Consider the following 72,089-nt stretch of genomic DNA (forward strand, 5'->3'; position numbering starts at 1 on the left):
TGTTTGCAGTGAGCTGGATCTGCTGTGATCTCTGCCATGAAAGACTATCTCTGGATCATTTGGGTAATTTAAACTCATAAAAGTAATGCCTTTAACCTGATGTGTTTCTGCTTAAAGGTGTTAAGCCTCTTGGATGTTGAAAGGAATAACTGAAGGATTATTTAGTGTTGTATTATTTTCAGGGATATCTTTGAAGTAAGGGGTGTTAAGTGATCCAATGTTTATTTTAAAAGGTTAAGTTGAGTTCATGGAATAAACATTGTTTTGTGTTTAAAAACCCACGTGTCCATAATTGTAATCCCACCCCTGGAGAACAAGCCGTGTGCTCGGAAAAGCAACAATACATTAAAGGGGGAGGTTGGTTGAACTCCATAATACATTTTGGGGTTCTGAAAACGCCTCACCCATAACACTTGAAAAGCTGTCAGAGATTAGCATAAGATCTGACACAATAAACAATCAGTTTCAGTTTCTAATATCACCTAAAGATGGGAATTTCAAAACACAACTCTCCAACTTTAATTTAGCCAATGTTTTGTTTGCTGAAACAATTTCTTCAACTTTGGGATCATTAATTTTAGTGCTTCGTTCTAAAACATCATAACTGACATCTGGTCTTGTTTGACTAGCTAACCAATTCAGCTGCTCCGAAATTTCTCTTTTTCCATTTCAGAAGCCTCCATATCCTTTTGTGAAGTCCCACAGGAGTAATTGCTTTCGGTTAATATTCTCCAAAATCGGCTGCTGATGTAGAATGACATGCGAATAACTGGACGATTTCTAACAGAATGTATTTGAATGCTCCCTGACTTCCAACCTTGAACTCCGTTCAAATCTTGTTAATAAAAGTATTTTCAAATTCACTAGTCCCACCCCACAACAAATAATCTTCATACACCATGAAGATGCCCGAAGGTTTTGCTCCATGGTGCCAATAAAACATTGCAGGGTCTGCTTTCAAATGAAGACAGCCCAACTTTACCAAAACCAAACTCACTGTCAAATACCAACATTTGAAGGTGTCACTTAACCTGTATACACATTTAAGTTCCAGGGTACGCTTTCTGTTTATGGCACCTCTTGGAGGATGAAGAAAAATTTATCTTTGAAGCTGATGCCCATATAAGAAAGCAGCTTTAATATCTATCAACTTGCATTCCCAAAACTTTGTGGCTAACAGAGCCAAAAGGATCTTCATAATAACTTATTCTGTTGTAGTTGAATCTATCCTGACATCTTGGTTATTCAAGTTTTCTTCAAAACCTTGTGTCACTAGCTTGGATTTGGCCTTATAAGTTCCATAATTTTTCTGTGCATATCCATCTATGAAATAAAACTCGTTGCACCCTATCTGGGACCTCCATGTACACCCCAAATTCTTTTCAACTTTGCAGTTCTAGCTGTTTTACATATTTTCATTTATCATCTAATTTGTTGGAAGCCACTAAGTCCATTCGAACATATGGGCTTCTGCACCATGTAGCATTCCTAATCTACCATATTTCTTGACCTTGTTAAGCTGCCCCCTCAATCCTGCCTTATGTCTCATTCTGGACTGCTCCTGCTTGATCTCCTCCCCTATTATGAGATGTCCTTTAAACATGTCTAGGTGTCTATGAGTCTATGTATTTACATTGTGTATTTATCATATGCCCTATGTTTTTCATGTATGGAATGATTTGTCTGGACTGTACGCAAAACAATACTTTTGACAGTACCTCCATACACGTGACAATAAATCTAAATCCAGATCTAACAGTTCTTGATTTAATGCATTCAAATACTCAGAAAAGGTAGAGCTAATCATTGTCCCCTCCCAAGCTGAAGAATGATCATTCATCGCTGAAGGAATTTGGGTATTTTACCAAAAAGCAACTGATATGGGTATGTACTATAGTCCCCTAACATCTGTTGTGAATTCTTTGCATGGACTGCCTGTGCTAAAGCCAAAGTTAATTTACAATCTGGTCTTTCTGTCAAAATTTTGATTTGTCTCGCACACCCTGTTACTAAATCGGCTTTCGCCATCTGTATTCAGAAGTATTATGCCCATATTCTCACATACATCCTGAACTCCATCATTAGCAAATTATGCCTCTCCCATTCTGCCTCCTCCCCCCCCCCCCCCCCACAGTCTGGTCCTTATCCATTTTTCCGCTTCCTATTCCACCATTATTTTCTTTCCCACGTATAATCGTCGACTGACTAAACCCAGTTGCCAAGTCTGTAAAGTGTAAAATTAAAATGTTCTTTCTTTATCCCACACCTTAAAATCCACAACTTCATTAAAATTTGTCGCTAAGGGAAAATTCACTACGGGCTGCGAAGGTGTTCTTCTATTTTTCTTACATATATCAGAATTAGCCAGGTTTGGTGAATTCATCATCTCTTATACCCGCAAGCCTGAGAAAAATGTTTAATCTTTGGGAAGACGGATGGGCAAATTGCCGATGTAACTTTAACACAATCAACCTTTTGTTTTCGAGACTTCTGTTCTCTGATGCTAATAGTACCTCCTTAATTTCTGTACAAGAAAAAATAGGATTAATTAGCGGAATACAATCGTGTCCACACTGTAAACTGTAAGTCCACAGTTTTTCCAAGTATAATGGCGTTGTCGTTTCCATGTCAGGTTTCACCTGTGCTTTCTTTACAAATGGTCGGAATAATAATAAAGATATTTTGCTGGAGAAGATATCCATGCTAATAAAATGATTCGTTCCAGTGATTTTATGAGGAAGCACCACTCTTCTCAGCGATTTAAGTGTATTATCATCCCCAATCTGAAACCCGTGGAACTCCCAAATTCCTCAACCTTGTGCTTATCTTTGTCACTTAAAAGAGTCTTGGTAAGATCTCAACCAGCCTATTCCACATACTATAGATGTACATCCGCTGTCAAGTACGACACAATTGAAGGACCTGCAACCAGATCCTTCATCACCGGACTTAAACTTCTCGTTACTAAAACAATGCCTTCTCTTTGGTCAGTATGTCATGTGAGAGTACCTTTAAGAAATGGATGTTTAAGCAATGTACCTTTAAGAAAACAGTGATGTCAGAGAGTGGGTGGAGCTGAGCTCAGTTCAGCATTTTTGAAGTTTCAGTTTTGAGGAAAAGAGCTTGGGGAGTGTCTGTGATTTGCAGTGAGCTGGATCTGCTGTGATCTCTGCCATGAAAGACTATCTCTGGATCATTTGGGTGATTTAAACTCATAATAGTAAAGCCTTTAACCTGATGTGTTTCTGTTTAAAGGTGTTAAGTCTCATGGATGTTGAAAGGGATAACTGAAGGATTATTTAGTGTTCTAATATTTTCAGGGTTATCTTTGAAGTAAGGGATGTTAAGGGATCCAATGTTTATTTAAAAGGTTAAGTTGAGTTCATTGAATAAACATTGTTTTGTGTTAAAAACCACGTGTCTATAATTGTAATATCACACCTGGGGAACAAGCCACGTGCTTCAAAAGCAACAATCCATTAAAGGGAGAGGTTGGTTGAACTTCATGATATATTTTGGGTTCTGAAAACGCCTTGCCCATAACAATTATCTTCCTCTTCTGAGTCGTCTGACCCGTATTTGGTTTCAAAAACCCTGGTCGGCATTCTCCGAAATCCCGGCTAAGTGTTGACGTCGACGCCAAAACCGGCGCGAGTGACGCCGGCGTCAATGGGCCTCCAGGCCCAGTCATACTCCCCTTCCTCAGGGGCTAGCGCGGCGCCAGAGTGCTGTCCGCTGCTCTGGCGCCGAAAGCCGGCGGGGGTCCACGCCACAGCCGGCGTGGGTCTGCGCATGCGCGCAACAGCCGTCTCCGCGCCTGCCCCAGGGAAACATGGCGGAGCCCTACAGGGGCCTGGCACGGAGGAACATAGGCCCTCCCCCTGGAATGACCGTGCTTGCCGTTCGGTTGCCCCCGATCGCGGGCCTGGCCACCATGGAGGTCTCCCTGCCCCCACCAGGACAGCCCCTGCAGCCAGAATGCCGAGATCACGCCGGGTAGGATCACAAGTGAACGACGCCGGCGGGACTCGAGTGCGGGGAATTGCCGCGGCCTCTGACCGGCGCCGCGGCTTTCAACGGCCTCTGACCGGCGCCGCGGCGACCGCGCCAGCGCGATTGGTGCTGACTCCCTGGTGACCGGAGAATTGGCGGCCCAGCGCCGTGGCCACACACACTTCCCCCCGGCGATTCTCTGCCCCGCCGCGGTCTCGGAGAATCCTATTATATCACTTCGGAAAGTTTGTTGCATAATCGAATTTTGAATTTTGAATCAGACGTGAAACACCGATTGGCCACACGCTGGGCATTTCTGGGGTTCATTTTTCAGTTGAAATTTCCCAGTTCATTCCTCCTGATATAATTGTGAAATGTGTTTCCATCCTCATTATTTTTAGTAATAAATGTTCTTTCGTATTGATGCTTGTGACCTGTTTCTAGAGCACCTCGCGCTGTTAACATTTTGGGCTGATGCCGGCATGAAAACAGTGGCTGTGCTGATTTAGCTACTTTAAAAGGGCTCACACCATCGCCACTGGAACACAACCAATTCCAAGGAAAATGGTGCCGGATTCGACGGGTACGTGATTGGTGCACATGAGGCTCACACGCCGCAGCCACACTTAAACGATCCATCCCCCCCACACACAGCGTCTCAGCCAAAATTATGGCTGGAAGGAGAGCAGTGCCACGGTTCAGGCAACCTGAGCTGGACACCCTCATGGACGTTGTGGAGGAGAGGCGGAAGACCCTTTAACCCAACCCTGGGAGGAAAGTCGCCAGGCATGGCAGATGCAGGCAGCGCCGTGGACAACGTCGCCCAGACTAGCATGCAATACACGACCATGACCACATCAGGCCGGCCAGGGAGATTAGGCAGCGCTGTGCCCCTGGCACTAGCACCCTCCCCCCCATACCCGCAAGCTGGTCCCACCCCCGGGGGATGACCGATCCCCACCCTTCCCCACATGCCAGCACCCATGCCAGTTTAATGGTTGTGATGTTTGTGTGTGTGTGTGTGTTTCCCAGGGAAGCCGCCCACAACAGCCGGCAGCGGGAGAAGACCAGAGGGGGACCACCAGAACTGCGGCCCCTCACCGTGCTTGAGCAGAGGGCACTGGACGTGGTTGGGGTCTGGAGGAAAGGGAGGTTGCCGAGGCGGAGTTCGGCGGCGGTCGAGCAAGTGAGACCCTGCTTAGTCGCAAATCCCCATGACAGATATGTGAACACCACCCCCCCCCACAGCCCCTCACCCCCTGCAACCCTCAGCACACCCCTCAACCAGCACCTCCCTCAGTGCGTCCCCCCCCCCCCAACCAGGTTCGCTGACTAATCATACATGTCGTCTTGTGTCTTACAGGATCTGCCGGAAATGGAGCCGGTCCATCCGGAGTCCACTGTCCCGAGCCAGTGCCACAGTCCATGCCCCATCAGACAACTGAGCACTGATGGGGAGAGCAGCCCGAACACCAGCCCTCCGCCTGAGACTCAGGACACCCCGGAGCTCAGGTTGGTGGATGACACTGACTTTCCGTCACAGCTGTCTCCAGCATCCCAGAGACCATTACCTTGGTTGGACACGTTAGTGAAGAGGCTCCTGGGACACTATCTGTTGCGCACCACGCATCGCATCCGGTGCACAAGGCGGAGGTAGGAGCATCTGAAGGGCTGGATGGTCGGAGGACAGGCCAGCCGCAGGAACCAGTTGCCGTCCAGATCCCGGGCTTCTGGAACATCCAGTCCCACTGTTGTGGGCCAGGGTTTAGAAAACTCCAAACTATATTGGAGTTCACCTGATCGACAACAGTTTATTGATTTGGGTTACGATGAGCACAAGGGCCTGCCCTTCAGGTGTTATTCCACAGAGGCCTTAAGCGCTTTAATCAAAAATAAGCTTTATTCTACAACTTTAGTTAACACAGGGGCTGTGAAGCTCAGTGGGCTGTTGTGAGAGCATTGCATGAATATGAGTCCTTTTGCCTAATGCGGATCCTAACAGGGTAGACTGCAGCCCTGATTTAACTATCTCATCCTCAGGAGCAGAGGAACAGGAGAAGACCCCTTGGAATAAAAGCAGGAAGTGCTGGAAAAGCTCAGCAGGTCTGGCAGCATCTGTGGCAACAAAGTTAAGATTTCAAGTCCAACTCTTTGGAATTGAAGGGAGGTAGGAATGTGGTAAGTCTTTTACCATTCAGAAATGTCGGCGAGGGTACAGGTGAAATAGTGAAAATGTCTGGGAGAGGTCTGGGATAATTAAGTGACAAAGATGTCATGGAACACAAGACATAGGGAGAGGTAATGATAGTAGAAAATACATAAATCATTGGTCCAGAGCAGATGTTAGTAGCAGAATAATGGTCAGGACTGTCTGAAAGCGAAATAGTAGAATATGTTGATATCAGAGTACAGGTCAGTTCTGTTTGAAAGTAGGCCAAAAGACTGGGCCTTTGATAATGCAATGCTCCCTCAATTTTACCCCTCAAAAAGTGCAGCGCTAACCTCTGCACTGAGCCTCCAAAAGTGCAGCATTCGCTCAGTACTGACTCTCTGACAGTTCACCTCTCCCTCTGTACTGACCGTCCAACGGTGCAGCACTCCTGTACTGATCCTCCAACAGTGCAGCACTCCCACTGTACTGACCCTCTGACAGTGCAGCACTCCCTCTGTGCTGAACCTCTGACAGTGTTGAACCTCCCTCAGGACTGACCCTCCAGCAATGTGGCACTCCTGTGTACTGAGCCTCTGACAGCACGGCACTCCCTTGGTATGGACCCTCTGAAAGTGCTCAGTCCATACCTCCCCAAAATGCACATTCCCTCAGTACTGACCTTCTGACTTTGCAAAACTCTTCTCAATATTGAACCTTCACCTATGAGTGCTCCTTCTATCCTGACCGAGTGTTTTGAGTTCATTATCAGAGTGGATAAAGGGAAAGCAATTGATGTGACATTCTTGGATTTCTAAAAGGTATTTCACAAGGTGCCACAGAAAAAGGATACACAAGAAAATGGTCAAGGATTTTTGGTAAAGTGTGTGTATAAAGAATTGGTTAATGCACAGGCACGAGAGAGTTTGGGTAAGTGAGGTATTTTCACCTCGGTAGGTTGTGACTCCTACATTGCAGCGAGGATCAATGCTGGGTCCTCAGCTATTTTCCATCTCAATGAATGACTTAGATGAAGAGATCAAGAGGAATGTATTGACGACAATACAAAATGATTTGGAGGAAAATGTAACTGGTCTGGTTAGTAAGTTTGCAGATGACTCAAAGGTTGGTGGAATTGCGGATAACGATGAGGACTGTTAGAGGATACAGCAGGATTTAGATCGTTTGGAGACTTGGGCGGAGAGATGGCAGATGGAGTTTAATCCGGACAAATGTGAGGTAATGCATTTTGGAAGGTCTAATGCAGGTAGGGAATATACAGTGAATGGTAGAACCCTCAAGAGTATTGAAAGTCAGAGAGATCTAGGTGCACAGGTCCACAAGTCACTGAAAGGGGCAACACAGGTGGAGAAGGTAGTCAAGAATGCATACGGCATGCTTGCCTTCATTGACCGGGTCATTGAATATAAGAATTGGCAAGTCATGTTGCAGCTGCATAGAACCTTAGTTAGGCCACACTTGGAGTATGGTGTTCAATTCTGATTGCCGCACTACCAGAAGGATGTGGAGGCTTTAGAGAGGGTGCAGAAGAGATTTACCAGGATGTTGCCTGGTATGGAGGGCATTAGCTATGAGAAGCGGTTGAATAAACTCGATTTGTTCTCACTGGAACGACGGAGGTTGAGGGGCGACCTGATAGAGGTCTACAAAATTATGAGGGGCATAGACAGAATGGATAGTCAGAGGCTTTTCCCCAGGGTAGAGAGGTCAATTACTAGGAGGCATAGGTTTAAAGTGCGAGGGGCAAGGTTTAGAGTAGATGTACGAGGCAAGCTTTTTACACAGAGGGTAGTGGGTGCCTGGAACTCGCTGCCGGAGGAGGTGGTGGAAGCAGGGACGATAGTGACATTTATGGACATCTTGACAAATACATGAATAGGATGGGAATAGAGGGATACGGTCCCAGGAAGTGTAGAAGATTGTAGTTTAGTCGGGCAGCATGGTCGGCACGGGCTTGGAGGGCCGAAGGGCATGTTCCTGTGCTCTACTTTTCTTTGTTCTTTGTTCTTTGATCAAAACTCAGTGTAAGTGGTGAGGAGGACACAAAGATGCTGCAAAGAGATATGGTAGGTTTGGGAATGGGCAAGAAGATTGCAGAGTGACGAATGTGAGGAAGTGTGAGGGGACTCGCTTTGGTATTAAAATCAAGGAGCAGAACAATATTTTTTTTAAACTTCTGAATATTGATGTTCAGAAGCACTTAGCTATGCTCGATGGAGGAGATAGAGAGAGACAGAGAGAAAGGGTGGGCGAGATAGAGAGTGGGCAAGATAGAGTGGGTGAGGTAGAGAGGGGGTGCGAGAGAGGGAGGGAGAAAAAAGGCAAGATATAGAGCGAGTGCGACAGGGTGAGTGAGAGAGAGGGCGAGAGAGAGGTCAGGATAGAGCACTGGTGAGATAGAGAGAGAGCAAGAGACAGAAATAGTTCTGTAGAGGGAGGGCGAGAGAGAGACATAATGGAGAAGATAGATAGTGGGAAAGATAAAGAGCGAGAAAGGGTGAGATAGACAGAAGGCGAGATAGAGGACAAGAAAAGAGAGGGCAAGAGAGAGAGTGTGAGATAGATAGTGGGCAAGGTAGAGAAGTGGAAAGATAGAGAGAGTAAGATATAGAAAGATGAGGGAGAGGGAGGGAGGGATAGAGAGGGTGAGATAGCGAGAGGGCAACAGAGAGGGTGAGATAGAGAGGATGAGATGGACAGAAGGCAAGATAGAAAGCAGGCAAGATAGACAGCGGGCAAGATAGACAGCAGGCAAGATAGAGAGTGGATGAGATAGAGAGCAGGCAAGATAGATGGGGGCAAGATATACAGTGGGCAAGATAGACTGCAGGCAAGATAGAGAGTGGGCAAGCTAGACCGTGGGCAAGATAGAGAGTGGATGAGATAGACAATGGGCAAGATAGAGAGTGGGCAAGATAGACAGCGGGTAAGATAGAGAGATTGTGAGATAGATAGTTGGGAAGAGAGAGAGAGGGTGAGATAGTGAGTGGGCGAGAGAGAGGAAGGGTGATAGAGAGCAAGGGCAAAAGTGAGAGAGGGTGAGATCGTGAGCGGGTGAGATACAGAGAACGCAAGATAGATGGCGAGATAGAAAGTGGGTGAGATAGAGAGATTTTGAGAGATAGAGGGCGAGAGACAGGGCAGTATGGAGAGTGTGCACGAGAGAGGGGGAGATGGAAAGGGCGCGAAATTGAGAGTGAGTGAAAGAAACAGAGGGCGATATCGAGAGAGTGCGAGATAGAGAGAGGATGAGATAGAGTGAGGAAAATAAAGTGAGATTAAGAGAGAGAGAGAGAAAGAGTGAGGGAGAGGGGGCAAAAGAGAGAGAAGGTGAGAGAGAGCAAATGCAAAATAGAGAGACGGTGAGAGAGAGAGCAGACGAGATAGACAGTGGGTGAGATAGAGAGTGAGAGAGATAGAGAGCTGGTGAGATAGAGAACAGATGAGATAGAGAGAGAGAGCAGATGAGATAAAGAGAGGGTAAGATAGAAGGAACTTGTGACGGCACGAGGTTGAGATAGAGAGGTAGCATGATCGGGGAGGCAGTGATGTCGTCGTATTATCACTGGAATAGTAAACCAGAAACCCAAGGTAATGCTCTGGTGATCCAGGTTCATATCCAGCCACTGCAGATGATGACATTTGAATTCAATCAAAATCTGAAATTAAAAGTCTAATGATGACCATGAAACCATTGTCGATTGTTGTAAAAATACATATGGTTCACTGATGTCCTTTAGGGAAGAAAATCTGTTGTCCTTACCTGGTCTTGCCTGCATGTTACTCCAGACCCACAACAATGTGATTCACTCTTAACTGCCCCTTCAAGGGCCTTTAGGGATGGACAATAAATGCTGGCACAGCATGGGATGCCCACTTCCCATGAACAAATTTTTTTAAAAAATTAAAACAATCAAGGGTGAGAGAGGGGAAAAGAGAGAGAGGGTGAGCAACAGAAGGTGAGATAGACCACGGGCGAGATAGAGGGCACGTGAGGGAGTCAATGAGGAGTCAGAGAGAGTGGGCGAGATAGAGAGAGGGTGAGAGAGATAGGGCAAGGGAGAAGGGGCAAGAGAGACACAGGCCAGGCTACAGAGTGGGTGAGATAGAGAGAAGGTGAGATAGAAGGGGTGCGATAAAGAGGGGTCAAGATAGAGATTAGGACAGGGGGCAAGATGAAGAGAGGTGAAATACAGAGCGGGAAAGGAAGCTAGGAGGTGAGGAAAAGAGGGGGTGAGTTAGAAAATGGGTGAGATAGAGAGTAGCTGAGCTAGAGAACAGGTGAGATAGAGAGGTGGCGAGATACAGAGGGGGCATGTCAGATAGTGGGTGAGATAGAGACCGGTTGAAATAGAGAGGGGGCAAAATACAGAGGGAGCGTGATAGAGAGAGAGTGAGAGGGTGAGATAGAGAGGGGGTGAGATAGAGAGAGGGCGGGATAGAGAGAGAATGAAAGAGAAAGGTCAGAGAGGGCAAACGAGAGAGTGAGCAAGAAAAAGGATGAGATAGGGTGAGGGCAAGATCGAGATCTGGAGAAATAGATAGATGGGAAGAGAGAATGAGAGAGAGAGGGTGAGATAGTGAGTGCGCAAGAGAGAGGAAGGGTGATAGAGAGCAAGGGCAAATGTGAGAGAGGGTGTGATCGTGAGCGGGTGAGATAGAGGGCAAGAGAGAGGGTGAGGGGGAGAAAAATAGAGGATGATGGGGGGCAAGAGAGAGAGGGTAGAATAGGGAGAGGGTTGTAGCCACCTGGGTTGGCCAACTCCCGACGTAAAATGGAGAACAGCAAAGGCTGCAGGGAAATTCAGCCAACAGAGGCAGAAACTAGCAGGTGCAGGTTTACTGTGTATTAAACTCTGCAAAAGCCCAGACAGCATCGATACAAGCAGCCATCTGCATCATAATGTAGCAGCCAGCTACATACTAATGAGCGATCCCCGGGAACATTTGGGATAAACAAGGCCAAGCCAGACTCCTCGGCGACAGCAGGACCCAGCACAAAAGAGGTTAATGAACACCTCAAGACCACCCATCGATCAGGGAACCGCTCCAATATTGGAGAAATCGAACCAAGCGATTGGAACGAAGTCCAATCACTTGGAACCAGGTATGGGGCCCGCCCCAAAAGGTGGGAAGCCCCTGGGGACTATAAAGTTCAGCCCCCAAGTTCAAATTTTCCTTCTTGATCAGGTCACTCAGCAACGCGAACCAACCCTTGACAGTGACCGGTTCAGCTGCCGCCAAAAGTCAGTAAGTTTAAGTCAACGCTCGCTACGAGATAGGCGCTCCTCGCTACCAATCCATGCCAGCTTTGAATCCCGCAGACTCAGAACCCGAACGAAAGGCCATTTGTTCCCCTGACCTAGTGGGCCAGTCCGAAGCTAAGTATAGGCCTGTTAGTCATAGAAGTAGCTTAGAAGTAGAATTTATGCATGAGTAGCGATTTACTGTGTATAATAAATGTGCTTTGATTTGAATCTTACTAATTGGTGTATTGAGTTATTGATCATTACTTGAACTTGAACCTCGTGGCACCCCACAGCGTTTGCTGGACGCCTGTGGATCCATTTTGCGGCAGTTTTCAGAAATTTAGATCGCTCCCATTTGTCCCCAGACAACATGGCCAAATGGACCCGCACCCTTATCTCCCATGCCACAGAAACGGGACAAAAAGCTTGTGCGAATTATGATCCCTCAGAGGAGACTCATAATAAGAACATAGAACATAGAACAATACAGCGCAGTACAGGCCCTTCGGCCCACGATGTTGCACCGAAACAAAAGCCATCTAACCTACACTATGCCATTATCATCCATATGTTTATCTAATAAACTTTTAAATGCCCTCAATGTTGGCGAGTTCACTACTGTAGCAGGTAGGGCATTCCACGGCCTCACTACTCTTTGCGTAAAGAACCTACCTCTGACCTCTGTCCTATATCTATTACCCCTCAGTTTAAAGTTATGTCCCCTCGTGCCAGCCATATCCATCCGCGGGCGAAGGCTCTCACTGTCCACCCTATCCAACCCCCTGATCATTTTGTATGCCTCTATTAAGTCTCCTCTTAACCTTCTTCTCTCCAACGAAAACAACCTCAAGTCCATCAGCCTTTCCTCATAAGAAATGGGTCATAAAAAGATTGTCCCACGCCTGGGAGCAGTCTGTACAAAACAAACCCGCAGTTAAAAATCCCGAAGAACAGCAGGCAGAAGCAGACATACAAGCAGTTAAAACACACCAGAACCCCACATGGGTAAATGAAGGCAAGAACAGCCCCCCACAAAAGTCACAGGAGTGTTACAATTGTGGACAGTTGGGACACTTTGCAAGAGAATACAATGCCCCACGAAAGCCACAGAGAGCACAGCAGGCAGGCACCGTGAATAAGAATAAGACAGAGCCCATACATAGTGTGAGCACCCGTTCAGATCAGACGGACCTGAACGGAACGGACTGACGGTGTTCGGGCTCCCCCAGTTGGGTCTGCGACACCCTTTGGGATAGGTCCGGACGACCGGTAGTTGCAGCGAAAATACGGGGACAGCCCATCGAGTTTCTCTGGGACACAGGCGGGTCCCGCACCACAATAAATTCCTCCACCATGTTCCAAAAGGACACGTGGCCCACTACAGCCACCCTCACCCTCAGCGGCTTTACAGGCCACTCACAGCAGGGACACATCAAATCGGCAACATCACCACCAAGCACCCCATAGTTTTAGTCGATCTACCCAACACAGCAGAACACATTTTAAGCATTGACTTTATGAACACCCACCATCTTTCATTTGATCCAGTCAACCAGTGTGTCTGGAGAATGGCAAAATCTGCAAGAGCCCCCGCAATGCTCACAATAGGTGAATACGCCAACAAAATTAGCGCAGTAGGCGAATTTTCGTTTAACCCGACTACAATTAGCACGGACAAGCAGGTTAGGGCAGTTTTACAAAAGAACAGGACAGCATTCGCGACCCACAAACACGACTGTGGCCAGATGACTGGTTCAGTACAAATCACAGGACCTGACCCTAGACCCCAAAAGCAATATGGATTTCCCCAAGAGGCAGAGGCAGAAATCTCAAAGGTAATCGACAGCTTATTAAAGCAGTGCGTACTTAGATCAGTCGCCTCCACTAATAATGCCCCGATTTGGCCAGTGAGAAAGCCCGATGGATCATGGCGATTGACCATCGATTACCGGGAACTTAACAAAATCACCCCCGCAGCAGCCCCCACGGTAGCCACAAGTCCCGAGACCATGCTCAAGCAGGGACTCAATTCCCGATACTTTATGGTTTTGGATATCAGTAATGGATTCTGGTCCATTCCATTGGCAAAGGCGTGCCAGTACAAATTTGCCTTCACCTTTAAAAATCAACAGTACACGTGGGCATGCCTTCCACAAGGATTCCACAACTCCCCCTCCACTTTCCACCGACAGCTGGCAAATGGATTATCAAAATTTTCTCGCCCCGAATGTCTGGTCCAGTACGTAGACGACCTACTACTACAGACAGACACCAAGGAAGAGCACATCGAGCTTCTGTCCGAACTCCCAGCGCTCCTACAAGCAATTGGATGCAAAGTAAACCCCAGAAAGGCCCAGATTTTGGAAACCAAGGTGATATATTTGGGAACAATTATCACGCACGATAAACACGAGATTGAGCATAAAAGGAGTGACTCGATTGCTAAATTGCCCCTTCCCCAGAACGTTTCAGCCCTCTGGTCGTTTTTAGGACTGGTTGGCTACTGCCGAAACCACATTGACGGTTTCGCCAGCAAGGCAGCACCCCTCTCAGACCGCCGAAAGAAAGGAGCCCCCTGGGAATGCCTTCCGCAGCATACGGATGCTGTGGACTCATTCAAAAGAGCACTCATAGTAGCCCCCGCACTACAAGTTCCAGACCCACTTTCCCCCTACGCTATAGAGGTAGCAAGCACAGACCGCACCCTTTCGGCCGTGCTCCTTCAGGAACGGCACGAACAGTTAAGGCCCGTGGCTTACGCTCCAGAGTTTTAGATGCTGCGGAGCAGGGATTTTCAGCCTGTGAAAGACACCTGTTCGCAATTTTGTGGGCAGTACAGTATTTTTGTTACATTACCGGACTAAGCCCCATCACAATCCTCACAGAACACACCCCCACCCAACTTTTACTGGACGGACGACTCAAGGACGGTAGTTAGTCAAATAAGAGCAGCTAGATGGACCCTTCTTTTGCAGGGACGGGACACCACTGTGAAACGGGCAAAGACCCACACTTTTTTAGCCGACAACCTACAGTACCCTGGAACCCCCCCATGAATGTGAAATTATCACTCCACACCACAACACAGGCCCCTTTATTGCCAAAACACCCCCCAGAAAGATAGGTAGTTCAACCCAGAGCCCCACGCACACAGACAAGTGCAAACCCATTAGGATATATGTGGATGGATCTTCCACAATATTAGAAGGGAAGCGCATAACAGGATGCGGCATTTAGTCGATGACGTGCAGGGATGTGCCCCAGAAGAAATGGCAATAAAACTTCCAGGACACTTAGGCACGCAGGCGGCAGAACTTGCGGCCATTGCATACATAGTGGAACACCCAGATTCCTCCCCCAGCCCAGCAGACATATATTCGGACAGCCTCTATGTCTGCAACTGCCTTACAGAATTCGTACCCCTGTGGAAAGCAAGAGGATTTGTTTCTGCAGACGGAAAACCCCTCCCTTCAGCCCCATTGCTCCGTCACATTTTAGAGAGAGCACAGAACAGGACTTTTGGGATAGTCAAAGTTCGCAGTCACCATCGTTCCTCCCCCCCCTGGAAATGTAAAAGCCGACGCACTGGCTAAAGCAGGTTCCAGGCACGGATATTTTTGGATACCCCCCGAAAGCACACCAGTGAGTGCAGTGCAGGTCTCACAGACAAAGATCGAGAATCTAGTGGAGGCCCAGAAGCAGGACAGCAATCTCAGGGAGATTTTGAAAGGAAACTATCCAGCCGCCTATGACAGATTTAAAAACGCTCTGACCACACATGACGGTGTGGTGTTAAAAGACACCCTTTATGTGTTCCTGAACAGGACAGGAATCAGCTCATGTGTTTGTTCCATGACGGTCATGGACATTAGGGAATCGATCCCACTACAGCCCACCTCAGGCAGCTCTGTTGGTGGCCGAGTTTAAAAGACGATGTAACTCACAACGTTGAGAATTGCCTTATCTGTGCCCAGAACAACCCGGACAGATACGCCAAAAAGGTTCAGCTCTGTCACACCCGTCCCGTTAATGGCCCCGGACTAACCTCCAGATTGATTTTATAGGACCATTGCCCCCTTGCAGAAATGGTTATAAATATGTACTCGAGGTGATAGACACGTTTACAAAATGGGTGGAAGCATTCCCATCCAGAACTAACACGGCAAAGACCACAGCCAAGATTTTAACCCACCACCTCTTTACGAGATGGGGTCTGCCCCGCAGCATTGAATCCGACCAAGGCTCCCATTTTACGGGATGTGTCATGAAGAACGTCCTCGCGATATTTGGCATTACCCAAAAATTCCACATCGCATTCCACCCCCAGTTAAGTGGTATCGTGGAGTGAATTAATCGGACCCTAAAATCAACCCTCAGAAAAATGGTCCAGCAAAACAACACCACTTGGGATTCAGTCCTCCCCTTTGCGCTGATGTTTTTGCGAAATACAGTTTCAATTTCCACAGGTTACACCCCACACACCCTCATGACCGGACGCCCCATGAAAGGCACAGAATTTTTATTAGGCTTAGATTTGACCAGCCCCGAAGTGACGGCCCTCACACACGAGACAGCAGTGGATCAGTTAGTGGAAAACGTAAAAAAGGCTCAGCTAGCAGCCGCAGTGAAATTGGGCACAAGAAAGAAACAGAGCAAGGCCTATTTCGATAAGACAGTGCATGCAACTGAGTTCAGTGTAGGACAGCAAGTCATGCTCTCCGTATACAACCCCAGCACATTCCTGTCACCTAAGTATTCGGGTCTGTACTCCATTGCGGACAAAGTAAGCCCTTCTGCCTACAAGATAAAGTATCCCAACGGAAACACTGCGTGGTTCCATATCAACCAGCTGAAGGCATATGGAACACAGTCTAACCACGCAGACCACGTCATGCTCGACGCAGCAGACCACGCCCCGCCCACAGCCAACGTAACCCGACCCTCCCCCAACACGTCCAGCCCAGCCACGGACTCATCCCCAACTCCACCCCGACCTACACACTCCACCCCGGAACGCCCACAGACCCCAGTAGCAGCGACAGCAACTGTGACTCGGACAATAGCCACAGCACGCCTCCCTACTATCCCCATGCAACAGGACCCACACCCAGCGAATCTGACCATGATTCGAGTGATCCCTTCATAATCACTTTCCTACACAAACCCCACCACCGACCACCGACCTACAATGACGACCTCGATTCCGTCCCCACAGAACTAGACACCACCTTTTGCACCGAGATAATTCATACAGACTCGTCCGGAATGACGAGAGCGATCCCAAATCACACCATGCAGCCCTATCAGCCCTGATACACTCGAGAGTTTGGCATCCGGGAGAAGATGATGACTTTGAGTCTGTCTCCCAAAACGAGAACCCCTTTGCGACCCTGTTCGCAACCGATAACTGAGGTGTCCAGATGATGTTTAAAAGGAACCGCTTGGGAGAAAATGGTGTCCCTTCTAATGGAACCTGCAGCATGTTTGATGTTGTTTGTACTTGTACTGTTAAATGTTGTATGTTAGACCGGAATTTTTCTTTCCACGGCCCCACGCCACCACCCTACTGACGCCCACTGGCAGTCAGAGAAACTAGTTTGGCCAGACACTAGTTCAGAGGAATTAGTTTGTCCACAGAGACTTGTTAATGTTCCAGACGCCAGTTCAGAGGAACTCGTCTGTCGACAGATACACAGACCCCCGTTCGTAACTGCCCTTCTGGTTCAAAGGAAGAACCAATACGACAATCCCCCACGATGACTACATTTCTTGCCCGTTCTTGTCGGTTGCTCAGGCAGTGGAGAAACGGCATTGGGACCTGCCCTGCCTGGGAACCCCCCTCTGGTCAGCTATGCTCGGGTAGAGCATACGCGGCATTGGTCGCCGTCCTACCCGGGGACTCCATCCAAATCTTACCCGTCGCGGCCCATATGCACCTCATTTCGGCAAGTTTTGTTCAAAAAGTTTTGTTTTTTTAGGTAACCCTTAGGTTACCAACCCTCTGCTATTTACATTCTCAAGCATTAGGATGGTAAACCGCACGGCCTGCGAGACGGCTCGTACTGGTTCAGTATTTGTAAGTGTATCTTGTCCTGAAATTCGGTTTTTGAAAAAGAAATGAGGGAGTCACACATAGTGACCAATTATAAAGGGAGTAATTGACACTAAAGGACAGACAGGCTATCATATGAGATATTAAACCAAGATAGTAACAGAGACTATGCTTGATCACACAGAACTCCAGAAGCTCCAGGACCAGAGAAGAGAAGAGAAGTGAAAGAAGAAGAACCATGAGGACATCCTCCACGAGGCTCATCACCATAATTGACATTTGGTTGTGCGCGAACGCGAACCCCCTGACCTCAACTCGCCCCAGCCGTTAATGATTCACTTCTCCATAGTACCCAGAGCCCAGTCACAAGCGACACCACACCATCTTGGTGTGACAGGTTTATAACCTGGTACTCCCTGTCCTACTTGATAGAATCCCTACTAGTATTGGCGATATTCTGCTGCATCGTGCAGACTATTCGCCTGAGAAAATCGAGAAGGAGAGCCTACACCCCGGTATATAGGATAAGATCCCCTATTTTCGGATATGACCAGACCCCCGACCCCCGCGATCTATAATAAAGTGCATTCGTTTGCGTTTTTATTGTGAATAAAGAAATGTTTCATGAGCAATTGTACAATCCTGAGCTTGACCGCCAAGCCAGAAAAATGTGTATAATACTGCTATGATTTTGTTTCTATTGTTTAGGATGTTAGTGTGATGGAATGTTTGAGTGAGTGTAGTTTATTAAGGATAGTTAGAGGTTCCGATTTTCTTATTTTGTAATACATGTCCCTGTTTGACATAGCGCCCCTCAGAATTGTCAGTTAAAAAATTTTTTTGCATAGTTATGGTCAGTGTAGAGGCCATAGAAGAGTGCTCGCCGGGTCGGGAATGAAGAACAATGCAGTTATGTGATCCTTCACGCTTCGCGTTAGGAGCACAAGGAGGGAGTGTAGCCAGCCACCTGGGTTGGCCAACTCCCGACGTAAAATGGAGAACAGCAAAGGCTGCAGGGAAATTCAGCCAACAGAGGCAGAAACTAGCAGGCGCAGGTTTACTGTGTATTAAACTCTGCAAAAGCCCAGACAGCATCGATACAAGCAGCCATCTGCATCATAATGTAGCAGCCATCTACATACTAATGAGCGATCCCCGGGAACAATCGAAACATTTGGCATAAACAAGGCCAAGGCAGACTCCTCGGAGCCAGCACAAAAGAGGTTAACGGACACCTCAAGACCGCCCAGCGATCAGGGAACCGTTCCAGTATTGGAGAAGTTTTAAGTCAACGCTCGCTACGAGATAGGCGCTCCTAGCTACCAATCCATACCAGCTTTGAATGCCGCAGACTTAGGACCCGAACGAAAGGCCATTTGTTCCCCTGACCTGGTGGGCCAGTCCGAAGCTAAGGATAGGCCTGTTAGTCGTAGAAGTAGCTTAGAAGTAGAATTTATGCATGAGTAGCAATTTACTGTGTATAATAAATGTGCTTTGATTTGAATCTTACTAATTGGTGTATTGAGTTATGATCATTACTTGAACTTGAACCTCGTGGCGGTATCATAAATATACCTGGCGACTCGAGAGTAAAGGTTATAAAACAGCCAATTGAACCAACCAAAAGTTAGCAACAGGGTGAGATAGAGAGACGGCGAGAGAGAACAAGGGTGAAAGAGAGGGCGAGATAGAGAATCAGCAAGACAACACCAGATTAAAGTCCAACAGGTTTGTTTTGAATCATAAACTTTCGGAGCACAGCTCCTTCATTGGATGATGAGACTCACCTGATGAAGGAGCTTTGCTCCGAAAGCTAGTGATTCAAAACAAAACCTGTTGGACTTTAACCTGGTGTTGTAAGTCTTCTTACTGTGCCCAGCCCAGTCCAACACTGGCATCTCCACATCAGAGATAGAGTATGGGTGTGATAGAGAGAGGGCATAAGAGACAGAGTGAGAGATGGCAGGATAGAGAGGGAGCAAAATAGAGGGCATGAGAAACTGTTAGGGCTTGATAGAGAGCCGGCGAGATAGAGAGAAGGTAAGAAAGGGGATAGTAGGTGAGACGGAGAAGACATATCGACACAGGGTAAGAGAGAGACAGTGCGAGATAGAGAGCAGGTGAGATAGTGTGGGGGGGGGGGGAGTGATAGAGAGCCAAAAGAGAGCAGAAGAAAGAGAGGGTGGGATGGAGGGGGGCAAAATTGAGAGAATGTGATTTAGAGAGGTATATAGAGTGTGAGATAGAGAGGGTGCAGGATAGAAAGAGGGCAAATAGATAGAGGGATAGAGCGCAGGCGAGACAGAGCGGGCATGAGATAGAAAGCGGGCGAAAAAGAGAGTGGGTGAGTTAGAGAGCATGTGAGTTACAGAACAGGTGAGATAGAGAGGGTGAGATATGAAGATATTGAGCTCAAGATATGGCATGACAGATAGTGCATGAGAGAGAGCAATAGAGGGAGTCATTCAAAGCAAGAAAGAGAGCAGGCAAGGTAGAGGGAGGGTGATAGGGAGTGGTCAAATAAGGAAGCAGGAGAGAAAGGGTGAGATGTAAGGGGTTGAAATAGAGAGAGGGCAAGGAAGAGAGAAGGTGAGGAAATGAGAGGGTGAGGAAACGAGAAGGCGTGATAGAAAGAGCGTGAGATAAAAAGCAGGTGAGATAGAGGGTAGGTAAGATAAAGAGTAGCTGAGATAGAGAGCAGTTGAGATAGAGAGAGAGTAACAGAGAGCTGCTGAGATAGAGACGAGATGATTACCACCGGGGGGCGGGGGTGCGAGTTACAGAAGGGGCATGATAGATAGTGGGCAAGCTAGTGGTGAGACAGAGAGAGGGTGAGATAGAGAGGATGAGGTAATGTGCGGGCAAAAGAGGGCGAGTTAGAAAGTGAGTGAGGGAGGGCGAGTTGAAGAGGTGACGGGTTAGAGAGAAGGCAAGATAAATAGGGAAAAAATAGAGAGAAGGCAAGATAGAGCGAGGGCGAGATAGAGTGAAGGCGAGATCGAAAACGGATGTGATACAGAGAGAGCGAGAAGGAGCTCGAGGGAGTGATGGAAAGAGACTGAGTTAGGGAGCGGTGAGATAGATAGAGGATGAGATAGGGACAGGCCGAAATAGAGGGATTGAGACAGAGATAGGCTGAGATAATGAGATCGATACAGGACGAGATAGAGAGTGCGATAGCGAGAGGGTGAAATCGAGGAAACATGAGATAGAGACAGGTTGACACAGAGGCAGGGCGAGATAGTGGAAATGTGAGACAGAGAGCGTGATTCTCCAGCCTCATTATGGTCTCGCTCATACTTAATGAGGCCGATGAATAGCGGGAGAGGCCAAAAACGAGATTCACGCCAGATGCCAAACAGTTTGCGATGCACATGGCCCAATCCCGTGGGTGAAATCGGGATCTCGTTGTAGCGTGGCGAGAAACCAATTATCAGTACTTAAGCCTAATTTCCATACAATTAACGAGAGCAACCCCATATCCAACGTACTCCCATCATTCAACGGCCTCTCCAGCAGGTGCTCACGCTGGCGCCGATTAGTAGTCCTTTTCAGAAACGTGAACCTGGCAGAAGTGCTCATGTGGGGAACCGAGGAGGTAAGCAGTAATCTTTGCTCACAGGCAAAGAGATGGGGCGCAGTGCTTGCCACCCCAGTGCTTGGTGGGGGGGGGGGTGGGTTCCACAGGGGTGGGTGCCATGAGGTGGAGGGTGGGGGGGGGTGCGCTGGGGAGATGGGCAAAGGGGGTCAGCCTGCAATGCAGAAGTGACAGACATCATAATAGTTTTGCGAAAAGGTGTTTAATATGTTGTACAAACCCCACTCCCGATGGTGCCGGTCCCCACCTCCCAACCCCACCCCCGCTCTCCTAGCTACCCCCCTCACCCCTCCCCTGATGCCCTCTGAACCTCGATGTGCTTGGCACTCCTAGCTCTACCACTACGTCTTGGTGTTTCTCCAGGATGCACATCAGGTGGAGGCAGCCAGCTGCTTATCTCGTCCCATGGCCTTTGATGCCCCTGGCGGGCATCCTCTGGGGGCTCTCAGACCAGAGGGCCCTGGCTCACTTGTCTGCGGGATATGCACAGCTGTGCCGCTCTGTCCTATGTGCTGACTGCGAGACGTGACCATATCAGAGGGGTGGCCACTATCACCACTCCATGGGACGGGGGAGTTGGTGGCCACTATCACCACTCCATGGGACGGGTCCTGCTTGCCACCCAGTGACCACCTCCTCCCGATTGGTGCCCTTAGGGCCCTGTGGTTTACCTTGGGACCAGCTGCTTCGAGCCCTGACTTCCTGTGCATCATCTGGCTCTGCCAACCCTGGAGGTTCCCTATGGTCTGCACCATGGCGTCATTGCCCTCAGAGATGCGCCTCAGTGACAGGGCCATGCCCTCATGCGATTGGGACAAACTCCGCAGCGCCTCGGCCATGCCCGTCTAAGAGCGGGACATGTCCCACAGAACCTCATCAAGGTCGGCCTGGTGCTTTGTGACATCGCCCAGCGAGTCGAACATTCTGCCTAGACTTTCGGCCATGGCCATCACCGACTGCGTGAAGCCTTGTTCACCTTCACTAATGGTGCCGACGACGTGCACCAGCTTTCCACTGTGGTCACCGCCCTTGCAGTTTTGGCCTCGGTGCCACACATTGTCGGCGACATCTCCTGCACCCCTCTCCTCCGGGACTCCACGTGGCTATGGATCTACTGGAGTAACTCTTACATTTCTCTCTGAATGCCCAGGTTGGTCCCTATCGTCTCCATCAGCTCCAGTCCCATCTGTACCACAGACTCAACATCACGCTGGGACCCAGCTGGGTCCAGGGATCCAGCAGACCTCTGACTGCTGTCTCACCTGGGGGTTCCTGCCTCCATCTGATGTGCATCATCAGCAGTGTGGTGATCACCAGATTGTGCCCCCAAAGCCTGTCCACCAGTTTGTCTCACTGAGGTGTGTGTATCTGCGATGGTGGGGGTTGGGGATGACAGCTGTGCCGCAATCACGGTTTCATCTGAGGATCTCTCCCCCGAGGTGTTCTCCTCAGAGTCAGGAGAGGGTGCCGCCCGGGATGGGCTGCCGCCATTACCTGGAGGACCTGCAGGAGAATGGACATGTGGTCAGTGGGAGGGATGGGTCAGTCCGGCAGTAAAGCAATAACTATTCACGTTTGACACGTCCTCCGGGTGGCGAATGGTGGTTCCTCACCTCTGCAGCTTCCGCCAGCCTCCGCGTTGGTGACCGATCTACCCTCAGCCACACCGGTCACCTCCAAGGCCCACTCCTCGACAGAGGTGAGGATTCTTATGTCTGGCACCTCTCCACGAGCCAAGGCCCTCTCCGATGATTATTGGAGAGCATTTCACGAGGAGACACAGCGAGGACATTGTTAGCCACAAGCATGGTTCACAGTGATGGGAAAGGGTGTGTGAAGGTGGGGTTGGGGGGGTGGAGGGGGAGGGAGGGCTTGGGGTCACATGGCGAGTTGGAGGGTGGATGCTCCCTTGGGGGGGGGGGGGGCGGGGAGGGGTTGTGGGGCATTGGGTGTCTACTTGTGCTGCCCAGTGTAGGTCGTTGACCTTCTTCCTGCACTGAAGGCCAGTCCTCCTGATCATACTCCTCAAGCTGACTGCTGCCACCACCTCATCCTAGGCAGCACTGGCTGACTTGTGGCTCACTCTCTGGGAACCTTGGGAGAACAGGACATCCCTCCTGGCTTCCAACGTGTCTAGGAGCCTCCCACCACAGCAGTCTGAATTTTGCAGTCTCCTAGGCGCCCCTGTTGCGAGCTATCTGGGGTTGGCTGAGCAAATTAGCGGGGGGGGGGCTAACTTTGATCTTGTTAGCGAGGGGCTGGCGAGCGCGGTCCAGTGAATCAGCTGGCGAGCCTTCATTTGCCTCGAGAAGCCCTTGAGGCCTCGTTCAGTGGTCCAATAACGTTGAATTGTGTTGATGGCCTCGCTGGGCTGAGTGCCAGGAAGCTCGCGGCAATTCCGCTCGCTACCACGTTTAGAAATTTTCCCGGAAAATTGAGCCCAGAATCACAGAATCGCTTTAGTGCAGAAGGAGGCCAGACGACCCATCGAGTCTGACCTGATGCTCTAAAAGAGCACCTTTCCTCAATCCACTTCCCCACCATATCCTCGCCGCCCCACCCAACCTGCATATTTTTGGACACTAAGGGGCAATTTAGAACGGCCAATCCACCTAACCTGCACATCTTTGGACTGTGGTGACATAATGAGATAGTGAGAACAAGAGCTACATGGATTAACTTTCGATTTTCTCTCTGCAGTTTTTTCTTATCTGTATAAAACAAACCAATTCTCTTTTGGAAAACACGATTGAACCATCCATACACAGCCTCGGGCAGTGAATCCCAAACCCTAACCATTCGCTGTCTTAACCCCATCATCTTCAGTTGGTGTTTCCTGACATTCCACCATTAGAACATAGAACATACAGTGCCAAGGAGGCCATTCGGCCCATTGTGTCTGCACCGACCCACTTAAGCCTTCACTTCCACCCTATCCCCGTCACCCAATAACCCCTCCTTTGGTCACTAAGGGCAATTTATCATGGCCAATCCACCTAACCTGCACGTCTTTGGATTGTGGGAGGAAACCGGAGCACCCGGAGAAAACTCACGCAGACGCGGGGAGAACGTGCAGACTCCGCACAGACAGTGACCCAGCAGGGAATCGAACCTGGGATCCTGGCGCTGTGAAGCCACCGTGCTAACCACTTGTGCTACCGCGCTGCCACTCAAAACAGTTTTTTCCGGTGGCCTCTGTCCAGGCGACTCATCATTTTCAAAAGAGTGACACAGGTCTCCTCCTGAATATTTTCTCCTATAGGGGGGTTCAATCCGGTCGGGTTCAGAGTGGGGATGGAGGCTGTGGAAAGGCCGCAATCAGCAGACGAGTGTGTAAAACAGCACCCCCTTACTTTCAGAAACAGTAAAATCTCGAGCGAGTTCCGCTTTTAATAGACTCGCCAATCCAACCCCAGCATGACATTGTAAGTGGTCCCGGAAAGAATAGAGGGTAAATTGTGGAGCTGATTGTAAACCTTCTGAGTTCACGTGAGGATTTAGCACATTGACTGCCAACGGAATACCACGTGACGAGAAATATTAGATCTGGGACAAATTTATTCGGATAAAGGCAGGTTACAATTACACTGAGTCAATTCCAGGCAGTTTTCGATGTTATTGCCCGATTTACATATTCCTTTATTATGTCTTGCCCCACTGTCTTTCTAGCCTTGTCTTGTTGTGCACCTGTAAAATAAAACCCCTTAAACGTATCCATGTTATGTCAGCAAGCCACCTACTGTCTCCCCTAAAGCGATCAGTTAGAACTGCCCATGTACATTTCATGACACCATCATAGGGCAAAGAGTCATTCATTTGTGTCAGCATTCGGTTGTTTTTGAATACAGTCATGTTATTCAGATCCTGCAGCTCCCCTCATCTCAGTTCTCAATTGATACAAGCGTGTTTTTAAAATATTGCGATATTAATAAAGGTTCTATGGTGCAGATTGATGCATAGATAAAGAAAAGAAATTCCTTGTAATTCTTACGGACTGTTTAAACTCCGAGACAAAGAAAGGACAGAATTATTCAATTTAAGGCTGTTACAGTTGCACATTAAAAAGAGAAGTAAGTACATTCCAGTCATGTTCAAACAGACACTCGGGACTCGCCCAATCACAGTGAATGTCCGCAGTTGGAACAAACTCGATTCAGAGTCCCGTATGTTTTCAGTCTGAACTCCCTCCGCTGTTACTCGACGCTTCATTACTTTCACCGCTACTTGATGCGGTCGTCGTGGTGGTGGGAGCCGCGGTCGTGGTGGTGGGAGCCGCGGTCGTGGTGGTGGGAGCCTCGGTCGTGGTGGTGGGAGCCTCGGTCGTGGTGGTGGGAGCCTCGGTCGTGGTGGTGGGAGCCTCGGTCGTGGTCGCAGCTGTAGATTGTAACATTGTAACAATTTCAGAGTTAGGGTAAAACAAGGAAAGCAGTTTGGTTAAGAAAGCCTTTGGCCCCGAAATACAAACTCAAGGCTGGATTCTCAGTTTTCAGGCTATGTCGTGTCGCCAACGTGGGAACAATGGTGTTTTACAACTGAAAATTCAACGCAAAACGGCCACAGATCCTCCGTGTTTGGTTGGGGGCTAGCATCAAGGCAGCATAAAGCACCCGGCTCTAGCTGCAGATACGGCCAGAGAATTGCCGGGTCCGTGGCCGCGCATGCGCACGGCGGCGGCCTGCAGCAGTCGAAACCATGCAACATGGCACCGGCTGCAAGCGGACCCAGCCTGCCAAATAGTGCGCCCACTTTGGACAGCTCGCGATCCCCAGACCACCCCCCAACAGTGTCCCAGCCCCTGCCAAAGACCCCCTGACCGCGATCGGCTCTCCCCTGACTGGCAGTGCTGGGCTGAGTCAGGAGCTATGCCGAGTTCCCGACAAAAATAGCATGAAAGGCCTATGCCGTCGGGAACTCAGCCGGGCTGGGGCGGAGCATAGGGGGAGGGCCTCAGGCAACGTCCTGAGGCCGTTGATATGGCGTTTAGCGTACTCCCAGAGTATGCTGCGCCCGATTTCGGCACGCACGTTGATTTTCGGGCCGAATGCCGAAAGCGATTTCGATGTTGACAACAGAGAATCTCGCCTTCCATCTTTGAATTCAACGAGACATTGTCGGAATTTTCCACTCGCCGACATTCACTTTTCCCGCTGACAGCCAACCCATGCCAGTGGGTTTGTTACCCCCCCCCCCCCCCCCCAAGTCTTGGGATGGCTTCATAGGAAATCCTATTGACAACCAATTAGAGGGTAACTCATGTCTCTCCAATATTCAAAAAGGGAAATAGAGAGAAAACAGGGAATTATAGACCAGTCAGCCTAACATCGGCAGCAGGGAAAATTCTTGAATCCATTATCAAGGTCTTTATAGCGGAACATTTAGAAAGCAATGGATTTATGAAGGGGAAATCATGCTTGACAAATCTGTTGGAATTCTTTGAAGATGTAACTAGTACAGTTGAAAAGGGGGAACCAGTCGATGTGGTATAGTTGGACCTTCGGAAGGCGTTTGACAAAGTCCCGCCTAAGGGATTATTGTGCAAGATTAAAGTGCATGGGATTGGGAGATATTTATTGAGGTGGATAGAAAACTAGTTGGCAGAGAGGAAACAAAGAGTAGGAATTAATGAGTAATTTTCAAATTGGAAGGCAGTAACAAGTGGGTGCCACAGGGACCGGTGCTAGAAAGCCAGCGATTCACAATATATTCTAATGATTTGGATGAGGGAACAAAATGTAACATCTTAAAGATTGCCGATGATACCATGTTGGGTGGGAGGGTGAACTGTGACGAGGATGCAGCGTTCCTACAGCGTGACCTGGACAGGTTGGGCGAGTGGGCAAATCAATGGAAGATGCAGTATAACTTGGATAAGTGTGAGGTTATTCACTTTGGAAACAAAAACAGGAAGGCAGATTACTACCTGAACTGTTGTAAATTGGGGGAGGGGAGTGTGCAGCAGGACCTGGGTGTCCTCGTGCACCAATCGCTGAAGGTAAGCATGCAGATGCAGCAGGAGGTAAAGAAGGCTAATGGTTTGTTGGCCTTCATTGCGAGAGGTTGCGAGTACAGGAGCAGGGATGTGTTGTTGCAATTATACAGGGCCTTGGTGAGGGCACACCTATTGTGTGCAATTTTGGTCTCCTTTTCTGAGGAAGAATGTTCTTGCTCTCAAGGGAGTGGAGCGATTGTTCCCCAGACTGATTCCAGGGGTGGAGGGGCTATCATATAAGAACATATGAACTAGGAGCAGGAGTAGTCCATCTGGCCCCTCGGGCCTGCTCCGCCATTCAGTGAGATCATGGCTGATCTTTTTTGGCCTCCGCTCCACTTTCCAGCCCGAACACCATAACCCTTAATCCCTTTATTGTTCAAAAAATTATCTATTTTATCTTAAAAACATTCAATGAAGGAGCATCAATTGCTTCACTGGGCAAGGAATTCCATAGATTCACAACCCTTTGGGTGAAGAAGTTCCTCCAAAGCTCAGTATTAAATCTACTTCCCCTTATTTTGAGGCTATGCCCAGAGTTCTGCTCTCACCCGCCAGTGGAAATAACCTGCCCGGATCTATTCTATCTATTCCCTTCATAATTTTATACATTTCTATAAGGTCCCCCCCCTCCCCCCCGCATCCTTCTGAATTCCAACGAGTACAGTCCAATTCTACTCAACCTCTCCTCGTAATCCAACCCCTCCAGCTCTGGGATTAACATAGTGAATCTCCTCTGCACACACCCCAGCTCCAGTATGTCCTTTCTAAGATAAGGACACCAAAACTGAACACAATACTCCAGGTGTGGCCTCTCTAACACCTTATACAATTGCAGCATCACCTCCCTAGTCTTAAACTCCATCCCTCTAGCAATGAAGGACAAAATTCCATTTGCCTTCTTAATCACCTGTAAACCAACCTTTTGTGACGCATGCGTTAGCACACCCAGGTCTCTCTGCACAGCAGCATGTTTTAATATTTTATCATTTAAATAATAATCCCTTTTGCTGTTATTCCGACCAAAATGGATAACCTCACATTTGTCAACATTGTATTCCATCTGCCAGACCCTAGCCCATTCACTTAACCTATCCAAATCCCTCTGCAGCCTTCCGGCATCCTCTGCACTTTTTGCTTTACCACTCATCTTAGTGTCATCTGCAAACTTGGACACATTGCACTTGGTCCCCAACTCCAAATCATCTATGTAAATTGTGAACAATTGTGGGCCCAACACTAATCCCTGAGGGACACCACTCGCTACTGGTTGCCAACCAGAGAAATATCCATTAATCCTCACTCTTTGAATTCTATTAATTAACCAATCCTCTATCCATGCTACTATTTTCCCCTTAATGCCATGAATCTTTATCTTATGCAGCAACCTTTTGTGTGGCACCATGTCATTTCCATTTCTGGAAATCCAGATATACCACATCCATTGGCTCCCCGTTATCTACCGCACTGGTAATGTCCTCAAGAAATTCCACTAAATTACTTAGGCACGATCTGCCCTTTATGAATGCATACTGCGTCTGCCCAATGGGACAGTTTCCATCCAGATGCCTCACTATTTCTTCCTTGATGCTGGATCCCAGCATCTTCCTTACTACCAAAATTAAGCTACTGGCCTATAATTATCCGCTTTCTGCCTACCTCCTTTTTAAAACAGTGGTGTCACGTGTGTTAATTTCCAATCCGCCGGGATCACCCCAGAGTCTAGTGAATTTTGTTAAATTATCACTAGTGCATTTGTAATTTCCCTAGCCATCTCTTTTAGCACTCTAGGATGCATTTCATCAGGGCCAGGAGACTTGTCTACCTTTAGCCCCATTAGCTTGCCCATCACTACTTCCTTTGTGATAACAATCATATGAGGAGACATTGACTAGGTTAGGATTGTTCTCGCTGGAGTTCAGAAGAATGTTGGGGATCTCATAGAGACTTATATAATTCTAACAGGACTGGACAGGGTCCAGGGCAGATGTTCCCGATGTTGGGTGTGTCCAGAACCAGGGATCACGGTCTGAGGGTTCATGGTAAACCATTTCGGACAGAGATTAGGAGACATTTCTTCACCCAAAGAGTGGTGAGCCTGTGGAATTCATTACCACAGGAAATAGTTGATGCTAAAACATTGAATATATTCAAGAGGCAGCTGGATATAGCACTTGGGGTGAATGGGATCAAAGGTTATAGGCAGAAAGCAGGATTAGGCTATTGAGTTGGATGATCAACCATGATCGTGATAAATGGTGAAGCAGGCTCCAAGGGCCAAAAGGCCTCCTCCTGCTCCTATTTTCCATGTGTTTATGTAAGCAGCAGGAAATTGAATCATGCGACCAGCGAAGGGCGCATCCCTGAGAAACACGCGGCGGGAGAAAGTAGAATCCCACCCACTGGGCTATTTAAATCTCTATTGTGTGATGATGCAGGTTTAATCAGCACTTTCACAGGAAACAATCGTCTGCAGTGATGAAATTGAATTCTATATTAATTCTGAGTGCGACATATTTCAGTCCGACACAATTGATTTCCAGATTAAGTTTGAGAGTGGCGAATTATCGGGCAATAATCTTATGCTTAAACGAGTCGATTACAATTGTAAGAACAAGAGTACTGGTTGCTTGATTGAGCAATTGACATGATAGATAAAAAGTGGGTAAATCCTGAAGGAACTCAAACCTGTTTCACAGGAATTGTGAAAGGAATCTGAGTGGGAAACATTCATCCTTGGCTCATTGGGGAAGTTAAGGGTGACATGATAGTAAAAGATTTCTCGTGTGACGAAGAATGAAGTGAGCTTGAGGATTGGAAATGTTTTAGAAACTAACAAGTGGGATAAAGTGGGAAAAAATATAACATGAATGTGAACCACACCAGGAAAATAAGCATCATGTTAAGAGGTTTATTATGTTTTCTTTTTAAGTTGGCACCAGAACAAGGTTGAGTATTTCTAAAGTAAACGTTGGCCCCGTGGAAGCAGAGATGGGACCAATTAGCAGGGCGGTGGGATTTTGACAGCATGAATGAAGATGCTGCTGAGTTTGAGCATCCTGTTTTCATTTCACATGTCTAGCTTCCAAAGTATTTTGTTTTTATCTATGTCCCCCCCCCCCCCCCCCTCCCCAATCGGATTTAGGCGCTGCTGCAAGTCTTTCCTGGTGCTCTTAGGAGTGAAATTCTGGAGTTATGTCCAAGCCAGACAACGGGAGGAGGCCAGTGTTCTCGTGAGGGGCAGTGGTGAGCCGTATCTGCGGTAAACCCACAATTCAAGATTTGTTAGTGAATTCAAAAACTCATGAGCTGTCGTGATGGGACTTGAGCTCATACCCCCTGAGCAGCAGCAGCCTTGGCTTCAGAACTGACGAACCGCCCCCCCCCCCCCAAAGTTGTATATGCTCCATCGTTAAGCAGGTTAAAGGTAAACATTCTGAGAAAACTGTTAATTATTTGATGGGATGGAATGTTAAAGATAATTTGGAGGAAAGCAGGGGCAGTGGCGTTCACTGGATTATAAAGATTGGGCTAACAGGCCAAATGTGCTGCTTCACTCGAACGAATCAATCTGCAGAATGACCAAGATCTGAGAAGGGAAGGAATATTCCAGAATTATCTATCCACCCATCAAAGGGCTATTTTGCACAGAAGGGAGTTTGCAATTCCAGCACACTATCTGCTCCTAGTATCCAGCACTGAGACACACCATTGCAAAAATGTCGCCATTACCTGTTGCAGCGCTGCATTGCATCCCTGTATCCAATGTTATGAGAAATGCTCCCAAATTAAGTGTCCCGTTGCAGAGATTCGCAGTCGCACATCCTTTGATGACAATTGTCCCTGAGGCTGGAAACAGACAACATGTACAGTACAGCTGGCCGCTAGAACAGGTACAGATCAGATCAAGTGGCGTGCGAAATAGTTGGGATTTCTATGTCGTTCCAAAAGCTCCGCAAACAATTATGTTGTTTTTGCGCCCATCTTTCTTTACATTATTTCACCAATTGCATTAAGTGGCCATATCTGCTCTCCGTCCCTCATCGAATTATGTACCAGCTATTTCGCCGTCCCTTTAATCGCGTGGGTTCTGATCTTCCTTTCAGGATTTCTTTTACATTCTCCCAGTGTCCGGGGGTCTCACTCGGACAAATCAAAGATGAGCAGGATAGGTGGACTGGCCACGCTAAATTGCCCCTTGGAGGAAAAAATGAATTGGGCACTTTTGTTTTGTCCTCAATGCCTCTCCATACAATTTTCATCATCTCATATGCAGCTGATATTTCTTTCCGACACGCCTCTATGTGGAAAAGCATCGTTGGTGAAGCAGTGCCCCCTAAATTACAGCCACCTTCAATGGGATTTCAGCAGATCGCACTTTCAAATGTAGGTTTAGGTTTCAGTAAAGTTTTCAGGTGACCAGAAGTTTTTTACCCCCAGTGCCGGAAGAATTTCAGCAAGAACGAGCATTAATGGCATAACCAGTGGTGAATGGGTTTGATCGAAAATTCAGTACTGGGACTAGGTTGAAATAGAATCCCGACAATGCAGAAGGAGCCCATTGGGCCCACTGAGTCTGCACCAACCCACCGAAAGTGCATTCCACCGAGCCCACACTCCTGCCCTATCCCAGTGTCACAATCTTCTTGCTAGCTGCTGCAACATAGATTTCCCTTTGAACTACAGATTTTGGGCACACTAAACACCCCTGTTCTAATGGACCAGGCCTAGATATCCCCTTTGGTTCTGCGTCTGAGCCAATGATATCAGTTTGATAGGCTTAGCAAGCAGCAGATTGGTGAATGTAAAACTTTTAATCATCTCATATTGTTGCCTGTGATTGGTGAAGCCATTCAGAATCTTCTAGGAGGAAGGTGAGTCATCTGCAGAGCTCCATTTTGTCTTCAGTTTTGAGAAACGTTTCTCTCACTGCCAGGGGCTTTTAGAAACTACCAATCAGACCAGTGAAGGCTCTCTTGTTTACAAGACACAACAAAAACAGAACTCTGCCAGAAATCGCTCGAATGAGAAAGGGCAAGCCATTTTTCGACAAGTCTGTAACATTCTAACTCTTGTCAAGAGCTGGGAGGAGCTCAAATTGAAGCTTAAACTGAGAGCATTCTTTATAATGTAGCTGGAGTCTGTACAGAAAACCAGCTAAACTATTGGTAGCACGCGGCACAGTGGTTAGCACTGGGACTGCAATGCTGAGGACCCGGGTTCGAATCCCAGCCCTGGGTCACTCATTATCCTTGTGGAGTTTCCGCATTCTCCCCATGTCTGCGTGTGTTTCATCCCCACAACCGAAAGATGTGCTTGTTAGGTGGATTGGCCATGCTAAATTGCCTCTTAATTGGGAAAAAAAAATAATTGGGTACTCTAAATTTTAAAAAGAATAAAAAAGATAATTAGCCAAACTAAACGTCGGAAAACCATCCGATTTAAAGCCCAGTATAATCTCTGATGTGAGATGCTGCTGTTGGACTGGGGTGGGCACAGTAAGAAGTCTTACAACACCAGGATAAAGTCCAACAGGTTTATTTGGAATCATGAACTTTCGGAGCGTAGGTCCTTCATTAGGTGAGTGAAGAGGAAGGTTACACAAACACAGTACATAAAGACAAAGCCAATGATGCAAGATGATACTTTGAATGTGAAGCTTTGCAGGTAATTAAGTCTTTACATGTCCAGACAATGCGAGTGGAGAGAGAGGGCTTTGACAAAGTCACCAGACTCAAAACGTTAGCTCTTTTCTCTCCCTACAGATGCTTCCAGGCCTGCTGAGACTTTCCAGCATTTTCTCTTTCGAGAGAGGGATAATCACAGGTTTAAGAGGTGTGAATTGTCTCAAACCAAGACAGTTCACCAGTTCGCAGGATTTCACAAGCTCAGGACAGATGGCGAGTGATTAAATGTAGTGAGATTTGAATCCAAGAACACGGTCAACAATTCACAACTCTTTAACCCGTGATTATCCCTCTCTCCAGTCACACCATCTGAACCTGTAAAGCCTTAATTACCTGCAAAGCCTTGCATTCAAAGTATCATCTTGCATCATTGTCAATGTTTATATATGCTGTGTTTGTATAACCTACCTCTTCACTCACCTGATAAAGGAGCTACGTTCCAAAAGCTCATGATTCCAAATAAACCTGTTGAACTTTAACCTGGTGCTGTAAGACTTCTTACAGTAATATCTCGGTGGCAGAGGCTCCATCAGATGGTAGAGGGCTGGAAGCGTATCCTGTGCAAATCTTCACCTGCTGGTAGAAGGTCAGAATTGCACCCACCTGTAACTCGTGTGAAACACCATCCAGTGGTCAAGGAAAAGAACTTGGCGGACCTGAAACTTGAATGAATCTATTCCCCAGAGGCCACAACCACAGCAGTTAAGATTAATCTCAAACTTTTTCCTTTAATCTCAGTTTTAAAAAAATCCTCCCCTACCCATACTGTGTTTCTGTCTTGTGTGTGTCTGGGTGGGACAGAGTTTGGGGATTATGTAGATGGATAGACCTGTTATTTCTTTACATATTCATCTTTTCCTCTTATAGTAAACAGTTTGTTAATGTTTTACTTATAAATCTGGTGTCTGTAACTCATTGGAGCAGTCGGGGTTAAAGGTCATAGAAAAACACAAGTTATTAGTTCACTCACTTATGTTGGCACTCTGGGTCTGTGGACTGACCACTCACTCGCCCAGGATGTTGTAACACATGGCCAATACACCTAACCTGAACATCTATAGATGCTGATGGGCAACTTAGCATGGCCAATCCACGTAACCTGCAGATCTTTTGGACAGTGGAAGGAAACCAGAGCACCCGGAGGAAACCCATGTAGACTTGGGAGACCACACTGATGGTCATCCAACACGGGTCCCTGGTGCTGTGAGGCAGCAATACTAACCACTGTGCCACCCTGCCTACCCGAATATAGAGATAAGATAATGACAAGATAATTGCTGAACATACGGATGATGAACTGAGTGCCAGTTGCACTCAAACACTGAGTCTCTGTGCCCACACACTTCACTTCTCTCTGATTGTTGGTGCAATCCGCAGCGGTGGTGCTGGCACATCCAATACATGTCAGTCCATTTTCGGTTGTATTTGCAGAATCTGGAATGAGAAGCAAAGTAAACAGCTGGCCGGGCGGTAATTGGAGGAGCATGCTTTCAATTGTGGAGTGATTCAGCCAGGTAGTTAGCGTGTCGGCCAGTGGTTAGTTGGTGTCACATTTTTACGGGGGGGAATTGGGTGGCCAATGTAATAATAATTGCTTATTGTTACAAGTAGGCTTCAATGAAGTTACTGTGAAAAGCCACATTCCGGCACCTGTTCGGGGAGGCTGGAACGGGAATTGAACCCGCGCTGCTGGTCTTGTTCTGCATTACAAGCCAGCTGTCTTAGCCCACTGTGCTAAACCCAGCCCGTGGCCTGGTTGTGCAGCGATGGTAGCTTAGGCGTTCAATGAGGCTCAGGTGGTTAGTGGGGCGATTCGGTCAGGTGTCAGTGTGTGGGCAAGTTGTTTACTCTTGGGATTGGATACTCAGTGAGAGCTGGGATGGTCAGTGATGGTGATGGGGTGTGAGCAATGGCGTTCAGTGTGGCTCAGGTATTTAGTCGGCTGATTTGGCCAGATGGTAAGCTGGGGTGAGATATTCACTGGCGAGATTTTGTGGTAAGTGGGGGCTAGAATGGTCGGTGATGCTGATTCGGCCAGGCGGTCAGTGGTCAATTGGGAGATTGTGTGGTCAATAGGGTGATAGCGATTTGACCAGGTGATCAGCATGTGAGTTGTTGGGGGGGGAGGGTGGTGAATGGGCAAGGGTAGGTGGGCATAGTTGGTGGGTGGGAGGTTAGACAAAAATGCAATTGGTACGATCACTGAATCAGATTTTTGGATAGGAAAAGCACAAGTTTGATCACAGGAGGTTCCAAGATGATGAAATTGAGAGAGTTGAAGAGTTTTGGAGAGAGAATCCACCCGGTTGAGGAGCTAAAAACAGCAACAGTGTAGCGGTGATAACAGGGGGTGTGCAAGAACACCCAGCAATTACACAAATGCATTGACTCTCAATTACAGTATCACACAGGAAGCATTACCTGGCGTCAGCTGGGTATTACAGCAGTCAGTTGTACAATACCGGATTACGCTGGAGAAGCTTAGAACACCACTGCTAAATGATACTGGTTCAGCCACTGATTCACATCCTTGCTCAAGAGTTGACTTTTGTGAAATCCCTGTAAAGAAATACAGATGAGTTGAAACTTGACAAATAATCCTCCTCTTTTTGGAATTTGTTCAATATGATAAGGTGGAGGAAACAATTTCTGGCCTGCAACTGAGCCCAGGAGAAAACAGGAGGTCTTCCTGTCTGCTTCTATTGCCAGCAGAGTGCAGACCCCACTGTTGTCAAGAGTCTGAGTGGCAGATTAGTGTTTTTATAATTGTTAAATTTAAGGGTTTTTTTCCCAATAAAAGAACAATTTACGGTGGCCAATCCACTGACCCTGCACATCTTTGGATTGTGGGGGTGAGACCCCTGCAGACATGGGGAGAATGTGAAACTCCACACGGGGAGAATGTGCAAACTCCTCACGGACAGTGTTTCGGGATCGACCTTGGATCCTCGACACCATGAGGCAGCAATGGTAACAACTGAGTCACCGTGCTGAACGGGTTATTAACTGTTTCAGAACAGTTATGGCACTTATTCAAATTTGCGAACTTTCCATCCATTCAAAAGACTGCAACAGATCAACCTTTCATTCCCCCCTCCCCATTTCTCCTCACCTTGTCCACGCAGCACCCTCGGAAACCATCTTTCCCCTTGCTCCCGCTGCTCATGGGGCTCCCGTTTACAATTTTTTCACCTGCTCTGCTGGGCAAGGGTTCACTGTGCTAACAGAATCATAAGAGTCCCACAGTGCAGAAGGAGGTCAATTTGTCCAACAAATCTGCACCGACCTTCCGGAAGGGCCCTCTGGTTCACTCCCCTATCCAGCCCCATAACATATTCCTGGACACTAAGGGGCAATTTAGCATGGCCAAGCCACCTAACCTGCTAATCTTTGAAATGTGGGAGGAAACAGGAGCACCCGGAAGAAACGGTGAGAACATGCAAATTCCATGCAGTCACTCAAGGCTGGTATTGTACCTGGGCCCCTGGCGCTTTGAGGCTACAATACTAACCACTGTGCCACTTTGTCCTTGAGGGTTTTTTCAAAGCAGAGCCATTTATATTCTTGATGAACAGGAGGGGGGAGAGTTTAAAAGTTATGTGTGGTAGCTAGGAATGTGGAGGTTTGGTTACAATCCATTCTATCAGGATCTTATGGACTGGTGAGGCAGGCCATGTGGCCTGGTCTTCATTGATATGTTTACGTCGTCCCGTTGAGCACTGCTGAAAACTTGGGAAGAACTGCGATGCCAAGTTGATGAGATGACCTTGTGCGACAGGAATGATCCTGTGGACATCAGTGAAGGAAATCTGACCCGCCTTGGCCAGAATGTCTGGCATTGTGATTCAATTTTCTCACCAACAGTGCACATTCGACGGCAGGTTTCATGGTGGCATTGGTTGATTGGTTCTTAATCAATACGGAGATCAGGGGTTATGGGGAGAAGGCAGGAGAATGAGGATGAGAAAAATATCAGCCATGATTGATTGGCCATGCAGATTTGATGGGCCGAGTGGCCTAATTCTGCTCCTATGTCTTATGGTCTTATGATTGCAATGGGAGATCCCATTGGCAATCGGCGCAAAGGTTGAATATCGGCGCCAGTGAATGGTACGCAGCCGAGAAATACGTGGCTGGCGGACTGGAGAATCCTGCCCATGTGGTCTATTGGAGAATCTTGAACACAACAACACAGCTTCAGACATTTGCAAATTAGATTTTTAAAAATTTATTGCATCAGATCGTTGTGATTTTTAATAAAAATTTCAAACTCCGGGAGCTGAGTGTTCCCCATCGTGAGTAAAAGTTTAGGCAATCATACTTAAGATTTTCCATGGAATCAAGGAATACGGGGATTGAGATGTGACGTGGAGCAGGTTAGCATTCATCCAGTCTTGGCCAACTGAGAAATTCTGTGGAAATTGCCAAAATGACACGTTCCACCTGCAACATGCCAAATCCACAAACCACTACAAACACACCTTCAGCATAAAATTAAAGCAAATTATTGCAGATGCTGGAATCTGGAACTAAAACAAGAAATGCTGGAAAATCTCGGTCTGACAGCATCTGTGGAGAAGAAACAGAGTGAACATTTGAATTTGGTTGACTCTTCATCAGAGTCGGAAAGAACTGGAAATAGGATGAGAGTTATACTGTAGTGGGAGTAGGGATGGGGGAAGAAAATCAGTAATGGTTGGATGGAGGCCCATTGATAGGTGGAGGCTGGGGTGAGATTGACAAAGATGCTGTGGCCTAAAAGGCAAAGGGAATATAAATGGTGGTGATCTTGGATGATGAGAGTAGCACATTTAGAGATCAGATGTGTTAACAAGACGACAAAGGTAAGCAGTGTTTCATAGGCCTATTTGGATTCAGGAACAGATGTCCCCAGTGGTGTGGGTGGCTGGGGTTGGAGACGGTGGTAGGGGAAAATCAGGAATGAAAGGGGATGAAAACGGAATCAGTGGAAGAAATGAAAATAAAGTTGAAGAATTAAAAAGGGGGTGGTGAAGATGGAGGAGAGAGTTCACAGTCTGAAGTTGATGAACTCAAATGTTAAGTCTGGAAGGTTTAAAGCATGCCTATTCGGAAGATGACTGTTCCGCCAGTCCCTTCGTTTGGAAATCTGGAACAAGTGTTGCCATCAGGATCTCTTAGCCTAGCCATCTCTAAATGTCTTGAAACTTCAGTTACTTTTGACAGAACGCCTGGACATGTGAGCATCTGTTTGCAGTACCTAAAGAGCTGCCAACCTCCGACACAGCTCTCCATCAGAGTTGGCGGAATCATGTATTGTTGTCCACTCAACCATCGGTACAGTCAGACAGCCAGCAGACTGCACCCAGAATTCAGCAGCGGAGATGCAAAATCACATGAGATGCACAAGGAAGCCCAGAAGTCACAGTTACGGGCCTTGTCCCTGGGATCCACACTACAGTGTCATTTTTGAGCGCAATGAAATCCATGGTCTTTGGATCAAGAAATCAGCTGGAAATCTTTTTAAAAAAAATATATTTATTAAAGTTTTTTAACACAATTTTTCTCCCTTACAAACAATAACCCCCTCATAACAAAAACAAAAATGAGAAATCGCACAGAGCAAGATATATACATGGCAAAATGATATATTTACACAGCTTTGTACACTGGCCCTCACCCGTACGTGCCAGTTTCCCCAACCCTTCATGTTATCTCTTGCTCATCCACCCTCCCAGGCAGTCCCCCCTTTCACCCCCCCCTCCCCTCCCAGGACGTCCCCTCCACTCCCCATCCCCCCCCCCCCCCCAAGGTTGCGGCTGCTGCTGACCGACCTTCCTCTAACGCTCTGCAATATAGTCTAGGAACGTTGCCACCGCCTGTAGAACCCCTGCGCAGACCCTCTCAAGGCGAACTTAATCCTCTCCAACTTTATGAACCCAGCCATATCATTTATCCAGGCCTCCAGGCTGGGGGGCTTCGCCACCTTCCACATTAGCAAGATCCTTCGCCGGGCTACTAGGGATGCAAAAGCCAGAATGCCGGCCTCTTTCGCCTCCTGCACTCCCGGTTCGTCCACTACTCCAAATATTGCTAGCCCCCAGCTTGGCTTGACCCAGACTTTCACCACCTGAGATACTGCTCCCGCCACTCCTCTCCAGAACCCCTCCAGTGCCGGGCATGACCAAAACATATGGACATGGTTCGCCGGGCTCCCTGAGCACCTTCCACATCTGTCCTCTACCCCAAAGAACCTACTCAACCTCGCCCCCGTCAAGTGCGCTCTGTGGACCACCTTAAATTGTATCAGGCTGAGCCTGGCACACAAGGAGGAGGAAATAACCCTACCTAGGGCATCAGCCCACAGACCTTCCTCGATCTCCTCCCCCAGCTCCTCCTCCCATTTTCCCTTCAACTATTTTACCAGCGCTTCCCCCTCTTCTTTCAACTCCTGGTGTATTTCCGACACCTTGCCTTCCCCGACCCATACACCCGAGATCACCCTATCTTGAACTTCTTGTGCCGGGAGCAACGGGAATTCCCTCACCTGTTGCCTCACAAAAGCCCTCATCTGCATATATCTAAAAGCCCTCACTTGCATATATCTAAAGGCATTTCCCGGGGGTAACTCGAACTTCTCCTCCAGTGCCCCTAGGCTCGCAAATGTCCCGTCGATGAACAGGTCCCCCATTCTTCCAATCCCCGCCCGATGCCAGCTCTGGAACCCCCCGTCCATCTTCCCCGGGACAAACCGGTGGTTACCCCTGATCGGGGACCACACCGATGCTCCCATTGCCCCCCTGTGCCGTCTCCACTGGCCCCAGATCCTTAGCATTGCCGCCACCACCGGGCTCGTGGTATACTTTGTCGGCGAGAGCGGCAGCGGTGCCATCACCAACGCCGCCAGGCTCGTTCCTTTACAGGACGCCATCTCCATCCTCTTCCATGCCGCCCCCTCTCCCTCCATAACCCACTTGTGGATCATCGCCACATTTGCTGCCCAGTAGTAGCTCCCCAGGTTTGGCAGCGCCAACCCTCCTCGGTCCCTACTGCGTTCCAGGAACCCTCTCCTTACTCTCGGGGTCTTATTCGCCCACACAAACCCCATAATACTCCTGCCTACTCTTAAAAAAGGCCTTAGTGATCACGATGGGAAGGCACTGAAACACAAACAGAAACCTCGGAAGGACCACCATTTTGACCGACTGCACTCTACCCGCCAGCGAGAGCGATAACATGTCCCATCTTTTGAAATCCTCCTCCATTTGCTCCACCAACCTCGTCAGATTCAGTTTATGTAGGGTCCCCCAACTCCTGGCTATCTGGATCCCCAGATAACGAAAGCTCCCATCCGCCCTCCTCAGCGGTAGATCCCCTATCCCTCTTTCTTGGTCCCCCGCCTGTAATACAAAGAGCTCACTCTTCCCTACATTGAGCTTATAGCCCGAAAACTCCCCAAACTCCCTTAGAGTCTGCATGACCTCCACCATCCCCTCCATTGGATCTGCCACGTACAGGAACAGGTCATCCGCATATAGTGACACCCGATGCTCTTCTCCCCCTCGGATCACCCCCCCTCCATTTATTAGACTCCCTCAATGACATGGCCAATGGTTCGATCGCCAATGCGAACAACAGGGGGGACAGGGGGCACCCCTGCCTCGTCCCTCGGTACAGTCGAAAGTACTCCGACCTCCGCCGGTTCGTCACTACACTCGCCATCGGGGCTCTGTAAAAGGAGCTTAACCCAATTGATAAATCCTACCCCGAACACAAACCTACGCAGCACCTCCCAGAGGTACTCCCACTCTACTCGGTCAAAGGTCTTCTCCGCGTCCATAGCTGCCACTATCTCCGCCTCTCCCTCCTCCGATGGCATCATTATCACGTTTAAGAGCCGCCGCACATTGGTGTTTAGTTGCCTGCCCTTTACAAATCCCTCGTGGATTACCCCCGGGACACAGTCCTCGATCCTCGTGGCCAGCACTTTTGCCAGCAACTTAGCATCCACATTGAGGAGTGAGATCGGCCTGTACGATCCACATTACAGTGGGTCCTTGTCCCGCTTTAGGATCAAAGAAATTGTCGCTTCCGACATTGTCGGGGGCAAGGTCCCCTCCTCTCTTGCCTCATTAAAGGTCCTCACCAGTAGCGGGGCCAACAGGTCTGCGTACTTCCTGTAGAACTCCACCGGGAATCCGTCCAGTCCCGGGGCCTTCCCCGCCTGCATGCTCCCCGAACCCTTGCTCAGCTCCTCCAACCCAATTGGTGCCCCCAAACCAGCCACCTCTTGCTCCTCCACCCTCGGGAATCTCAGCTGATCTAGGAATCGTCTCATCCCCTCTTCCCCCACTGGGGGCTGGGATCTGTACAGCTCTTCATAAAAGGCCTTGAATACCTCGTTTATTTTTGTTGTACTCCGAACCGTGGCTCCCCTTCCATCTTTGACTCCCCGTATTTCCCTCGCTGCCACCCTCTTACGGAGCTGGTGTGCCAGCATCCGACTAGCCTTTTCCCCATACTCGTAGGTCGCCCCCTGCGCTTTCCTCCACTGTGCCTCCGCCTTCCCTGTGGTCAACAGGTCAAACTCCATCTGGAGCCGTCGTCTTTCCCCAAGTAATCTTTCCTCCGGGGCCTCTGCGTATCTCCTGTCCACTCTGAAAATCTCCCCCACTAACCTCGCCCTTTCCATATCCTCTGTCTTCTCGCTATGAGCCCTAATGGAAATTAGCTCTCTCCTGATCACCAACTTCAACCCCTCCCATACCACCCCCACCCGCACCTCCCAATTGTCGTTGGCCTCCAAGTACCTTTCGATACACGCCCTCACCTTCCCACACACCACCTCGTCCGCCAGCAGTCCCACATCCAGCTGCCACAACGGGCGTTGGTCCCTCTCCTCTCCCAGCTCCAGTTCCACCCAGTGCGGGGCATGGTCCGAAACGGCTATAGCCGAATACTCCATCCCCTCCACCCTCGGGATGAGCGCCCTACCCAGAACAAAGAAATCTATCCGGGAGTAGGCTTTGTGTACATGGGAGAAGAAAGAAAATTCCCTGGCCTGCGGCCTTGCAAACCGCCATGGGTCCACTCCCCCCATCTGATCCATAAACCCCCTAAGTACCTTGGCCGCCGCCGGCCTCTTTCCAGTCCTTGATTTGGAGAGGTCCAGTGCTGGATCCAACACTGTATTGAAGTCCCCTCCCATTATCAGGCCTCCTATCTCCAGGTCCGGAATGCGCCCCAACATGCGCTTCATTAATCCTGCACCATCCCAGTTTGGGGCATATACGTTTACCAACACCACCCACGTCCCTTGCAGCCTACCGCTCACCATTACATATCGCCCTCCATTGTCCGCTCGAATAGTCTTGGCCTCAAATGACACCCGCTTTCCCACCAATGTTGCCACCCCTCTATTCTTCACGTCCAGTCCCGAGTGGAATACCTGTCCTACCCATCCCTTTCTTAACCTGACCTGGTCCGCCACCTTCAGGTGTGTCTCTTGGAGCATGGCCACGTCTGCCTTCAGTCCCTTTAAGTGCGCGAACACTCGAACCTTCTTCACCAGCCCATTCAGGCCCCTCACATTCCACGTTATCAGCCGGATTGGAGGGGCTCTCAACCCCCCCATGCCCCACCAACTAGCCATCTCTTTTCTGGGCCAGTCCCGTGTCCACGCCTCCCTCACCCTCCAGTCCCCCAGAGGGGGACCCCCGTCCCGACCACCTCTTCTGTGTCCCATTCCCTTTCGGCCAGTGCAGCAGCAACCCTTTTTATCAGCTGGAAATCTTGAAAACATATGTGGCTACTGCCCATTGCCCCGAAATGGAAGCCTGGTCTCTCGGGACAATTACCTGAAAAGCTTATATTAGCCATCACCCAGTGCTCAACTTCGCCAAATTTGCAGGCGATGCTAAAATAGGTGGGACAGTAAGGTGCTATGAGGAAATAAGACGTTCTCAAATGGATATAGATAGGTGAGGTGAGTGGGCAAAAAAAATGGCAGATGGAATTTAACTTGGATCAATGTGAGGTTATCCATTTTGGGCTGAAAAATGACAAGATAAATGATCTGAATGGAGAGAAACTTCAGTGCTGAGGGACCTGGGTGTCCTCGTGCATGAATCTCAAAACTAGTATGCAGGTACTGTAGGTAATAAAGGAAAGAAAACTGAATTTTGCCTTTATACCTAAAGGGATGAAATATAAAAGTAGGGAAATGTTGCTGCAACTGGAAAAGGCATTGGTAAGACTGCACTTGGAATATCATGTACAGTTTTTGTCCTTTTATTTGAGCAGGGATATAGTTGCATTAGAGACTCTTCAGAAGACGTTCACTGGATTGATTCCAGAGATGAGGGGTTTGTTTTATGAAGCGATTGAGCAATAAAGGCCTTTACTCTCTCTAGTCTAGAAGAATGAGAGGCGATCTAATTGAGGTATACAAGATGATAAAAGATATAGACAAATTAAATATAGAGTGGATACTTCCTCTTATGGGGGCAATGTAGAACAAGAGGTCATCTTTTTAGGATAAAGGGGAGCAGATTACTCATCTCAAAGGATCGTGAATCTGTGGAATTCTCTACCCCCAGAGTGCAGTGGATGCCAGGAGAATAAATTTAAGGAGGAGATGGGTTGAAGGGTTATGGAGAACGGACAAGAAAGTGGCTCTGAGGCCGAGCCATGATAGTCTTGAATGGTGGAGCAGGCTTGTGATGGCTGAATTTCCTACTCCTAGTTATTACAGAACATTGAAATAGATCACAAGGCTTTTTTGGATCTGCATCAATTCTTTGCACACATATGCAGTGCCCTGACCCCCTTACTTGCAACATGTTCCATATTTTTACATTTTTCCAATTAAGGGCAATTTAGTGTGACAAATCCACCTACCCTGCACATATTTGGGTTGTGGGGGTGAGACCCACGCAGACACAGGGAGAATATGCAAATTCGACATGCACAGTGACCAGGGGGACGGGGGAATCAAACCTTGGTCTTCAGCACCGTGAGGCTTCAGTACAAACCACTGAACCAGCGTGCCATCACACTGCACCACCGTGCCGCCCCGCAACAAGTTCCTTTTTAATTACTCAGCCAATTCAATTTTGAAATTGATTATTGATTCTGTGCTAATACTCTCTGGGATTGGCAATTCAGGATTGTAGAAATTTGCTCTTCTTAAATAAATCTGTCTCCCGGTCTCACCTTTGTTTCCCTGGCTTAAAATTTATCATTTTGGTGTGCTTTTCTGACACTGGAACTAAATTATAGTGATATAGTTCATCCAGAAACTTTGAAAACATCTCCGATAACAGGGCAGGTTTCTGGTCTCCCAGCACTTCACACATTCTATTAATAGACTGCACAACATACTGTCTGAGCTTCATTCATGGTTTGTACATTACTGTCGATGGGTTACCAACCTAGAAAGAGTGAACATGTATCTAAATTCAGAGAATCACATTTTCATACAATATTGAAATGTTTTTTTGGTTCTTTATGGTGAGTAGCATTACCTGTGTTTAATATGGTTGAAATGGTTTGGCATCTAGCCGCACAAGTAGTGTTCACCGGATTGCAGATATTGCCAGCACATTGCTTGCAGATCAGAGATTGCACTGTTTTAAAAAAAAAGAAAGAAATTCTCAGGCTTTTCAAATGCGGAGCTCTCAAGATGATAGTCCCTTGAGCCCATCGAACCATGCAATCCCTACCCAAGCCGACTCTCCCCACCCTATCCCCACAGCCCCACCTAGCCGACACACCTCTGGACACTAAGGGGCAATTCAATATGTTCAATTCACCTCACCGGACTGTGGGAGGAAACAGGAGCACCTGGAAGAAATTGATGCAGTCACGTTCAAGTGTCCGCCAAGATTGGACGTGAAACTGGGTGCTTCGTGTGGGGAGGCATGCGTATTACCACTGTGCTACTGAACCCGCCCATGGGTTGGGGTGACCATTTGTATTGCAGTTCTTTGAGCTCCCAGAACACACCCTCAAATCAGCTGGTCACAGCTATTCAATACATTTGACTAATACAACATTAAAAAAAATGTTTTTATTGCAGTTTTTCCATTGTATATAATGTACAGTAGACAAGTGTATGTGTATTGGGTACAATATACAAGAACTACCATTGGTATCTGCTCCCTCCCCCCCTTTTTGTTGCATTAAATAGGTCTTATACAAAGTAGGCGATTGTCATCTATTTACATACTTGTCGTTCTTTCCCCTTCCCCTCCTTTGTCTATTGGCTATTCTCCCCGCTCCCTCTCCTCCTCCCATTTCATAGAATTTACATGCAGAAGGAGGCCAGTCGGCCCATCGAGTCTGCACCGGCTCTTGGAAAGAGCACCCTACCCAAGCCAACACCTCCACCCTATCCCCATAACCCAGCAACCCCACCCAACACTATTGGCAATTTTGGACACCAAGGGCAATTTAGCATGGCCAATCCACCTAATCTGCACATCTTTGGAAGGAAACCGGAGCACCTGGAGGAAATCCACACACACACGGGGAGAACGTGCAGACTCCACACAGACAGTGGCCCAAGCTGGGAATCAAACCTGGGACCCTGGTGCTGTGAAGCAATTGTGCTAACCACTATGCTACCATGCTGCAAAGAAATGTGTTTCTTTGGGGGTTCTGTTCTTTGCGACCTTGCTCTCAGCTCCCTATTGTCTTTTGCAGCGGTTTTTCTGCCTCCCCCTCCTCTCTCCCTGCACCCCCTCTGTTCCCCACTGTCTCGTTGGCTCCCGTGTGTGTCCCCTCCCCTCACAGGCACGGCTCTACCCATTTACCCCCACAACCTTGAATATTTCCTCAAAGAGGGCTGGCCACAGTCTCTGGCATACCCTTCCCATTTGTCCTCCACCTTCCGAAAGAACCTGCTCATTCGATTTCTTGTCAGGTGTGCTCTGTGCACCTGTCAGCTGCACGAGGCTGAGCCTTGCACAAGTGGAGGTGGAGTTGGCCCTGTTCAGAGTCCCCACTCTTAATTCCATCCTAGTTTCTTCCTCCTGTATTTTTTGTCCAATGGGGAGCACACCAATTCTAAGTTGTCCGTGGGGAGCATGCCTTGTCCGTACAGTCATTGCAGTTCCCCGCTCTCAAATTACCCACATCCAGTATCACCTCCAGGGCACCTCAGGGTCTATGGGTCTCCTTGTGGAGAAATTGCTTAGCCTGTAGGTGTCGGAGTTCATTCAGGTTAGGTAGCGGCAGTCTGTCAGTTCCTCTAAAGTTGCTAGCCTGTCACCTGTGTAGAAGTCCCTAACAGTCAGTGTCCCTCTGTCCTGTCACCATCTCTTAAAAGGTCGAGCCAAGCATAGCTGCGCAAACTTGTGGTTGCCTCAGATGGGAACCATGGTGGACATTCGCTCAAGCCTGAGTGCTGCCTCATCTGGTTCCAGGTTCGAAGCATGGCTACCACCACTGGGTTTGCTGGTCGAGATGGGAGCGCTGCCTTGGCTAGGGCCTGGAGGGTCATCCTTGTATCGGAGCTCTCCTCCATCCTCACCTATTCCTTCACTCTTTCCTCCGTCGCAGGCCAGTGGTAGCACTGTAGGTTTGGGAGGTACAGGCCCCCCATGTTTCTTCTTTCCTGTAGGACTTTTTGGGGAACCTTGGATTCTTCTCCCTTCTCCTCCCCCACCCCCACACTCTCCTCTCCCACCCCCACACTCTCCTCTCCCCCTCCCCAACTCTTTACTTCATCAGGAATCTTTGTTCTGGGCGATAGGTAGGAATATTGTAGACCCCACTGTTCATTTTAGACAACTATTGCCTTATCCATCAACTCCAGTGTGATACTACTTTAAAAAAAGACAAGAGCCTCACCTTCAATTAGAGATGCACAGACGATGGCAAGAACAAATAACAGCCTCATTTTCTTTTCTGCCTTGCTGCACTTCGCACAGATAGTGTACTGATCTGCCAGCAAACTACCTTCTTTCTGTAGCGGAGGTCGGTAATTTGCACAACGATGGGCTGAGCTAAACTTTAACCTAACGCTTCCCATGTTACTGTTGCCCTTATATATTAACAGGTTCGCATAATAAGTGACGTGACACGCCTCCAACGTTACTGCCAAATTACAGGTGAAAGATAATTACCTGAGTCACAGTTAATTACATTCCTCAATAATTCTGCTGCAGTTATATCAATGGAGATGTCGGGTAGTCTGTAAAATTATAATACTTGATTATTGTTGACAGCACGAAACAAACACACATAACAACGAATAGCAAATATAAAGGCAAAACACCCCACCGACTTGTTGATATTCGTGGCACCAGGTTGGGATATTTTTGGATGCGGGGACTTGCCAAGAGAGAGAGATGAAGACTCGCTGGGATATTTAGTGGTCTGTGGGATGACTATGAGAGTGGGTTGCGAATGACTTTAAGGGTAGTAGATTAAATTAGATGAAACGTTGGCAAGTGAACATTCGAACAACTAAATCACATTTGGACCCCGCAGTTTAATTGGTTATTGCATTAAATGTATTTATAGAATTCTCCAATGTCAGATTCGTGATTGATTATTACTTGAACTAATTCTGTAGATTTTAATTCCCCACTTTTTGATTAAACATAATTATCTGAATTTGAACTGTCGGTACGGGAAGCTGTAGCCTCCAAAAACAAAATCCATTCCGTTTCAGTTTGTCAATCCTACCTTGCTCAATAACAACCTGGTGATTAGATTTTGGATTCCATGGAGCTTGATTCACAAGTGCGTGACATTTATTGTCCAGTTCTTTGTTGCAATATTAATCATGAAGGAATATTTTTAATACTTGTGGCTGTTTTGATGCCCCACTTTCAGATTCAATTGAGTCTGGTGTTTAATTAGCAAGGTCTTCACTGTTGATTCATCACTACTTATGGCCATTAATTCAATTCTTATTATTCCGCAATGTCTGAATCATAATTCCATCAATGTTAGGTGTCCAATTGATGGCAGGTTTCTACAGCACGTGTATTCTGTCTGTCAGTGTTTTTTTTAATGATTGGACAAGCCTGAAATCTTACAGGGAAATGTTTGCATTCCCTATCTAAACTTGTGAATGTGAATCTGTGTTTTTGTGGGCCTCTCTCTTTCCTCTGTGTGTATGTGTGCGCGTGTGTATTTTTGTGTGTGTTGATATGAAAATGCAGTCTTGGTGACACGTTAGCACTGTTGCTTCACAGCGCCAGGGCCCAGAGTTCGATTCCTGCTTGGGTCACTGTCTGTGCAGAATCTGCACATTCTCCCCGTGTCTGCGTGGGTGCTCCAGTTTCCTCCCACAAGTCCCGAAAGACGTGCTTGTTAGGTGAATTGGACATTGTTAATTCTCCATCTGTGTACCTGAACAGGGGCCAGAGTGTGGCGACGAGAGGATTGTCACAGTAACTTCATTGCAATGTTAATGTAAGCCTACTTGTGACAATAATGAAGATTATTATGGTGCGTTCGCTTTACTGTATTTGTGTGCGTTTTGCTTCTGATTTCTCTTTGTGTTTGGGCAACCAATGCTGGATGTGCGGTTGGAGAGGACATTCGCATCAGTTATTGAAGATAATTTTTCATATAAAAACTCTGATGAATGTAAATCAATATCCTCCAATGAACCAGGCAGTCTTGATGTCTCTGAGGGCAAACATCCTGTGTTCATACGTACGGGACATGTTGGGGTATTGCAAAGGAATTTTGCTGCAATTATACAAGTCCTTGGTTAGAAACTGTTTACCGTGAATAAACAGAATGGAATGACTTGTGTATGTGTAGAGTTTTGCTGCTGTCATAGGATCCCTACAGTGCAGGCAGAGACCATTCTGCCCATTGAGTCTGCACTGACCCTTCGAAAGAGCAGCCGACCAAGGCCCAATTCCTCACTCTATTCCTGTAACCCCACCTAACCTTTTGACACTAAAGAACAATTTAGCATGTCTAATCCACCTAATTTACAAATCTTGGACTGAGGGAGGAAATCGGAGCACCCAGAGGAAACCCACGCAGACACAGAGTGAACATGCTAACTTCACAGAGACAATCACCCAAGGCCAGAATCGAATCCGGGTCTCTGGCGCTGTGAAGCAACAGTGCTGATCACTGTGCCACCATGCCGCTCTGATCAAGAAGAGAGAAACAACCATAGAAATACACACTGTAACAATGAGGAAAAGGCTGGCGGAATCATTTTTAGATTTCAAAAGGACGTGTGATATAGTTAATCACAGATTTGAAGATTTGCTTGTCATGGAGTTTGTTTTTCAGCCACAGAAAAAGGCCCTTTGGCCTATTGTGTAATTCCAGTCATTAACCACCTATCTATTCAAATCCCATTTTCAAACCCTTGGTCTTCTCTGCTGTAGCATTTCAAGTGGTCATCCAAAAATGCTCTAAAATGTTTTGAAAGTTCCTGCCTCGACCATCCTTTCAGGCAGTGAGTTCCAGATTCCTACCACCCTCTGAGTGAGAAAGGGTTTCCTCAAATCCCAACTAAATCTCCTGCCCTTATCTTAAATCTATGCCCAGTAGTTATTGACCCATCTACTAAAGGGAAAAGCTTATTTCTACCTACCTTATCTATCTCCGTCATAATTTTGAACACCTCAATCAGATTCCCTTCTTAGCCTTCTCTGCTCCAAGCAAAACAACCCTAGCCTAGCTGAGCCAGTGTTTCTTCATAGCTGAATTGCTCCAGCCCAGGAAACACCTTTTTGAATCTCCTCTGCAGCTTTTCTGGTATAATCACATCCTTCCTTCAGTGTGGTGGCACACAGTGCTCTGGATGTAGCCCAATGAATCATTTATACAGCTCCATCATAACCTCCGTGTTCTTATATTTTAGGCCTTGGCTAACACAGGCAGCTATCCCATATACCTTCTTAGCCACCTGATCCACCTGTTTTGCTGTCTTTGTGGATCTTTGACATGCACTCCAAGGTCTCTGTGATCATCTATACGTCTGAGTGTCCTACAATTCATTGTGTATTCTCTTGCCTTTTAGTCCTCCCAAAATGCATCACCTCATATTTTTCAGCATTAACTTCCATTTGCCACTGTTCTGATTTATTGACAGGAGCAATTTGTGGACAGTTGTCCCAAATTCTAACATCTTTAACGGGTACATAAGAACATAAGAACTAGGAGCAGGAGTAGGCCATCTGGCCCCTCGAGCCTGCTCCACATTCAATGAGATCATGGCTGATCTTTTGTGGACTCAGCTCCACTTTCCGGCCTGAACACCATAACCTTTAATCCCTTTATTCTTCAAAAAACTATCTATCTTTATCTCAAAAACATTTAATGAAGGAGCCTCAATTGCTTCACTGGGCAAGCAATTCCATAGATTCGCAACCCTTTGGGTGAAGAAGTTTCTCCTAAACTCAGTCCTAAATCTACTTCCCCTTATTTTAAGGCTATGCCCCCTAGTTCTGCTTTCACCCGCCAGTGGAAACAACCTGCCCGCATCTATCCTGTCTATTCCCTTCATAATCTTATATGTTTCTATAAGATCCCCCCCCCTCATCCTTCTAAATTCCAACGAGTACAGTCCCAGTCTACTCAACCTCTCCTCATAATCCAACCCCTTCAGCTCTGGGATTAACCTAGTGAATCTCCTCTGCACAGTATGTCCTTTCTCAAGTAAGGAGACCAAAACTGAACAAAATACTCCAGGTGTGGCCTCACTAACACCTTATACAATTGCAGCAGAACCTCCCTAATCTTAAACTCCATCCCTCTAGAAATGAAGGACAAAATTCCATTTGCCTTCTTAATCACCTGTTGCACCTGTAAACCAACTTTTTGCGACTCATGCACTAGCACACCCAGGTCTCTCTGCACAGCAGCATGTTTTAATATTTTATCATTTAAATAATAATCCCTTTTGCTGTTATTCCGACCAAAATGGATAACCTCACATTTGTCAACATTGTATTCCATCTGCCAGACCCTAGCCCATTCACTTAGCCTATCCAAATCCCTCTGCAGACTTCCAGTATCCTCTGCACTTTTTGCTTTATCACTTATCTTAGTGTCGTCTGCAAACTTGGACACATTGCCCTTGGTCCCCAACTCCAAATCATCTATGTCAATTGTGAACAGTTGTGGGCCCAACACTGATCCCTGAGGGACACCACTAGCTACTGATTGCCAACCAGAGAAACACCCATTAATCCCCACTCTTTGCTTTCTAGTAATTAACCAATCCTCTATCCATGCTACTATTTTCCCCTTAATGCCATGCATCTTTATCTTATGCATCAACCTTTTGTGTGGCACCTTATCAAAGGCTTTCTGGAAATCCAGATATACCACATCCATTGGCTCCCTGTTATCTACCGCACTGTTAATGTCCTCAAAAAATTCCACTAAATTAGTTAGGCATGACCTGCCCTTTATGAACCCATGCTGCGTCTGCCCAATGGGACAATTTCCATCCAGATGCCTCGCTATTTCTTCCTTGATGATAGATTCCAGCATCTTCCCTACTACCGAAGTTAAGCTCACTGGCCTATAATTACCCGCTTTCTGCCTACCTCCTTTTTTAAACAGTGGTGTCACGTTTGCTAATTTCCAATCCGCCGGGATTGACGAATGTGATATAAAATAGTTACTTTAGAGATATTAGTTACTGTAATGTAAACATAGGCCGGTCTGATTCTGTTAGTTCACAGACAAAGGATTTCAGAACGCATGGCAAAGTAAGGGGGAGGGGTGTCCAGCTAAGGAGGAGAAAAGGATGCTGGGTAATAGGAGGCCAGAGGAAGGGATGAGAAGTGAGCCAATCAGGATGTATGGCCTGGTCAGGAGGGGTATAGGATGACCTATGGGAATCGTGTATGTGAAACTTGATGCCATTTGAATGTATTTGCAGAAATCCCTTTGTCTCCTTCTTCATTCGTTTTCCAGGGGTCTAGGAGACTGGTTCTGTGTCCTGTGCCTGTGTGAAATGAATCAGACTTGCAAGTCAAATAAAATAACTAATGCTCCACCTGCAAATCCATCTCGACTTTTATTGAGGTCAGAATGACGGGTAAAGAAATTTATGTTTTGTCATTTGGTGCCGGAAACCTGGGATTACTCCAGATGGTCATCTGCCAGCTGCGAACTCAGAATTAGACTGATTATGGACAGAAGGAGAGTGGAAAAAGGGGCCCACAATGTACAGCTGGAAAATGACCGCGCATTGCTTTTTCCCCTCTTCTTATCGTCTGATTAGTCTGGTCACTCGCGGTTGTTACGGAAAGATCGTCTCGACGAAATCAAAGGTCAGTCTGGGGATCAGAAAATTAAACTGGTGGGATATCATAATTGATAGTTCAGTTTTTGGTTAATTGTGTTGTTGATGAACTGATGGGACATCGGAAGATGGTTCAGTTCTACGAGTGTTGTTGATGAACTGATGGGACATCGGAAGTTGGTTCAGTTCTACGAGTGTTTTTGATGAACTGATGAGACATCGGAAAGATGGTTCAGTTCCATGAGTGTTTTAAAAACTATAGTTGATTAAGCTAAAATTGTATCCTTGGACTGAAGTGGCGAGAAATGATGAATTTTAAAACAAACTGGATGCTGCCTGTTAGTTAAAGCAGAAGTCTCTCAAAGGGTTAACAGCAGCTTGAGTTAACAGGCAGCTTGTGGCGTAATTGGATACCTTTCCTTCGAGTCAGTGAACTCCAGCAAAGTTACGTTTTGAATTAAAGGAAACCAGTGGGTTTCTCCACCTCTTTGATAAAAGTTATTATTTTCGAAAGCAATTGATTGAAATTGCCAGAATCTTAAGTTTTACTTACTTGAAATAATGTTTATCTCATTTTATTTGTGAATTAATAGAAACTTAAAGAAACACACTGACACCATTTTAAAAAGTGTAAATCTGGAAATGACAGTTCACTTTGCTCTGGTACACATCACCGCAGCTAACTGATCCCTCATTGATAGCAGCCAACATTTTTGTGAATGTAAGAAAAACTTGTTGAAAGAAAAATTGTAAAGATAAAGAATTAATTAAGTTGTAAAAGTTATACAAGTTTGTGTTAAGCAAATCGTAAATTTAGTTCTGAGTTGAGATCAGAGCTAAGCTTGCAAGTTGCAGTAATTCAATTTGAATTTTCAAACATTTTAAGTTTTAAAAGAACACTGTAACTCCGAGAACAAAGGGAGAAGAAAGGGATGGTTCTGAGGAGAAGGAGCTCCCTCTAGTGACTGGGAGGGACGTCAAAGTCTCGAATAGAACCTTTTCAATAATTTGCCAAGGAGCAAAAATTGCCATTGGTTATAAATAAGCAAATAAAAAATAAATAAATAATAATAAAAAAGAAAGAGCCAAAGTATGAAAGCTAAAGAGTTAATTAGATTATGGAGTCAATATTGTCAACATGAGAGGGATAAGATCATGTTCTTAAGTTGGCAAGAAAATGCCCTTAAAATGGGGATTCCAATTCGTGAAGAGGAAAAAACCAAAACAATGGGCTACGTAGTTCAATGCCTGGCCTTGCATTGACAGAGACAGAAGATGATGAATTGGACAATTTGACCACGTCGGTTAGGATTCCGACTGCACCTGTAGCATTGTCTGCACTAATTCCAAAACCACCAGAGTATCATAATTTATATCCAGTCACTGCTCCCCAGATTCAAATCATGCCAGCCCTCCCAGCCCCTTCGGTACCATCTTCACTGTCTGAGAGAGAAGCCCAATTAGCTCTAGGACCCAATCTTGGACAGCGAGAGAAGGGCCTGATCCTATCCAGAAACAATCAAGCATACCACCTAAATCCCTTCAGACCGATAAGGGGGAATAGAAAACTCCGAGAACAAAGGGGGAAGAAAGGGATGGTTCTGAGGAGAAGGAGCTCCCTCTAGTGACTGGGAGGGACGTCAAAGTCTTGGAAGAGCCAGAGGAACCAGCTAGAGTGCCCCCTAGTGTGACTCTGAGACAGTTGCCGATTAGGAAAATACCAAACCCTGACGCTGTGACGACGGTGGCCCAGCCCACGATAGACATTTGTTTCCCATGGAGACCCAGTGAGATGATGGCTATTATGGCTACAATCCCAGAGAAAAAAAAAATCTCCTGCTGCTTTCGTGGATCACCTGAGAACTACCATCTCAATTTATCAAGCTGATTCTAGGGACCTCTGGGCCCTAGTCCAGCAGGTTTTAACCCCAGAAGAGTACCGCAATCATCTTAATCACTTGAATTATGCTAGCCACGCCGCACTTCAGCAAGCCCATGCATTGGACGATGATAGACGGACACAAACCCTGAAAGCGTTGAACAGCACATTTCAAAAGCCCATAAATATTTCTGCTATCTTAGACCTCAAACCTAAAAAGATTGAAGAGCCAGAGGAATTTCTGGAATGTTTTAGTGAAATATACCGTGGGCAGTCAGGCGACTTGCCACATCAAAATGGTCAGAATTCCCCTCAATATTGTGCTATGTTAATGCATTGCCTACCAACTTCCGTGGCTACTGCCGTGAAATGTAATAACATGAATTGGACAGAGAACGACCCTTCCCAGATGGCAAGGGCAGTCATATTTTATTGGAAGGAGGTTGTAGGCCAGGAAGGAAGCTCAGTTACAAAGATTAAGACTGAGTATGGAATGAAAAAGGATGATCTGAGACCCCACCCAGCGGTAGAAACGGTGGCTTACCAGCTGGAACCCCAATATTGTGACCTTGGGTGGGTGGATCAACATGGGGGAGGATATCAAACCCACCCAAATGGACCCTCAGCTCCTCTTTATGGCCTACCGTAAGTACCAACAGCTTTACAACCGCCGCCCCCTCTGAGGGGCCATTGGTCTACTGGGAGAAAAGGACGGGGCAGATATAGAGGGAGCAATGCATGTTTTAATTGCGGCCGTGCAGATCACTGGCAACAGGAATGCCCCTTTAAAAGACAGGCAGCAGAAGGAGACTACCCGACCCAAAGGAGGGGGTACCACCAAGGGGAGGACAGACGAGGTACACTGACCTCTCCCAGGCAAACCCTTTCCCAACACAGGATTGACTAGCTAATTTAGTCATAAGGACTCTCCAGTCGGACAGGGAACCTATTATCTCTCTGCAGATAGGAGATCAACATCACCCATTTGTAATCGACACTGGAGCAGCCGTGTCTTAGGTACAATCAGAACTTCGACTACCACTATCCGACCACACGCAGCAATTGTCGGGGTCCCAAGGACAGGTGTGTGAGTATCCTATTTCGGAACCTGTGACAGTCACTTACGAGAATAAGTCTGCAGATCATCAGTTTGTAGTGACTACTGGATTGGACTGTAACTTGTTGGCCCGAGATTTACTGTGTATCTTCCAGCTAAAGCTAGAGTGCGGAGACGAAGGGGTAACGGTTCAATCATGGAGGATGAGACAACAGTGCTATATTTCTATCACCCCCCAGTGGTGGATGTTAGACATTGAACATTCACTGCACCACGTTACCTCGGCCTATGACAGAACCGGACAAAACAGGGAGTTGGAGGACAAATACCGGCCATTAATTGGGACTGAATGGCCAGTCAAGGTTACAGCCACAGTCACGGGAAAAGAAGGGACAGCTGATTTTGTTACAATACCACCACATTTATGGCCACAGTCAGCTTCGGTAAGCCCTCATATTACACGTCAGGTCCACGACCAGTACCATGCCAGGGATCTGGGGCCTATGGTAAGGAGGGCAGTGGATCATTCAGATCCAACAGAGTACGCACTTCAAGTCACGCCAGACGGCACTGCCATAAAATATTTTGAGGTTCCTGAAACGATTAACACTCGACTGCAGCATCACCGGGAACGTGATGTTTTGGAATATGTCAATCCACAGGTCTGGGCGGAATACCCATCACAAGTGGGAAAGACAAATGTTACACCTATTAAGGTAACGATTAAGGACCATGTAAAGCTGCCTTCCATTTGGCAATACCCTCTGAAACCCCACGCTGCCCCGTCTATAGACAAATTAATCTGAGAGCTGTTGCAACAGGGTATTTTGGTCCCTTGCCAATCAGAATGTAACACCCCCATACTTGCTGTGTCTAAACCAGCCAAGCCAGACCAGTACCGATTAGTACAGGATTTACGTTCAATCAATGCCATCGCACAGCCGTTACATGCTCTCACTCTCCAACAGGATATTACGGTGTATAGCTCCCACTCGGTCATCGCACTACAGAGGCAACTGCAGACTCAGCATCTTACCGCAGCTCGTCAGATTAGGTATGAGATATACCTTTTGAACAATCCACGTCTGACATTTAAACACTGTACCACTATCAATCCAGCCTGTTTTCTTAGTGGTCCCCCTGTCCATGAAGACGCACCTGGCCACGACTGTTTAGCCTTGATTCAGGAAACTACCACAATAAGGGACGATTTGAGTGATATTTCGTCAGAACAACCTGACATGATTATGTGTGGTCAAATATCCCACCGGGATTTAGTTAATGACCTACTACAGGCCCTCCTTATGCCCGCGCAGATCTCCGTCATTAAATGCGCTGCCCACACAAACGGTAAGACCCCAGTTGACGTTGGTAATGAACAAGCAGATTGTGCAGCGCGGACAGCCGCGCAAATTCAGCGAGTGATGGTGCCTAAAATGTTAAGTCAGACTAAACGATCTACTATAAATATGTCTGCTTCTGACAACCCAATGCCAACCATCCAAGATGTCATAAGGTTACAGGAGGACGCTCCTGAGAGTGATAAACAAATGTGGAAACGGTTAGGTTGTACATATGATTCTGTTTCCTCTTTATGGACCACGCCAGCACATCAGACTTGTATGTCTGATGTACTGGCTTTATGGGTCATCGAATGTGTACACTTTGCAACTCATTGTGGGGCTCGGGGGACTAGTGATTTGTTGCTGGACACTTGGTGGCACCCTAACATGCAGGGGTTGGCCCAGAGTATCAGTAATCAGTGTTTAATCTGTCAGCAATATAACACCGGCAAAGGTATCCCTTGTGGTATGGGGCAAACCCCGTCGCCCAGTGGTCCCTTTGAGATGCTTCAAAATGGAGTACATTGAGTTGGAAAGATGTCAATGTTATAAATATGTTTTGGTTATTGTGGATGTGTTCAGCAGATGGGTTGAGGTGTATCCGACCATCGATAATAAAGCTGCTACTGTGGTTAAAGTTCTGATGCGGGAAATCATTCCCCGGTACAGTATACCAGCTCAGTTGAGTTCTGATAACGGGCCACATTTTCTTGGACAGATTAACCTGCCTCCCTTCCCCAGTGCTATTTTACAGGTGTGGAGCATGATGGGGTGGCTACGCACCGCCTGTGTGATCTTTGGCCTCACCTCGCTTGGAGTGACATCGGGGACGGACATGGAAAAGGGACATATTATCTACATTTGTAACCCCAACCAAACTACAAGTATCTTTAGTTTATGCAGAGGTGATGTTCTTCGATGCCTCCATATACGAGGACATGGTATCGATTCATGGAAGGTCATCAGGTTAACGGAAAATGCAGGACTCATGAAGCAATTGCACTGGTCCCGGCGATGGGAAGGGAACATTACATGGACATTGCCTTGTTTTTGGGGTACATGTAAATTTGATTTTGGATGTGTTAAGATTGGTGCGATAAAGGTAAAATCAGACCGTCAGGAGAGAGTAGGAAGAGGTTGTGGGAGAGAGGGGGGGACTAGAGAGAGGACGGAGCATGTGAGAAGGGGAGTACAACTAGAACGTAGGTTATCAGGAGATACACTGAATTCATTTAGAGGCCAAACTGAGGAAAACCCGGGTAGTATGAATCTCTTTTACCAGATTTACCACCGCTTGTATGGCCAGGGACGGGTTGTCTGCTACCCGAACCCCGCAGCGGTGTCTAGGTTATTTTCTGTTTCACCGCTTTGGGGCACTCCCCAAACGTTGGTTCATTTTCAGCATTCCGAGCCACCGCCCGAGCAAGTCACTCTTCCTTACGATCCGGGTTCAGCACCACCAGCTATTTGCCTTCCCCTTCCTCGGGATAATTCCCACTCACAGTATGATAGGCTGCAACGGTGGAGGGCGTACATACCTAGCCACTTCACTCCCAATATGAATTCCCGGTCGTACGAGAATTGTTTCAGCAGTGAAGGATACGGCTGTTTGCTGGTAGAGGTGGAAACGAATATAACATGTCTGTTCCTCACCTGTACGGACAGGAGGTGTCATATCACCCAGGCGTCTGGCCAATACGTTTGTTATAACACCACGTGCGTTCCATTGAACGCCAGCCTCCAGCTCCTTTGTGGCTGGGCGAATGTCTCTCATATCACTGTTGTGACTAGGGCTTTCCGCATTGCTAGGCGGCCCGAATGAGTATTTCAAAGCTGGATAAACTGGGCTACTGGGGGATCCCTGCGCAACCGATATACTGATTGTGATGCTAGCCTGCACACGGAGCAAGGATACTACTTTTTATTCAATGGCACAGCGACCAATGTTTTGTCACCCCCATTTCCCCGCCAAATTGCGATTGGGACTCTAGTCCCTACCACAGTCCCCTGCCCCTCGGCGTGGATGCTGCATAATCTAGCAGTGGCTATTGGCTGCATCTTAGTGGGCCCAGCCATCCTTAAATGCGTGATCGGTAGAATGCGGGGTGCACTGGAACAGATAGACGCCCCAAAAATCTTGGCTGTTAAAATCCACAAGAGTGCAGCGGATGAAGGGGGCTGCTACAGGAATTGGAAATGCAGCGACAAATCTTTTTAGATGAGGGACCGTAGCTATGGGTTGAATAGTTCGGTTATGATAAAAGGAGGGATGACGAATGTGATATAAAATAGTTACTTTAGAGATATTAGTTACTGTAATGTAAACATAGGCTGGTCTGATTCTGTTAGTTCACAGACAAAGGATTTCAGAACGCATGGCAAAGTAAGGGGGAGGGGTGTCCAGCTAAGGAGGAGAAAAGGATGCTGGGTAATAGGAGGCCAGAGGAAGGGATGAGAAGTGAGCCAATCAGGATGTATGGCCAGGTCAGGAGGGGTATAGGATGACCTATGGGAATCGTGTATGTGAAACGTGATGCCATTTGAATGTATTTGCAGAAATCCCTTTGTCTCCTTCTTCATTCGTTTTCCAGGGGTCTAGGAGACTTGTTCTGTGTCCTGTGCCTGTGTGAAATGAATCAGACTTGCAACTCAAATAAAATAACTAATGTTATACCTGCAAATCCATCTCGACTTTTATTGAGGCCAGACTGACGGGTAAAGAAATTTATGTTTTGTCAGGACCACCCCAGAGTCCAGTGAATTTTGGTAAATTCACTCCTGCGAAACTGTCTCTAATTTGTACATGGTTCCCCCGACAGCTTCAGAGCCAACCAGGAGTTCATATCGAAGTGTTGCTGAGCTGCCTCCTGACCCTATGTTTTGCTACAAAGAATATGGATAGTAGAGACTCCAGACAGGGGGAAGCTGTCAGTTTGCTCTTGGATGTAAAAGTCGTGGAAAGATGCATGCAACTGTACACTGACTAGCATTGGAAATTCTTAACAAGTCAAAACTGGGGGAACATGAATATTTCAGAGTTGGGATGAGGTTACTATCGATTTCAGAGTTAGGGAAAAATGAGACTATGGATGAACATCAAAACAAGAATAACAATGTTTTTAATCAAGTTGGATCATAAATGGCAACCAATATCGATCAGTGAAAAGGGGGGATGAATGAACACGACTTAGTTCGGGGCGGCACAGTGGCACAGTGGTTAGTACTGCTGCCTCACAGTGCCAGGTTTCAATTCCGGCCTCGGCTGACTGTCTGTGTGTAGTTTGTATTTTCTCCCCATGTCCGCGTGGGTTTCCTCTGGGCGATCCAGTTTCCTCCCACAGTCCAAAAATGTGCATCGGCTATGCTAAATCGCCTGTGATGTCCAAAAGGTTAGGTGGGGTTAAGGGAATAGGATCGGGGCATGGGCCTAGGTCGGGTACTCTTTCCAAGGGTCGGTGCAGACTTGATGGGCCTAATGGCCTCTTTCTGCACTGCTTGAGATTTGAAGGTTGTGGGCAGTAACGTTTATTTCCATTGTACAAAGAACAAAGAAAAGTACAGCACAGGAACAGGCCCTTCGGCCTTCCAAACCCGTGCCGACCATGCTGCCCGACTAAACTACAATCTTCTACACTTCCTGGGTCTTTATCCCTCTATTCCCATCCTATTTATGTATTTGTCAAGATGCCCCTTAAATGTCACTATCGTCCCTGCTTCCACCACCTCCTCCGGCAGCGAGTTCCAGGCACCCACTACCCTCTGTGTAAAAAACTTGCCTCGTACATCTACTCTAAACCTTGCCCCTCGCACCTTACCTATGCCCCCTCGTAATTGATCCCTCTACCCTGGGGAAAAGCCTCTGACTATCCACTCTGTCTATGCCCCTCATAATTTTGCAGACGACCCCTCATAATTTTGTAGACAGTGTCGAATTTAACATTTAACTTTGTCTGAATGCATTATTTCCACTCAAGCGTGTTCTGAAATATATCACACCTCAGCATAAATATTAATATGTCATCTGCGAGTTTTATTAAATTTCACTTGTCTACTTGACTTCAAAATTGAATGAAGGATTTGTTTCCTAACCAGAGTGTATTGAGCCTCAATTGATAGACAATGAGGAAATGCGAACAGCACTGACAAATTCCAAATTTCTTTACCCGTCAGTCTGGCTTCAATAAAAGTCGAGATGGATTTGCAGATACAGCATTAGTTATTTTATTTGGCTTGCAAGCCTGACTCAGTTCACAACAGTACAAAGCACATCTTGCTTCGTACACCTCTGGAATCAAGTGAGTCTGTAGAACAAAGAAGTCTCTACTGATACATTCAAATGGCATCAAGTTTCACATACACGATTCCCATAGGTCATCCTATATCCCTCCTGACCTATCCATACACTCTAATTGGCTCACTTCCAATCCCTTCCTCTGGCTCCTATTACCCAGCATCCTTTTCTCCTCCTTTGGTGGACACACCTCTTCCTTTGCTTTGCCATGCGGTCTGAAATCCTTTGTCTGTGAACTCACCAGGATTAGACTGGCCTATCTCTACATTACATTAACTAATATCTCTAAAGTAACGATTTTATATCACATTCGTTGGCTACGGTCCCTCATCTAAAAAGATCCGTCGCTGCATTTCCAATTCCTGGCGTAGCCCCCCTTCATCTGCTGCACCCTCATGGATTTTGACAGCTAAGATTTTAGGGGCGTTGATCTGTTCCAGTGCACCCCGCATTCTACCCATCACACATTTAAGGATGGCTAGGCCTACAAAGATGCAGCCGATAGCCACCACTAAATACATGGCCATATTTATCAACCAGTCCTTCCAACCTCCAAATCCCCAGTTACCCCAAGAGCCAGGATCCTGCATTCCGTCCAGGTGATCCCGTATGTGATCCATAAATTTAGTGATGTTAGCGGTCAAGTCCTGAACTCCCATGATACACTTGCCCTGTACTATGGCGCATACCCCACCCTCACGGTCCAGAAGATAGTCAAGAGCATACCGGTTCTGCATTGCAAACAACCGTAGCTGAGACAATTCCTTGGTTATTGCCCCGAGGGCTCCCAAGGTTTCATTTCCCAAGATGGTAAGGCCACAAATAAAATAATTCCTATTGCTGACAGCCAAGGAACCCCCCCACACCTCCCAGTGTCAAGACGCTCGGAATCCCCCATCCGGCTGAGTGGCCCCGGTTGGGTGCGAGAACCTGAGGTTTTTTCCAGTTCTCGCAAAATTCAGCCGAGACTGCCCGGCGTGCTAACTGATTATGCAGCATCCACGCCGAAGGGCAGGGGACTGTGGTAGGGACTAGAGTCCCAATAGCAATTTGGCGGGGAAATGGGGGTGACAAAACATTGGTCGCTGTGCCATTAAATAAAAAGTAGTATCCTTGCTCCGTGTGCAGGCTAGCATCACAATCAGTATATCGGTTGCGTAAGGATCCCCCAGTAGCCCAGTTTATCCAGCTTCGAAACGCCCATTCGGGCCGCCTAGCAATGTGGAAAGCCCTAGTCCCAACAGTGATATGAGAGACATTCGCCCAGCCACAAAGGAGCTGGAGGCCGGCGTTCAATGGAACGCAAGTGGTGTTGTAACAAACGCATTGGCCAGACGCCTGGGTGATATGACACCTCCTGTCCGTACAGGTGGGAAACAGACATGTTATATTCGTTTCCACCTCTACCAGCAAACAGCCGTATCCTTCACTGCTGAAACAATTCTCGTACGACCGGGAATCCCTATTGGGAGTGAAGTGGCTAGGTATATACGCCCTCCACCATTGCAGCCTATCATACTGTGAATTTGAATTATCCCGAGGAAGGGGAAGGCAAATAGCCGGTGGTGCTGAACCCGGATCGTAAGGAAGAGTGACTTGCTCGGGCGGTGGCTCGGAACGCTGACAATTAATCACCGTTTGGGGAGTGCCCCAAAGGGGTGAAACAGAAAATAACCTAGACACCGCTGCGGGGTTCGGGTAGCAGACAACCCGTCCGTGGCCATACAAGCGGTGGTAAATCTGGTAGGAGAGATTCATACTACCCAGGTTTTCCTCAGTTTGGCCTTTAACTAAATTAAGTGTATCTCCCGGTAACCTACGTTCTAGCTATACTTCCCTTCTCACATGTCCCGTCCTCTCTCCAGTCCCTCTCTCTCTCTCACAGCCTCTTCCTACGCTCTCCTGACGGCCTGATGTTACCTTTCTTGCACCAATCTTAACACATCCAAAATCAAATGTACATGTATTCCAAAAACAAGGCAATGTCCATATAATATTCCCTTCCCATCGCCGGGACCGGGGCAATTCCTTCATGAGTCCTGCATTCTCCTTAACTTTGACAACCTTCCATGAGTCGATACCATGTCCTCGTATATGGGGGCAGCGAAGAACATCACCTTTGCATAAGTGAAATATCCTTGTAGATTGGTTGGGGTTACAAATGTAGATAATATTCCCCTTTTCCATGTCCGTCGCCAATAACACTCTAAGCGAGGTGAGGCCGTAGATCACACAGGCGGTGCGTAGCCACCTCATCATATTCCACACCTGTAAAATGGCACTGGAGAAGGGAGGCAGGTTAGGAACCGACCTTTTACAGTAGTGGAGATGGACACAATTTACAGTGATGAAGGTGGACCCAAGCACTTCGCCCCTCCACTTTAACTGCTGTGGGGGTGGTAAGGAGAACTTGGAAGGGCCCGTCCCATCGCGGCTCTGACCCCTTCCTAGTCCAATTTTTGACCATGACATAACTGCCGGGCTGGACTGAAAGTGAGCTAAGTACTGGGGGCGGTGGCTGGTGAGCCGCGCGGACCTGGCCATGGAGCTCCTTGAGCACCTGCGTGAGGGCTGGAACATAGGTGGTCATCTCTTCAGTCATATGGTGAAACTGAACCAGTCTGGAAGCATGCAGGCTCCAGTGAGTTCTAAGAGGCCTGCCATAAAGAATCTCAGCAGGAGAGAGCCGGGCCGGTCCCGCAGGTGTAACCCGCAGCTGGAAGAGGGCAACGGGGAGCAACTTAAGCCATGTCAGTCCCGTGTCTGCTCTTAATTTAGCCAATTTAGTTTTGAGGGTCTGATTGTGTCTCTCAACCAACCCGGCCGCCTGCGGTCTGTAAGCACAGTGTAACTGCTGGCGTATGCCCAACTGGGAGCAAAACTCCTTGTTAATTTGTCCAATAAAATGAGGCCCATTATCAGAACTTAACTGAGCTGGTATACCGTACCGGGGAATGATTTCCCGCATCAAAACTTTAACCACAATAGCAGCTTTATTATCGATAGTCGGATACGCCTCGACCCATCTGCTGAACACATCCACAATGACCAAAACATATTTATAACATTGACACCTTTCCAACTCAATGTAATCCATTTGGAGCATCTCAAAGGGACCACTGGGCAACGGGGTTTGCCCCATCCCACAAGGGATACCTTTTCCGGTGTTATATTGCTGACAAATCAAACACCGATTACTGATACTCTGGGCCAACCCCTGCATTTTAGGGTGCCACCAAGTGTCCAGCAACAAATCACTAGTCCCCCGAGCCCCACAATGAGTTGCAAAGTGTACACATTCGATGACCCATAAAGCCAGTATATCAGACATACAAGTCTGATGTGCTGGCGTGGTCCATAAAGAGGAAACAGAATCATATGTACAACCTAACCGTTTCCACATTTGTTTATCACTCTCAGGAGCGTCCTCCTGTAACCTTATGGCGTCTTGGATGGTTGGCATTGACTTGTCAGAAGCAGACATATTTATAGTAGATCGTTTAGCCTGACTTAACATTTTAGGCACCATCACCTGCTGAATTTGCGTGGCTGTCTGCGCTGCACAATCTGCTTGTTCATTACCAACGTCAACTGGGGTCTTACCATTTGTGTGGGCAGCGCATTTAATGACGGAAATCTGCGTGGGCATAAGAAGGGCCTGCAGTAGGTCATTAACTAAACCCCGGTGGGATATTTCCGTGCCTGCCGAGGTAAGGAATCCCCTATTCTTCCAGAGTTGTCCGATATCATGAACTACCCCGAAAGCATATCGGGAGTCAGTGTAAATATTTACCCGACGATCTACCCCAAATATACATGCACGGGTGAGGGCAAAACGTTCGGCTTGTTGAGCTGAATAAGGGGCCTGGAAAGCTGCCGCTTCTAGAATCAGACCATCTTGTTCTACGATTGCATAACCAGACAATCTCCGGCCAGTGGGGCTTACTAATGCACTGCCATCAACATACATAGTATGAAGTCTTACAGCACCAGGTTAAAGTCCAACAGGTTTGTTTCGATGTCACTAGCTTTCGGAGCGCTGCTCCTTCCTCAGGTGAATGAAGAGGTATGTTCCAGAAACATATATATAGACAAATTCAAAGATGCCAAACAATGCTAGGAATGCGACCATCGACCTGGCTTGATACAATTCACACCTCTTTAACCTGGGGTTACCCCATCTCTGGATCTGTAAAGATTTAATCACCTGGTAATGGTCGCATTCCTAGCATTGTTTGGCATCTTTGAATTTGTCTATATATATGTTTCTGGAACATACCTCTTCATTCACCTGAGGAAGGAGCAGCGCTCCGAAAGTTAGTGACATCGAAACAAACCTGTTGGACTTTAACCTGGTGTTGTAAGACTTCGTACTGTGCTCACCCCAGTCCAACGCCGGCATCTCCACATCATCAACATACATAATCATGTCAGGTTGTTCTAACGGAATATCACTCAGATCGTCCTTTATTGTGGTAGTTTCCTGAATCAAGGCTAAACAGTCGTGACCAGGTGCGTCCTCATGGACAGGGGGACCGCTAAGAAAACAGGCTGGATTGATCGTGGTACAATATTTAAATGTCAGACGTGGATTGTTCAAAAGGTATACCTCATACCTATTCTGATGAGCTGCGGTAAGATGCTGAGTCTGCAGTTGCCCCAATAGTGCGATTACCGAGTGGGAGCTATACACCGTAATATCCTGTTGGAGAGTTATATTGGCAGCAGCCTGCAAACTATTGTATATCGCTGCCAAGATCTGGGTGCAAACAGGGTGGCCCAACGCCACTGGGTCGAGTTTGGAAGAGTAATATTCTACGGGCCGATGCCCGTAGTTTGTCCCCATGTTGCTGGGTGAATACCGCTGTTGAACATCCTTCCAGAACAGTACAGTATATCTGGAATGGTCGGTCGTACAAGGGCCTCCCGAGGGCTGGTGCTTGTAGCAAGGCCTGCTTCAGGCAACGGAAAGCCTTGAGTGCCTCGGTGGTGAGAGTAAAGTTCCCCTCTTCACTAGTGTAAGGCGTCAGCAGCTTTGTATAGACAGCGATGTTTGGTATCCACTGCCGACAATAATTCACCATACCCAGCCAATGACGGACCTCCTTGGCTATTGTAGGGGCGGGGAATTGGCATATTGGTTCAATCCTACTGGGTTCGAGACTTCTTTCTGTGGCTGTAAGTAAAACTCCTAAGAACTTAACCTTTCTCTGAGCCATCAAGACCTTTGCTTGTGAGACAACATAACCCAACGAGGATAGGTGGTTTAATAATTGGATCACATCATCCCTATTACTGGGCTCGTCAGGAATTGCTACCAATATGCCATCTACATACTGCACTAGAATGGAACCATGCTCCAATGTCAAGGCCTGGAGTTGGGTCTGCAGACAACTGGAGAAGAGTGTAGGTGAGTTGACGAACCCCTGTGGCAGTCGGGTCCAGGTATACTGCTGTCCATTGTAAGTGAAGGCAAACAAATATTGGCTTTCAGTTGCAAGTGGGAGGGCAAAGAAGGCATGCTGAAGGTCAATTATGGCGAAGACCCGGGCTTGAGCTGGAATTTGAGCCAGTATGTGGGCAGGGTTAGGGACGAGAGCATGTAATGGCTGTACAATGGCATTGATTGAACGTAAATCCTGTACTAATCGGTACTGGTCTGGTTTGGCTGGTTTAGGCACAGCAAGTATGGGGGTGTTACATTCTGATTGGCAAGGGACCAAAATACCCTGTTGCAACAGCTCTTGAATTAATTTGTCTACAGACGGAGCAGCTTGGGATTTCAGGGGGTATTGCCGAATGGAAGGTAGCTTTACATGATCCTTAATCGTTACCTTAATAGGTGTAACATTTGTCTTTCCCACTTGTGATGGGTATTCCGCCCAGACCTGTGGATTGACATATTCCAAAACATCATGTCCCCAGTGATGCTGCAGTTGAGTGTTAATTGTTTCAGGGACCTCAAAATATTTTATGGCAGTGCCGTCCGGCATGACTTGAAGTGCGTACTCTGTTGGATCCGAATGATCCACTGCCCTCCTTACCATTTGCCTCAGATCCCTGGCGTGGTACTGGTCGTGGACCTGACGTGTAATATGAGGGCTTACCGAAGCTGACTGTGGCCATAAATGTGGTGGTATTGTAACAAAATCGGCTGTACCTTCTTTTCCCGGGACTGTGGCTGTAACCTTGACTGGCCATTCGGTCCCAATTAATGGCCGGTATTTGTCCTCCAACTCCCTGTTTTGTCCGGTTCTGTCATAGGCCAGGGTAACGTGGTGCAGTGAATGTTCAATGTCTAATGTCCACCACTGGGGGGTGATAGAAATATAGCACTGTTGTCTCATCCTCCATGATTTAACCGTTACCCCCTTGTCTCCGCACTCTAGCTGTAGCTGGAAGATATACACAGTAAATCTCGAGCCAACAAGTTACAGTCCAATCCAGTAGTCACTACAAACTGATGATCTGCAGACTTATTCTCGTAAGTGACTGTCACAGGTTCAGGAATAGGATACTCACACACCTGTCCTTGGAACCCTGACAATTGCTGCGTGTGGTCGGATAATGGTAGTCGAAGTTCTGATTGCACAGAAGACATGGCTGCTCCAGTGTCGATTACAAATGGGTGATGTTGATCTCCTATCTGCAGAGAGATAATAGGTTCCCTGTCCTTATGACTAAATTAGCTAGTCAATCCTGTGTTGGGAAAGGGTTTGCCTGGGAGAAGTCAGTGTATCTCGTCTGTCCTCCCCTTGGTGGGTACCCCCTCCTTTGGGTCGGATAATCTCCTTCTGCTGCCTGTCTTTTATAGGGGCATTCCTGTTGCCAGTGATCTGCACGGCCGCAATTAAAACATGCATTGCTCCCTCTATATCTGCCCCGTCCTCGTCTCCCAGTAGACCAATGGCCCCTCAGAGGGGGCGGCGGTTGTAAACCTGTTGATGCATACGGTGGGCCATAAAAAGGAGCTGAGGGTCCCTTTGGGTGGGTTTGATATCCTCCCCCTCGCTGATCCACCCACCCAAAGTCACAATATCGGGGCTTCTGCTGGTAAGCTACCATTTCTGCCGCTTGTTGGGGTCGCACATCATCCTTTTTCATTACATACTCAGTCTTAACCTTTGTAACTGAGCCTCCTTCCTGGCCTACACCCTCCTTCCAATAAAATCTGACTGCCCTTGCCATCTGGGAAGGGTCGTTCTCTGTCCAATTCATGTTATTGCATTTCACAGCAGTAGCCACAGAAGGTGGTAGGCAATGCATTAACATAGCACAATATTGAGGGGAATTCTGACCATTTTGATATGGCAAGTCGCCTGACTGCCCACGGTAGATTTCATTAAAAACCTCCAGAAATTCCTCTGGCTCTTCAATCTTCTTAGGTTTTAGGTCTAAGATAGCAGAAATATATATGGGCTTTTGAAATGTGCTATTCAACGCATTCAGGATCTGTGTCCGTCTATCATCGTCTAACGCATGGTCTTGCTGAAGTGCGGCGTGGCTAGCATAATTCAAGTGATTAAGATAATTGCGGTACTCTGCTGGGGTTAAAACCTGCTGGACTAGGGCCCAGAGGTCCCTAGAATCAGTGTGATAAATTGAGATGGTAGTTCTCAAGGAATCCACGAAAGCAGCAGGAGATTTTTTTTCTATCTGGGATTGTAGCCATAAAACCATCATCTCACTGGGTGTCCATGGGAAGTAAACGACTATCGTGGGCTGCGCCCCGGCAGTCACCGCGTCCGGGTTTGGTATCTTCCTAATCGGCAACTGTCTCCGAGTCTCACCAGGGGCCACTCTAGCTATTTCCTCTGGTTCTTCCAAGACTTCGACATCCCTTCCTGTCACTAGAGGGAGTTCTTTCTCTTCAAAAACATCTGTTGCATCTCCCTTTGTTCTCGAAATTTGCGGTTTCCCCTTGGTCTGGAGGGATTTAGGTGGTTTGCTTAATTGTTTCTGGTTAGGATCAAGCCCTTCTCTCGCTGTCCGAGATCTGGTCCTAGAGCTAACTGGGCTTGCGGAACAGAGCTCCTCTTCCCCTACTGATCGTGAAGATGGTAAATCGGGACCCACACTATCAACCTAAAGGGCTGGAGTTACTGGCATGATTGGAATCTGGGGAGCAGTGACTGGATATAAATTATTATACTCTGGTGGTTCTGGAATTAGTGCAGACAATGCTACAGGTGCAGTCGGAACTTTTACTGACATTTTTAAATTATCGAATTGATCATTTTCTGTCAATTCAAGGCCAGCCATTGAACTACGTAGCCCATCTTTTGTTTGACCCGAGCCTTTCCTGTCTTTACTTGCGCGTTTTTTGAATGCACATTCCTTTTTCAAGACCTGTAATGTTTTTTGGTTACCCTGTTCACTAATTGGAATTCCCATTTTAAGGGCATTGTCCTGCCAACTTGATAACATGATCTTATCTCTTTCCTCTTGACAATATTGTCTCCATAATCCAATTAATTCTTTTGCTTTCCAGATGTGTCCCTGAATTTTCGTAATAATCTCTAGGTCTTTGGTGCCCCCTGGTGGCCATTCATCCCCCATTTTACTCCTTAACGTTGCTGACATTTTCCTGAAATCTTTTGCTTTATCCGGATACATATCGCATAATATTTGCAGTGGCATGCCTGGATCATTTGTGCTGTCCAAGGAATTCCCCATAATCTCAACTAGTCCTCAGAACTGCGTTTTTCGCCACTACAGTCCAAGGGTACAATTTTAGCTTAATCAACTATAGATTTAAAACACTCACACATGGAATTGAATCATCTTCAGATTTAAAAACACTTATTGAAGTGAACCTTCATCTACTGAAGTCCCATCAGCCCTAAAAACACTTACTTAACTGAACCTCCATCTACTGAAGTCACATCAGCCATAAAACACTTATACTTCGAATTGAATCATCTTTTAGATGTCCCATCAACCCAAAACCTAACCCAAGCCGAATCAACAATATGAAATCCCATCAATTAAATTTCTAATCCCCAGACTGACCTTTGATTTTGTCGAGACGATCTTTCCGTACCAACCGCGAGTGACCAGACTAATCAGACGATAAGAAGAGGGGAAAAATCAATGCACGGTCATTTTCCAGCTGTACATTATGGGCCCCTTTTTCCCATCCTCTTGTTCATAATCAGTCTAATTCTGATTTCGCAGTTGGTCAGAACCGTCTTGAGAAATCCCGGGTTTCGGCACCAAATGACAAATTCCAAATTTCTTTACCCGTCAGTCTGGCCTCAATAAAAGTCGAGATGGATTTGCAGGTACAGCATTAGTTATTTTATTTGGCTTGCAAGCCTGACTCAGTTCACAGCGGTACAAAGCACATCTTGCTTCGTACACCTCTGGAATCAAGTGAGTCTGTAGAACAAAGAAGTCTCTACTGATACATTCAAATGGCATCAAGTTTCACAGACACGATTCCCATAGGTCATCCTATACCCCTCCTGACCTATCCATACACTCTAATTTGCTCACTTCCAATCCCTTCCTCTGGCCCCTATTACCCAGCATCCTTTTCTCCTTCTTTGGTGGACACACCTGTTCCTTTGCTTTGCCATGCGGTCTGAAATCCTTTGTCTGTGAACTCACCAGGATTAGACTGGCCTATCTCTACATTACATTAACTAATATCTCTAAAGTAACTATTTTATATCACATTCGTCAGCACAATAACAAGTCCTCTAAATTAGCTTGGCACGTACAATGTGTTGAAATTATTTTGAACAAGAATGTGCTAACACCCATGTCAGAAAGAGGCAGAGGTGGCAGGCCAGACTGAGGTTGAATTTGCAATTGCCAGCCGTCCCAAAACTTATGCGATCTCTCAATCCCACATTCTACCTACTACCAGAATTTCATTCCCTTTTTTAAATTATTTTAATTGACTCTTGTCCATTTCTTACATTGGTGTTTGAAAATTGTGAATGATATATAAAGGAGGCATCAGGTTTACCACAAGGGGTGCTTACTTTAACAACATCCTGATTGTGTTGCCGTAAATCGGCTGTATTGTAGGTAAATTAGATGTCACATGAATAGTTTTAGTTTAGTGTAATAATGAATCGACATACTACGACATGAATCTGATTGCACTGGTAGTGGATTTTAGTTTTAACATCATGTGACTATTCCTGGCTTCACTCGACAGGACATTGCACCTTGGGATTTTAGGCAGAATAAAACTACCTATGGATGAGCTAATCACAGGGAACCGCTGAAGAAGCCCTGTTGTACATTACTGCAGGAATTTGTCATCTTCAAGTTGAATGGACAGCTCACATTTGTTTCAACAAAAGGAAGGCTATCAGGAACTTATGGGTACAGGGGGGGAAGGATAACAGCAGATGTTCCTTACATCAGTTTCACTGATAAGAAGCAATTACCTTTATCTTTGTATTAGGGTTACACTTTATGACAGTAATACTTATAATAGTACAATTATTTAGATCATTATTATTCAACAGTATTAACTAAATGTATTGAAACTGGTATAAAACATCTCACTTTAAACAGTGACTGTTGCTATGCACTTATCGTTGAATTCCTACAGAAGGAGACCATTCGGCCCATTGAGTCTGCACCAATCGCCTGAAAGAGCTCCCTACTGAGGGAGGCCTAATTGTCTTGGCCAACATCCCTCCCTAGCCCTGTAACCCCACTTAACCTGCACATCTTTTGGACTGTGGGAGAAGACCGGAACAAACCCACACAGACATGGGGAGAAAGCTCAAACTCCACACAAACAGTTAACCAAGGCTGCAATTGGACCCGGGTTCCTCGCACTGTGAGGCAGCAATGTTAACCACTGTGCCATTGCACCCCTAACACTCTGTATAACGTTAAGTACAACTTTCATTGTAACTTTCTGTATTTGCTATACAGCCTTTTTAAAAATATATATTTTTATTCAAATTTTTCCAACACTTTTTAATAACAAACAAACCCCCCCCCAAAAAACAAAAGGAAGAAAGAACACAAACCCCACATTCAAAAATAATAAACTACATATACCTTGGGTTCCTCACACATATATTACTCCCTCCATATAACCTTCAACAGTACCCTTGGGGGACCACCCCCCCCGCCCAAATACCCCCCCCCCCAAAAGAGGCATCCCCCCCGGGTTGCTGCTGCTGCTGACCTCCTCCTAACGCTCCGCTAGATAGTCTAGGAATGGGTTGCCACTGCCTGAAGAACCCCTGTACAGACCCTCGTAAGGCAAACTTTATCCTCTCCAATTTAATGAACTCTGCCATGTCATTTATCCAGGCTTCCATGCTGGGGGGCTTCGCGTCTCTCCATAATAACAAGATCCTCCGCCGGGCTAGCAGGGATGCAAAGGCCAGGATACCGGCCTCTTTTGCCTCCTGCACACCCGGCTCGTCCGTTATCCCAAATAATGCCAACCCTCAACTCGGCTTGACCTGGACTTTCACCACCTTGGACATAGTCCTCGCAAGACCCCTCCAAAACCCCTCCAGTGCCGGGCACGACCAGAACATGTGGACGTGATTTGCCGGACTCCCCGAG

General features: G+C 47.2%; 1 protein-coding gene across 1 annotated transcript; it reads right to left on the reverse strand.

The window, feature by feature from the left end:
• Positions 1-24,602: 24,602 nt before the first annotated feature.
• On the reverse strand, positions 24,603-46,719 carry LOC140386603 (uncharacterized). Its single transcript, XM_072469076.1, has 6 exons — positions 46,572-46,719; positions 44,243-44,344; positions 35,160-35,297; positions 34,026-34,172; positions 30,784-30,900; positions 24,603-25,436 (listed from the first exon to the last, which is right to left on the reverse strand). Exons 1-6 carry the CDS (start codon positions 46,618-46,620, stop codon positions 25,234-25,236), a joined length of 756 nt encoding a protein of 251 aa, XP_072325177.1. The 5' UTR covers positions 46,621-46,719; the 3' UTR covers positions 24,603-25,233.
• Between the last annotated feature and the right edge of the window lie 25,370 nt (positions 46,720-72,089).

The sequence above is a fragment of the Scyliorhinus torazame genome, chromosome 12 (assembly GCF_047496885.1).
Source record: "Scyliorhinus torazame isolate Kashiwa2021f chromosome 12, sScyTor2.1, whole genome shotgun sequence".
NCBI lineage: Eukaryota > Metazoa > Chordata > Chondrichthyes > Carcharhiniformes > Scyliorhinidae > Scyliorhinus > Scyliorhinus torazame.

Excerpts from the sequence above, each read along its gene's own strand:
- LOC140386603 (XM_072469076.1), bottom strand. The coding sequence starts at position 46,620 with ATGAGGCTGTTATTTGTTCTTGCCATCGTCTGTGCATCTCTAATTGAA. Across the intron at positions 35,298-44,242 it reads TTCAACCATATTAAACACAG|GGATTTCACAAAAGTCAACT; the intron begins GTAATGCTACTC and ends ATTTCTTTACAG. Across the intron at positions 34,173-35,159 it reads TAATACCCAGCTGACGCCAG|ATTCTGCAAATACAACCGAA; the intron begins GTAATGCTTCCT and ends TTCTCATTCCAG.